Genomic DNA, 72,089 nt, shown 5'->3' on the forward strand with positions numbered 1-72,089 from the left:
AATATTACATATAGCACAGATTTGGTTGGATCCTAGCGGGAAAGGCATTAAAAAACTACTTTGGAAAGGTCGTGCTAAATCAAAGTGTTTGATGTTGGCAGTAAATGTACATCGAAATTTCTGGGTTGTTCAGTATGCTTTCCCAGAAATTATTCTAGTTAGTTATTTGATGAGATTACCGTTGATGTTTGTTATAGTTTTTAGAATCGTAATCGTAATGTGTTAATGACGACGATAAATACCGGGTTCAAATGAAACCTCCAAAATTAATTAATAAGTGCCCATCAGTGTTGTTAGGTTTCGTTAAAGTGAATAATTAATTGCCTAATTCATATCAAACAATCGATAACTGTCAATTTGTAAAATGAGACTACAGGTTTCAGTTTTTGTTTGTTTAGGATGTCAGATCAAAGAATATTTTAAAGCGCAAGGGTTGGGTTCGAGTAGAAATTTGATCTCGAGAAAAAGTTGCCCTTTTGCTACAAACTATTCTTACCCTCCCTCCAGAAACTTTCCCAATAAGCAGCCTAGTGTGAATAGTCAAACACGAGCCTACAAATACGCACCGGATGCGAAACAGCTCAGCCATTGTTCGGAGGATATCAACCGTTGGTTTGAGAAATCCCATTCGCTTCTTTTGATGCGAAGGGCGCATTGTTGGGAGACTTCTTCCGGAAGGTAACCCACAGCTGAATTTTCTGCTGTCTCTCACTCATCGAAGAAGAAACCATACTGCTTCCACTCGTGTGCTTTAATTCCAATCATCGTTCGGCCCATGCCAAGCAAACCTCACCCAAGTTGCTGCAGCCAAGCGAACCGCCGGAAATGAAATTCCGAAAAACGGGAAATTAAGAACGCCCTTCATCAAATCAGGGTGTTTTCGTGTTATGGGGGGGGATTGGTGATAAAAAAAAAACAAATTTGGGAATGCGTCCGATCGAAAACCTAATCAAACGATAACCCCTTTCTGGTGAGGGATATAGTGTGAATTGGGATACCAAGATGCTGAGATGCAGCTTCGAGTAATTTATTATTCTTAAAGTAGTTTTGATTTGCGTTAACTTTGTGTGTTGATATTTATGATTGAATTCTAAAATAATCCTTACAAATGTCAAAAACCATCCTCAAGTTACAAGCTGCTTTCATTTTACGGAATATTGAACCAATTTTCTGAACTATATGAACGATTTATTAAATTTAGCTAGAGGGGCTGTTAATGTGTACAGCATAGACGATAAAGCTTGCAAGAAACTCAATTACTCGTCGGCAAATTGATGTAAACTAGAGAAGAAAACAGAATTGGATAATTGCCTCCCATGTTCTGGATAAGTTTTTTTGTTAAACAATTAACAGCAAACTTTTGCTCGGATAGTACACAGCGCTGGTGGGGTGTATCTGGCGACAGGGAGTAGTTAATTACAGTTTAGCCTTCTTTCTCACTTTGATCACGTCTTCAAGAACACGTTCCAGGCCCGATATGGGTGAAGATAAAAAAAAAACATCGTTGGATTCTTGGATAAGGCAAGTGTTGCATGATGTTCCAACAAACACTCCATTAGGCACGGAGGCTAGCAGTCGTTTCAAACCGTAAACTTTTCACGTATCTAGTAGAAACTATTACGCAGGAGCTGCTGCCGAATGCGGCCTGGAAGTAAAGCACCCTGGGGTGGCATATTGTGAATGTTTCATTTGAGCGCACGTCTTTGGTTTGTGAATGCCAGTTTAGTTTCCATGTACCGTGCCAGAAAAATATACTGCAAGGTGTGGTACAGACTTTCTACTTACTTGGAGCAAAATGTTTGGTGCTTCAATGTTGTCATTAATGTGTTGTTTGTAAAATACTTCTGCGTCGCTAAATACTGGCACATATTTCAAGAACAAAATAGAAGTGAATGAAACAAGCAAGAAGACTCAATGTGACTAGAAGATTGTATAGCATTCCTGTACAACATTTATTGTAGTGTTTATATACTATGAAAGGTTTAGTAATTATTCAAAGTAATTTCAGCATACGCTACGCCACATTAACTACTCTTCTCGGTACTATGTACAGCCGTTTGCCTGTTTTTCCTGGTACAGAGAATATTAATCATTTTATCGTGCCATTTTATTAACTGATATGAACATTGAACCGTAATTGGACGTAATATGAAGTTATAGCCAATAAATTAACGCTTTTTAGAGCGAGCAAATTATTTTTCATTAAAAACAACCAAGTCTTATCCAAGAGTTCGTTTTTTTCGAATGGCACGTCTTGCTGAGCCTTCAGTGATGGTTGCTTTCTTCAAATTTAACCTTATCCTGAATAAATTTTCCTTCACATGGGATAAATTCCTGCGCCCCAACACATATGGTGAATACTAAGAAACCGACGAGGAAACAACAAATGCTCCAGTTTTATGTAAAATATGCGACTCCCTTGGCTGAAGAATAGGGGTAATTTGTTTTTCCATTTTGCCAGTTTGACCTATGTTTTATGTTGTGCTCTATCTGGGAATGGAATCACTATGAATTATTCAGCAGTGGAGGCTCCTCTGTAGGCAGTGTTTTTAGCTACTTTCTATTTATTATTTCGCCACCCCCGCAGGTTCGGTTGCCTGCGAGCGAAATGATGCGTTGGGATTGGTGTCGAAGGTTTGAAATAATCTTAAAAAGTAACTTTCGAAGAGTGTTGAAAAGGGTTGGATTGTTTTTTTTAGTTCTAAGCTTATGGATCAAAACAAACGAAACAAGGGTCCATATACTTAAGTTTAGGTATGCCTTTTCCTGCTATAAAATAGCAAAAGTTTATGATGCTTTAAAAAGTGAAATATAAATTGCTAGTGTTTGGTTTTAAATAACGGATTTTTTTTTAATTCGTGGAAATATAAACAGTACCTTGTTTCTCCCTTCCGGACGAAAGGTTAGCAATGCATCCATAATAAATAAATTGTGTTTTAGAATTAATCCAATCCCCACACTTCTTCCCCTTTTTAACACCTCGATAATGCCCCCGAATGGTGGCATAAGTGATCCTGCTTTTCTCTGATTTAATTAGCTAATTCACCTCCAAGCTGTGGCGGGGCTCCGAAAACACAAAAACAATATCGTTTGCAAATAATTCCTTCTTATCGTTCGCGCGCACAAAAAGCAAATCTAGAGCAGGGCATTTTGTTCGAAGACAGTGGAGATGGGAAGCAAGAAACTCTGCGGAAAGTAAAATAAACAGAAACAGGTGGCAACGGATATCAATACCACAAAGTGCGGGGTGCGTACAAGAGCCGGAGGAAAATGTAAATGAGGGCTACAGTCTGCTGCTTTTCGTTCGCCCGCTCGGCTGGATAGGTAAACATTCATCCATTTCCAGTTCCGCCCACTGACAGACGGCTATGTTTTTTTTTCGTTCGTGGGTAAAAAAACATGAATAATTTCGATCAAAACAGATCGGATTGATGGTGGGGAATAGTCGGCAAGGTGCGTTAATGTCCGCGGAGGTGGAGCGGTGTGCGAACTGGTGTGCCTTTTTTCAGTTAAAGTTGGCACCGAAAGGGGACAGAAGGCGTGCGTGTGTTCACCGGAAACCGGGGCTATTATCTACCGCCGTGGCAGCTCTTTTCTTCACACCATTTTCATGTTTCATTTTCTTTCCGAAGGAAAAACATCGACTTGCCACGTCGTCGATGAGGTGTGCTGTCGCTGCGTCCTGTGGGAATGTACGCGGCAAAACTCAGTCCTCGTGCAAATGATGGTTTTCTTCGGCTTCTTGGATCGGTTTGGTCTTCCAGGGTCGAAAAGTTTGGCTTCTTTGGCAAAACAACCACCCTCCGATTCGGCTTCGGTGGTGGTTTTGCGGTTGCATTAGTTATCAAAGAAAAGGGGGCCCTCCGTGAGGGTGTGCAGGGCTTTGTGGGGAAGTTGTCATAAGGCACAAACAAACGCCCGGTGCAGTTCCCGTCCGCGGGCTTCCACCCTGGCCAGTAATCCCTTTTTCACCCCATCGCTGGCTGGAGATTACCTTACGGTGTTGACGTCGGGAATGGAACGTGAGTGTGCTCGTTTATATGCGTTATACTTTCACTCCGACGTTCGTAATGGACGGTGAGAGTGAACCACTTGGTGGCTGGGTGGGAGGGAGCTTGTTAGGCACCCGCACACGGGGCACGTCTAAGTGCTGAAAACCATTAATGGAGCAACGGGGCCACGGGTTTGAAAAATGGTTTCAGATTTACGTGAAGCCGCTCCAGGACGATTTTTCCCGTGCCCCGTTCGAGAACACGAAGGGGGAACAGTTTTCCTTTGCCTTTGGTTTTTTTTTGGTTGCTTTTTATACGTGGTCCAACCTGCTGGAGTTGGAGCGGGAATGGGGAGCGAAAGGATTTCTATTTGCGGTATTATACCGACTGTTTTCGGTAAGTTTCACCATTGCCTTCTTTTTTTCTCACTCCACCCCCTTCCATATCCTTTGGGTCGCTTTCCGCGCGCAGGGTGCTTAACCTTCCATTTATTACAGCAGCTCGGTTTTGTTTTCCCTCCAAACGGCGATGCCCATTTTCATTTTCCAGAGTCACCTCCTTTCCCCCACCTGTATGCCCCCCCCCACGGTTTCCCCTCGGTCCCGGAGGGAGGTTTCCACCCCGTCGATTCCACGCCTCGTGATTTAGCTCTGGTCCGGCCGAAGACCGCAGAGCCGTAGGATCGGTTACAGTAAGAAGGAATTATTTTTCGTATCGTCTCTGTTGTTTCACCTTTTTTTTTGCTTGCTGTTGTTTCGTTGGAGGGGGGGTGCCTCGAGGATGAATGTCAGGGCAGTGTCCTCCGGGCTGTCATAAATTACGCTTAACGAAACAAACGAACGCCAACGATAGGGGGTTTCAGGGGAAAAAGGGAGAATAGCAAAGGAAACAAAATAAAAATAATACGTTGCGTTTAAAGCATTCAGTTTAAGCGGATTGCCCATTTTGGGCGTCTCATTTGGGGCACACACAAACACACACCCCTCAGAGAACACGACAAAACGCATCCGTGTCCGGGGTGGAGGATGGAGGTTGGGGTCAGGTATGGGCAGCTGGTGTTGGTTTTCCATTTTGCCTCGGCTAAAATCTCTCGGTTCGGGCTTCGGGAGAATTGCAAAATTTTCGGACCGTGTCCCCAAGGGAGGGAGTCGTTTCTTTTCTCGTTATCGGGCCCGGTGCAGGTACGAGCCGGGGAACAATATTTTGCCAGATTTGCATCCCTGGGACTTGGGCGAAAACTTTGTCTAGACTGCTAGAGAACCAGCTAAATAAGCTGTTTCGCGGAACCGTACTGCGAAAGCAGGCAGAAGGTGTGATTTTTGTTTTCAAAACTGCCTGTCGCTAGAGCACGAACCGTTATGAACTGTGTAAAGCACGTAGCAACTTTTCCCGAACAACCCAGAGAATTTTATTTTACTTCTTTTCGGACTATTTATGTTGCGTTTTATTTTCAGTGTTTGCCTCGCCGATGCTGCCCGGTTTCGTTGGGAACGTTCTTCAATTAGTTGTGTTTATAATTCGTCGAAACGGTTTATTAAAATACCTTCCGAATTGGTTTCTGTGTTCGAACCTTGCTGAAACAAACAGCACCCTTGCACGCTCGGGGAAAAAATAGAAACCGTTTGCTTTTAGCAAATGTCGAGAGCTAGAAAATTCCTCCAAACAAAACACCGCCCGAGAACGGGGAACAAACACAAAAAAGGAACAGCGGAAAAGCTCCAAATTGAAAACGAAAACACTTTGCTTATCGCTAAGCCATCGCGGCGCAGGAATGTTTGAAGGAGTATTTTATGTTGTTTTTCCTTCCTCGGCGCAAGACGCACGACGGCCCGGGTGCACCGGCCGGGTTGCAGCGGGCGGATCCGGGGCGTCCGATGGTCGAAAGATTAATTGTAATGGCTGTCGGAATGCGACACAACAATCGCCCCGTGGCGGTGAAGAGATGCCTTTGTGGACTGTGCTGGTGTGTTTGGAGCCGAAGCGAAGGCTGTTAAAGCCAGACGGTCAAGAATGTGGAGTACTTTTCTTCCACGAAAAAAAAAACAAACCCTGTCCAGGGAGTAAGGCATTTCAGCGTGATGTGACGTTGGCAGTGGGAGTGGGCTTTGGCTTACTTATCGGGGTTTATTTTCGGGGATGATTTGCTGGACGGTATTATCCGGAATGACGCTTCGGTAATGATGAGCGATGGGTTGGTACAGGCGTGGTTAGGATAATGGCGTTGAACATTTATGTTCGACGGAAAAACAAACCCCCATTTCGAGCGAAGTTCGAGTTTGAAGCTGCGGATGCGAGTCGTAGAAGTTATTTGCAATGAATTGTGGTTTCTACGGAATCTTAGCACTATTAGGAATAACAAAAAAGGTCATGTTTGAACCGACACATTCCGGCTGATTCTTTCTAAACCTCGGATTTCTTTCCATCAAGTCCCTTCTCCGGGTGCCAAAGTTCGATATGAAAGTTAATTAAATTTTTGCTTCGAAACATATTGAAAACTTTTCTGCCTTCCGTTCAACGCAACGAGGAATTCACGCTCTGCCCTAGATTCATTCCCAGTTCGTGTGTGTTCCTTAGTTTGAAATTAGTTTCCCTTTTTTTAAGAACGTTTGCATTCCAACACTCACAGGCGTGGGATATCCACTGCCTTCACCCGAAAACCACCCCCCCTCTCCCTTGGGAGGAGTACAATGTATTTTGCTTTTATCGGCAAAACTAGAGCCCGACTGAACATGGGTTTGATGGTTGCGGGAGACGTACCGACGTACAACCAACTGCCCCGAGTAGATGCGCTCTCGTCGAGATGGAGATAATCTTTCGGTTATTACTCCCTAAACGGGGCGTAATTAGAGTTCCGAGGATTATGGACTAGAAACCGGCAGATAAGACGAGACTTGAGTTCACATTTTCGGATTCTAATACGCTTCGAGTGCTGGATACCGGCAGGGACGCGCTCGGTGGAAAGACCGAAGGGAAAACAAATTTGAGCTGGGAGCATCATTGAGTCGTATTGCAGTCGAATTTTGAGGCATCCTTTCCATATGGAAAGAATTGAGTTTTGGCATTGATAAAGCGGAAGAAACAACTGACATGCTCTAGGCTGACGATGGTTTCATTAGGGTCGCTTCATTATGCAACATATTTCTTTCTTTTAGATAGATTTTAAGATGGCGTAGAAGAAGCAGTTATTTTGACATTCTAAAAACAATTTTATGCAGAACTAATCGAAGTAAAAATGTCTACGTGAGTTAAAAATTTTAAATCTATATCTTATGTTAAATACCAAAAACAAAACACCATAAATTGAGCATTATTTAGCAATTTACTACATGCAATTTAATGGCTGATTGACTAACGATTCGTCGAAAATGAAGTAAAACGAAACACAAATCCACTTGAAATTACTTCCATTTGTTTTTTTAAGCTGCCTGCATTTAATTGCTCTCGCACAACAATCCCACGCGGACAGCCGAAAATCAATTTGAATATTGTGAACTCACTCACCGAATCTGATTGAGTTGCGAGCGTATGTAGCGTGAATCTTCACACACGTATGTCGGGGAAGCATTGTCAAATAATTCTCATTAAAATCTCAATCAATCAAACGCTCAATTATCCCACACGATTGTTAATCGACATTGCAAGCATCCAACGTAAAATGCGTTGCATGCAATGTACAGCAAAACACATACACTTTTTTATGGACCGAAGGTGCTTTACGGTGAGCGTAAACCGCATTAATGTACATTCGATTACGTGGAGTGATGGGTTGTTTTATGGACGGTAATAAAACAAGTTTATTACATAACAGAGAGGAAGGGAAGTATTGTTTGATTTAAGCAAACCAGGAGTGCTCTTGAGTGTGGGGATTTATTTGGACCGGTATAGTTTATAGTTTTTTTGTTATCCCTTTTACTATCATGTGAGAAACACACCAATTTTACTGAGCTGTACATATTTTCATCAGTGTATTTGAGACTCGAAGCGTACTTATTGTTTTATCATTTTTTAACCCCACAGGTTAGTCACTCTCGAAGTTTATCCTTTTCAACTCTCCGGGGAGTTTTTCTACCACTTTCTCTTACCCCAAATATGTCCATAAGAAAACAAAAATATCAATCACAACAATACTCTTCATGTAGGTTGGTTTATCTTTAATTTACTGACTATTACAGTTTGTTGATAAACCTCCGAAATAATGGTATTCCATTTTTTATACTTTCAACTTTTACACTTTCTACTTCTCCTTACTGCACAATTGACTACATTGACGTGAAAAACTAACCTCCGAACCCTCTGCCAGGCTGCAGCTCCGGAGGGTTCAGGTTGATTACTTCGTTAATACCATCACGTACTCGCTTTTCGATCCCGGTTCTAAGGGAGGTCAACAATGGGATGGGCTGTGGAAAAGGTCATTGGTGCACCTTCTCGGTTCACCGGTGGACCTTAGGTGCGAGCAAAGGCGAGAGTATGTAAATGTTCGTTCCATCGCGTGCCGGCGACAATTGGAACCAATCGAACGGAATAGAATAGTTTCGAACGCGCTGGAATTTGGGTCAAAAACGAGAAACGGTGACTGGTGTTTGGAAAATGTTGTACTGATTTATCGCAAGTGTTCGCAGTTCCTCACCGATGGTGATTGAGTCCGCTGTAGGAACTAATCAGGGAAAGCCTGTTTTCCAGCCGATAAAAATGTTTTCCTACACGACTCTGTCATTCCGATGAAGCATGATTAATGCAGGTTGTGCAGAAGCGGTGTCGGATGGATTATCGAGTGTTTACGATTTTAAGTGGATGGTATTGAAGAGCTTGGGTGCTGGATCATCGATGTTTATGCTACTTTTCTTTTCGCAAATCACTCTCCCGAGACTTCGGTGATGTGCAAGGACACATTGTAATCCCCAGTAAAATTATCGTACATGCGCGCTGAATAATTAAAACTTAACTAATGGTTCTTGTCCGCTCGTCTGTCAGCCGGTTGGGTGTTGTTTTCACATCGGGAAAACCCTTCACCACAGGCGTGTGTTCAAGGAAAACCACAAGCCGCACGTAGCCATCCATTGAGGGTTTCACCAAGCGTTCCATCCATGGAGACATTAGCGAGGGAAATTGCTCCGACATAATCGATATCGGTAACTGGAAATGGGTGCTGGATATGAAGATTGCTAGCATGTATGTTCACTTTGTCACTTTCTTCATGATCGTGCGGGTTTTACTTCGCTTCTGGGACGTACTCGGGGTGGGCGGGCGTGGGGGGGGGGGGGACGAACATCTCCCACACTTGAATGTGACCGAGTGTCAAGCGCCGGGGGGTGTCTGCAGCAGCACAATCCGTCCTAGCTTATGTAAATTGAACTGTTTCACGGAAAAACCACTCGGAGGCTGTGCCACGCTCCATTTGTGCGACACTGTCGCAGGCAAAATAAAACGGATGAATTTGTGTGTGTGTCGTTTTTTCCATTGAAGCCGTTCTTCCCATCCACATGTTAAACAAGCTCGGTGGCAGATGGCATGGTTCGAGGAAAACGGAAGGGTACCGTTTTCGTGTCTTTTTTTCCTTTCCTTTAATTCGACGCAATTTGTAGACAAATCAGCATAACGCCGGCAATGATAGAAATTGTTCGTTGTTTTGCGACATTTGGCGGCCGCTTTTCTTTCTCTCTCTCTGTTACACACTCTCTTTCTCTTTTTGATCTTTTTGTATGCCCACGAATCGACACATTTGAATTTGGATGTTATGATTATTGAATTCCTGGAATCCAACCGAGCCCGGCTGCGTTTCTCACGTGAATCCTTGGAATCGATACAAGTGTTTACGGTTCAATTATGGTGGGTTTTGTGGGGCTGCGTTGGGTCTATCATAATTTTTACTACCGTCACACGGTCCCCGAGTGTTTGGCCCCGCGGACAACGTGCGAAGATTGCGGTTGCCATCGGGAAATCTTCCAAAATTGGGCCCGAAAATTGGTGTGCGAAAGTGCGAAATTTATTAAACACACCAACCGCTCACGTAACCGAAGCGTGCTGTCTTAATAAACATTTACGATATTGTGCAGAATTTTTCCGTTACGAGTATGTTTTTCACACCCGAGCCTGTGCGACGGGACAAGCGGGTCAGAGAATAAAACCAACCATTATTCGACGCAGTTCACGAAAGCATTTCCTCCCCGTTTCTTCTGCCTGGTTTGTTGTTTGACATTTCGTACGCCTTTAAGTGTCTTGTTTTTGTGTCGCTCGGTCGATGTTTCGCTTGCCAGTTGTCGTTTTCCGGGTTCCGGGCTCGTTGGACGGTTCCGCATCCTTGGAGAGCCAATTTAAACGCCCTTAATGCGGCATGGCAATAGGGTGACGTTTTCACAGCTCTTAGTAACGGTTCAATGCCTGCGCTGCGTCGTTTCCGGTAGTTGGGACAGCGAGAGAGATAGAGAGAAACCGACAAATAAGCGTTTAAGTTTTGATAATTCCCTTGTCACGTTTAAGAGTCCTCCTGGAAGCGGATGTACTTATAGTTCTAGCTTCAGATGGAAGTAAGGGTTCTTTTACTTATTTCTATTGTTTCGCATAATATTTTTAAGAAATAATACGGTAACTTTTTTAAACGAATGTACCAGCTGTTGGTGCTTACATTTTGTTAAATAGTTTAACACTCGTGAACGGACAGAAACCATGTAAAAAACTATTTTATATTCTCATGAAAAAAAAAACGAAAATCCTTGCAATAACTGTTTCGTTCCCAAAAAGATTTTAAACAATCATACTAAACTGTCAAATAAGCAATACTTTGCCCAACTGTAGCTCGAAGTTCAATCAAAACTATCTCGAACGAAGCCCGTCCGGAATCGACAATCTACTATTGGAAAGTAATATTTTAAACAAGTCCGATGCAAAGTGTCGTTATGAAATTTACAACTTTGCCCTTGCTGGGAAATCGGTGCTGGACAAAGTTTTCTGCTCGTGCAGTGGTTTGTGTTTGATTTTCACACTGTTTTTGCTCTCGAACAACTACTGCCGCTGTCTTGCACCAGCAGAAATGCGAAACACATCCTTTTGCTGCGAATTGAGAGTTTTTTTGAGGCCAAATCGGGGAACGGAATACAAGTATTTTGCACATGGGCTCGCAAGTTTTCGCGATCGTCTTTTATCGTCGCGGGCTTCCGCTCATCCAATCACGGTTGGGGAAAACTTTTCCCAAAGCAACGCTTTTCCAACGGGAATGGATGGGGTTGTTTTTTTTTTTTGTCGTCCCCGAGCTGCGAAGTGAAGAGGACGGATTTTGCTGCCACTTTCATTTGAACGAAAATTTTCAATTATTCCCATCACACAGCGCGCGGTGTTCGAGCAGCAGTTTTGATTCCATTTCTGTCATTCCCGGTCGAAGCGTTCGGGATGGCAGACGGGGGAAAAAAAAACTTCACCCGAAGCAACACAAACAATCGTCCTCGTTGATCCTTGCCATTCTTTTTCGAGTGATCCTTCCGACGCGGCGTCGGTTGCGTGACGGTTGCGACGCATTACTCGTTATCCTTGATAACTGCCGGCGGGCTCTGGACTTTGGTCGGCTGAGGGCCATCGTTTGAAGGCCTCGAGGGCGTCAAGAAAGCTGTGACTGCTTTCCTGAAACCGCCCACGACTCCATCTAAGGCTCGCAGCTCGTTAAGCGAATGATCCAATGCATAGACGTCGTTGGGGGATTTTCTGCGTTCTGTTCATAAACGATAGATTCTAATGTCATCATCATCATCATCATCATCATCCTAGCGATGACGTTGACGCTTCGCCATCATCAACGCCAACGCATCACCGGAGGCGGCTTTCGCGCGCAAAGTGGCCTTCTTCTTATCGTGCGGGTCTCAAAAAGGGACCGGTTTTAAATTGGAAATGGACCGACTCGGGCAATGGCCCTGGCTTATGCTAACAAACGGCCAACGGGGATACGCGCATAGCAACAAATCGGGCAGGAAAATGCGGGCCTTGATTAGGTTCGGGTGTGCGACCATCCTTTGGCACTTCAGTTCCGCAGTTGATCTTTAGTTGCGAGTTTTACTGGTTTGGCCCAGTTAAGCTGCCGCCACTGGGCTCCGGTGGAAAGAATAAATAAGCAGGAAGAAAACAAAATGAACGACAAAAATGCATAACACAATAAAAAAGTGGGCTATGAAGAAATAAAGTGTCAACTTACAAAGTGCGACATTAAAGTTCGGAAGATAGCAAAGAGATATTATTTGGTGAAAGCAATAAGAATGCCTAGACCGTAGTTGTACTGAAACATTCTTCTTATAATATCTCAATTCTATAAAAATGTAGCATTAATTGCTGAGATGTTCTTGTAGGTTTTTGATTCATCTATAAAACAGCAAAAAGAAATGCTCAACAAACCAAGCGACGTAAATATAGCCATAGCACAGTATCATGTAACGTTGACACATAACAAGTGTCATAAAAGTTTATTTCCTTCCAGTTCGGTTTGTTTGTTCCGAGTTCGTTGTTCCGTAATTGACCGTCGTCGGGAGGTTAGAGAGCATACATCGCTTTTCCGAGAAGCCGATTGACTTTCGCCTCGGTGTATCCAGATTTTCCAGTCGATAGCGTTAGGCAGACAGGTTCTGCAGACAAACGTAGTCGGTGGTAACCAAGAGCTTGGAAAGAAGAAGTCTCTATCGATCGAGGGATTGGAAGAGAGTTTTCCAGTCAATATTGCTCAATCTCGCTTCGTTTCTTTTTCACAAAAAATATGTGTCTGCCGTTAGTCCGTTGTGCAGTTAACTATGTTTATGTTTGTGGGCTATATTTGGAACTCTTGTTAACAGTAATTTTTAATGGCCAATATACCATTTTTAATGGCCAATTTAATATTTACTAAATATATTCTCGGTAAAAATATTCGTAGCAGCTTCTGAGTTTCCCCTGTCAATTTACCTTACAATTATGAATGGACCTTTTCCAGTTTTAAAGGTGACACGTGAATTAAGGATATATTGCGTAAATCTTTACAACGTTGTTCTTTTTAACGGTTGTGGTGTGGTAACATTATGCGTTTTTTTCAATAATGAAAGGAGTTGATGTGCTCTCTCTTAAAGTACATTTCGGAATCCTTTCTAGTACTATTTATCAATAGAGACAATTTAATTTAGTCCAGATGTAAAGCTCCAGAACACTATGGCTTTAGTTTATAACATGGGCTGAGTGAAGTGGTTGTGAACAAGTCATGGAAGACACTAATAGTTTAATGAACTTTTTTAACCGCTTGCCGTCTGAACTTGGCTTGCCTGCACCCCGGAAGGAAAATGGTGCAGAGTTGTAATGAAACTTTAGTCCTTACGTTCTTTGGGTGAGAAATAAAAGTTCCTACCAACTTGTCACTTGGATAACCTAGAATGCGAGCTAACTTGGAAGTGCTTGCTATTAAATTCTTTTGTTTATTGTTTCACTTTACCTGTTTCGTGTTCTGCTCTAATGTTGGTCAAGAATTTACCGGAGTACTTCAAGTTAGAAGATTCGAAATTAAAACTAGTCCATAAAAACCCAATAAGAAATAAATTAAATACCTCGTCAAGAATATGTTTTACTATGACATCTTTGTAGCATAAGCTAGCCTGATTATGTTTGAGCAGAAAATAAAAGTGTTATGAACAATCATCAACTGTTTCAACAGGATATTTGAAAAGGGTTGTGTTGACAAAAAGATGTAACAATGTCGATAAATTTGTCTATTTAAGTGCAGATATAGCCGTTTTCCTTCGTATTAAGAAATTGTTCGCTGCACTGAACCTGAATAAAAACACGCATAACCTTGACCTAGGAAAATGTTTTCGTACGAAATTCGACTTCAGCAAACATAATAAAGATGCCTTATGTCATACACGCTCTCGAGCTTCCGTTTTTATGGTCTCTTGCTAGTTGTTTCCTGCGGCAAGATGCGGTGCAGTGAATACGGAAACTTTACTACCGAAATACCTTCACTTCCAGCAAGTGTTACGAACTATTCGATGGTGATGTTTATGGGTAGCCGGAGCCAAAGAGGTCGAGCGGTCAGATCTTTCGTCTATCGCCACTGGCTAGAGGCCGTAAGCTGGACAGCGCGACCCTTGATTGGGGGCACTCCGAATCTGGTCCCATTTCCTGCGGGATTTCGCGCATAAAAAAGTAAGAGAGTTTCGGAGTCAAAAGGGTAGCACACAAGGTGCAAGAAATCGGTGTACGTTCAGGGTTTTCACACGGATGTGACAGAAAGAAAAGGATGGGCTCATGTTTACGACCACCGCCGGCCGGAACTGTTATCCTCCGCAGTAACGGGTAAAGAAAGTAACCAAAAGAGGATCCTGGAAAATGCCATTTTACTGACAAATAAAAATATGGCTCTACCAGACTGTTGGCCGTCCTGATTCAGGGATAACCTGCCAACGTGCGTTCTACAGCGGCCTGTGTGGAATAAAGCGTAGCAAACCGTGAGCAGCCGCTATATAAAAGGGTAAAAATGTGCAGCTAGCTCTATTCAGTGTATGGTTTCACTCCGATGACAGCTTCCCATTTTTAGACATCCGATAAGAATCGCTTGAAAGGTGGCCAATATATAGCCCTGCTATGCTAAACTTTGTTGGCATGCGAATGTCTTTAGAGCGGCAGAGACGGCTATCGCGGCAGTCCTCCACCGGGTGACAATGGGTGACACCATACGATCTATTTATGCTTCTGAAAGCCCCCATTGAAATGCTTGAACACCGGATCATAATGGTTTATGAAGTGCGTCCTCCTGCCTCATTGTTATTCTTTTATTTTTTGCTTTCGTTCGAAACGATTCTATGCTAGGCTTTAAGTCACCGTCTCAAAATGGCTCATCATATCGCTCTCAGTGTGAGACCCATAAAATGATGAAATTTCCGTTGCTTCGTTTGGTCGGATACATTTTGGCGAGATGTGTTTTTCACCCGGGATTTTCCACGAAAAAGATTCTTACAAATGGAGCCATGGGAGAAAAACTTTGGTTATTTTTAACTTCTTTAGTTGACCCGAGACAGTGTGTTATTTTACAGCCATTTTGAGAAGACAATTTTGCTCTACTTTTTTATTCGTTGTAAACAGACAGTTATTTTAAAAAGTCACATTTGCTCTATATTTCTATTCACTTTAAATTGGAACGTAATGTAGCTTCATGAGAAAAACAAATTACATCTGCCTGACTGATCAAACATGTTCACTGTGCATTCCGTGTAGTGTGTGAACATGAAATTGTGAGTGTGAAGGTCCGCCTCCCAGCGAGGACATCAAAAATTCCATTACCGACTCTCCGATGCTTTACTGCTTGTTGGCCGGAGCTGGGAATGTAGGAACACGGTGACGGTGCAATGTTTTCGATTTTTTCGTTTAATATACATAACCTAACTAAAGTAAATAATTAAAAATCATTCTAGTGTATACAACCTCTTTTTTTTATCAAACAATCCGCGGTTGTGTTAAGTCTTTTTCTCCCTTTATTTAAATTGATGTAAGCATTTGATCTTCCGGATTTCATATGATTTATCAGATATCTACTGTGACCTTTCAAATGATTTTTGGTTTATGATTTTTGTCGTTTCCTAAGCAGCTTAGCGTTTCAATACTTCTACTGGCCCTCCATGGTGATGTTTTGTAGCAAAGTTTCCGGACTTCATTACGGAGAAACGATAGTTGGGTGAAAGTTTATAGCAGAAATCGCTTGAAATAGCTTTGGTGTTGATGGTCCGACAAGGAAAGGAAATTTTAAAGAAATTGTATCGATCGGGTTTAAGCCTTCAGGTGTGCGCAGCAGCTGAATACATCTACTGAATGTCCGACTCGCGTATCGACTGACATGTTTCTCATGGTATCAGCAAAATTGTAGTTCTGCTAAAGATTATTGGATGAATCGCTCATGTTTAACGCACAGAATGTAGAATATTGAACATATGGTAACGTTTTTACAAATAAATATCGTACGTTTAGCATGATACCCATTCAATAATAATAATATAAGATAATTTATTGTTTGTTTTGCGTAAAGTACCTTCGCTCAACCAGAAAGCAAAACTATTCTTTCGAATATCGCACTTGTAATTATAAGTAATAGTGAAATTCAATTGTTCAATTATTTATGTTTAGGTCCATTGATGGAAGAAATCAATTGATGGAATCTCCGAGCAAATAGGAGTATCATTGATTGAATCTGGTAAAACTATTGTTAGAATGAAAGAATGTGAATTTTGCTCAAATTTTGAATACTTTGCTTAAAAGGAAATAAGCTGTCATTCCACATGATTCTCTGTCGCAATTAAAATAGGTTAGTTTGATGCTTATCTCACCATATTGTATAAACCACCTTTGAGAAAGCCTTAAGAAACAAGACTTTATAACTTTATATATGAAAATAATCTATGTGCTCTCAGAAACGGCTGCGATTTGAATCCACACTCTAGTGTATTGTGCAATCTTCCTTCTGGGTCGAGTTGGAAGAACGCACAGCACAGACTTGGTGGTGTAGCAGTAGACAAATATTTGGCAACAAAGAATGATAAGAATAGAATTGGAACTCGTAGCCAAGACTAACTAATGATGCGCTCGGGATTTGTTTTCCTTTTATATGTATCCTACGCCCTACGTTACTTTATCTTCATTTACTTGGTCCGGCGTGTGACGTGCAGTTGCTAGCTTTGGTTTCCCTGGTGCGTTCTTTGCGTGTGTGCATTCCTTTTAAAACTTCTGCCTTGGAACGATAATTGGAGGCAAGCAGTCCTAGAGTGAAGTGGCAGGGGCGCGGCGGGTTTCCGAAAATTGGCGCTCGGTGAAGCGACAGGAACCCGGGAAGATGAATGCTCATTTTTGACGCTCGACGCCAAGATTGGAGCAAGTATGCGTACGAAGCCGGATCAGACAAGTGAAGATGAACACGATCTTACATTGACCATCGAGGGCCGGAGAAAGACAAACCTGCGTCTTACGGCCTGATGTATGTGCAGCCACGGATGGGCGATTTGCGGATATGGGCGAGCGGGTGATCCCGAACTATGCGCCATTAACATAAATAAGACTCATTCATTTTCGTTCTCCACTTCCGAGCGGCGACCGTGCTCGGGAAACGATCGCACCCGGCTGAGGTTTTTGTTTGCGCAGTAAATCTGGCACGCGGTGTTGTGCCATTTTTCACGAACCGGTATTTATGGTCGGTTCTTCTGGCAGGAATTTATGCCACGTTTGTACGAAACCTTGGCAGCCGAACCTAAGGCAGTGTGAAATTTACCTCATTACGTGCGCTTTGAAATGACAACCTGTTTGAAATTGCCGACATTGTTCACCGATTTTTTTGCCACACTGAGCGGAATGTGAGCGGAAGAAACGTTCCTGTTCAATTTTGTGAGATAAAAAGTCGTTTACATAATATATTCTACAAATGTTCACTTAACCAGACTGTATGAAACCCCTAGCAAGTAATTGCTACTTGGATCGACTTCTAAGACTGTATGACAAATAGGAAAATTCCGTTGTTCACAGGTTTTATGATTCCGAAACCAAAAGTTTTCTGATTAAAAACTTAGTCTTGTCTTCAGGCGGTTTTCTTACGTCATAACAATTAAAATTGAATCCTGCTTGACAATCGTAAGTGTAGCAGAAATCGTATGGAAATAAGTTTACGTAATCCATGGAATCTTTGCAACATCTTACTAGGAATGTGTGAACATTCTTAAAAGCATTGCAGTTGTTTTGTCGTGCAGGTGGTGTTTAGGTCATAATTTTATTTCGGTGAGAGTGAAGTTTTTAAGCAGCAAATAAACGGTTATGATACCTGAAATAACTTTCTGACATCTGAATGTGAAAGTTGCGTTCAAATGCGCTTCCATTAATTCATTGAACTTTTGCTAATTAAAATACATTATTTATTCTGCATGGAATCTATTACCGAGAAACAAAGGGTGAGAACGCATGTGAAAACTTATTCTAAAGGTTTTTATTTGATTTGCGACGTGCGTGTAGGCAATATGCTAATTATTCTATCTGAATAAGTATTCGCTTGGAATAGCTTTGGTGTTGATGGTCCAACAATAGGAAATTTTAAAGAAATTGTATCGATTTAGTTAGTTAAGAAATAACTTCATTCAACCCCGTCTTACATTTTTAAGTTCTTGGAAACATTTTGATTTCACGTGGTGCAAAACGTGACTCTGAGTATTAAAATAAGATTTCTTTTCTACTCGACTTTCGACTAACAATGACGCATTGAATTTCTTCCCAGGCTCCAAAAAATCAAAGTTTGTTCAAATGATGTTCCCGTTGAATGATGAATTTGGAAAGTTTTCTTTTCTTTGCCAGCCGTGAGAATGAGCGGTATGCTCAAAGTTAGGTGAGCCAAACACAAAACTCTTCAACAATTCATTTAGCGAAAGAATCGATACGAGAAAATCTCAAACGTGGTTTTATTCGGACGGGAATCAGAAACCCGCTATAGTATTGAAACATTTGAAAAAAAAACTTTGCGCTCAAATGCGGTTTCTTTCTAAAAGTTAAAGTTGAAATTGGTTCGTATGATTCTGGCTTTTTTAAATTTAGCAATATTGCTAGCAACAAACCCGTCGGAGATTTGTTACACGGAAAAATCGAGAGAAGGCTACCAGAAAGTATTCAGTTGTGTAACATATTTAGTTTGGGAGTTGTTTCAATATCATTTGATTTGACACGGTGACCAATTTTGTTCCAAGATTTCTAACTATATTTATCAATATTAATATGCGTCAACTAACAAATAATATATACAATAAACAGATTAAAAAGAAGTCTAAAATAAATGTTTCGAAAAAATGGTTGGCGAGAGTTACTGGAATATGGTTTTTTAATGGAAAAATAACCAAATTTTTACCGAACTTCGTTTGCTTGTGGATGTTATGCGTTGACTGCTCAACACAATAGCACTTTGGTTAAAAAAAATACACACCATTTTCTGTCTGGGAAATTGAGATAACAATGGAATGGGAACTTTATATTCAATGAGCATTGAATATCTGTTTCAATGAGTGAGTTTGAAAAATGTTTTTCCCGTTGAGAAAATTGCAACCGTCGAGCAACAATACGGGTTTTAAGTGAACGAAGGCGCATGGAGGTCCTGAATTGACAATTATTGGTGGAGAATATTTGTAGGGATGCTTTCATTTTCGAACAGTTTAAACACCATTGAGTGCACCAATGTTTGAAAGGAGGAATAAATAATAAATGTATCATGTTTGTTTCCTTTCTTGTTGCACGTATAAGTAGATTTTTACTACTCGTTCATTACTATGTTGCACCATAATTAACTGTCAAAATATGGACGCCATAGGAAATTCAATTAAAATGAATATGTGGTTATTCCGACGGGAAGGAACTCCAACTTTTAAAGCATTTTATGAACATGTCAATGAATTGATGAAAATTTTGCTACAAAAGTTAAATAAATGTGCTCACACAACGTGCAGCATTACGCACTCGATGAGTATCTTGTCCTTTTCTCTTGGCATCTTCGTGTTCTCTTTGTTCTGTGTCATTATTTCGTAACCATGTTTCGTTTGTACCCGGTAACGGTTCCAGTTCGTTGCCCTTGACATCCGAAACCCAGGCCCAGCTGGAAATGGCCTCGCCGGTGTCACTCCCACTGTGATATGGCCATTAAATGTGCAGCTTTCTACAAGCACAATCTCCTTAAAGCAAGCCGGCTGCCGGAGGTTGGATCCTTTCAATCCCTTCTTCTCGTATTGTCGATTTCCCTGTGTTTGTCTTGCTGTTTCGCCTGCTGCTCATTGGGCTGCCACTCTCGACGCAACCAACGACCGACTATATAAAAGCTTTCATTCGGCCAGAGATACTTACCCCGAAGCAGGCAGCCGGGTGGGGGATTAAGCCCCCAGACAAAGCAGGAGTATCCGCACGGAGCACATTATCCGGTGACTCTTAGGGAGCAACCCTTTAATGCGTGCCATTCGCAGGGGTGTTTTATGATTCGGGGTTTTATTATCCAACCGGTATTTTTGCCCTTGGTTTATGCCTTTTCTTCGGGGACTTTCCTTCTGCTTTCCTCAGCGCGATACCGGCGCCGAAAAAGTGCCGCTACGTTACGATGGAGATGCGTTTTTAACAGAACCCTGCAGCTTCGAACCGACCTCTTTAAGTCCCAGAGGAGGGGTTGAAAGTAACCGGATGGTCGCTATCGTTCGCCCCAGAGACCGACGAGTCATCGAGTTATGACGGATCGGAGAATGGCACGGACTTTCCTATTGCAAACATTATTGCCATTGTGTTTCGAGTTTGTGTGTCTCGGCGGAGAATGTTTCCTTTTATTATTTACTTTTTCTATCTAGAATCCTTTTTTTATTCTCCCTCACAAGTACTACTTAGTGCTTGTCTACAATGCGAGTAGGAAGGGAATTGAAGTTTCTCTTGATTTCAAGTTAATTTGAACACTTTCGCATATTGGCATGTTTGTGTTGACACTCCACCCGCTTTGGATATCCCCATGTGTCTCTTGCAAGTCTCTGAACAGCACCTGTGCATTGCAACATGATCCTAATGGAAACCTGACAGACTAAGGTCGTGTTGACAAAACGTGACCGTGAAATTTTCCATTGTATGATGGGCTTGTGGCTGAATCGCGGAAGCAAAAGAGACTAAAGCCATTCGTCCGGGAAGTAGGATATTAAGTATCGAGTGAGTATCTCACTCGGTTCCGTACTTGTGCCGACATTTTGAGGGCGTTGTGTACAACGATCGTAATGCACATTTTGCGTTGTACGTGCGACAGTTACGTCAGCTAAGTTGAGGCTTATTGAGTCATAAAAATGTGAAAGAGACACCGTGTAATGGGTTGAGTCAGCAATTTGATGGAAGATTGTCGGTGTCATCGTTTAATGGTCGATTTTATAGACTAATAGGTCATAGGGGAAAGAAAGCTATCGTCACAACTTGTTTACATTTTCCAGTTCCATAATCAAGCGTGCAACATATCCGTAAAGTTATAAGAATGTTGCATGTTGTAGTGAATCGAGAGAAATCAGTAATAAACATATACGATAAGCAAATGGATACACCATATTTAAAGAGGGAAGTGCCTCATGATGATCAAATTTAATAAATCTTCTACCATTTCAACATCATTCTTTTAACGTGATTTGGTTTCTAAACACCATTCCACCATTATGAATCGCAACGTCAACGGAGCAAAACTCCCGTCGGTTAAATTATGTGCTAAATTAAAAGCTTTTGATTAATGCCCTTTCTCCGGGAGTGGTGGAAACACGTGGAACACGTTGCTTGGTGCGTGCACGTGAGCAATTTGTCAGCAAATTATAGATGTTAATATGTTACGGAACGAGCCAGACGTGTACTCCGGGTCGACGCGCTAACGAATATGATTAATGTACGCGATGAGTGTATACAGAGTCTGTTTAATTACGTACGACACGTTCGTGGTTTGCTTGCAGCCGAAATGAAAGCAGATCAATTGGGCTCGCTTACGTCGATAGATATCATTAAATAATACTGATTGGGGCCAAAAAGTTGTTTTGTCATTAGTTCAAACAAGTTGATTTGTTTAGTAGAGTTGAATTGGTTAAGTAACTGAGTTCTCTGAAATCATGCAAAGGTTACTCACACTGTGCAATCAGCCGATATGATTTGCAAGGGCCTGCTGGAGTGAAAGGTAAAAACCTTTATGTCACACAGAAACAAACACACCGCTACTTTCTTTCCTACCTGGAATGGACTGGCCGCACGGAGCGTGCCTTTGGGTACTTAAGCCGTAGTGTTTATGAGGCAAAAAGAATATCACGAAAACAACATGGTGTCAGCCTAAATGAAAAGGATTTAAAGTGGGCCATTTTATGTCCCCTCTCAGCAATACTAGCCACGGGGTACAGGGCGACATTGCAATGCCCTTTAGCCGCACATGAATGTTCAAGGTGTTCCTTGGAAGAAGTAGAATGCTGTAAAGGTTGGAGAAGATATAAATTAATTTGATACACTATGATTTAGCAGACTTTTGGACGCTGTACTTTTTTACTTTGTTCGTGTTTTACTTCTGATGAGCTTTTTTTGAAAAAAGGATAAGTTTTTTTTACTGTTACACGAAGTTGAATATATCACTTTTGACATCATATTTTATTTTAATTTAAGGCTCCCTTTCGTAAATGTTTGATACTTTTCACCTTACCTTTGTTATTGAAGTTTTCACTCCCTCTGTTGCGATTGCCAAGAGGTGTTCAACCGCTTTTGGCATGATTTGATCTTATGCCATGATTTGAAGAAAAGAAACTAAAAACCGGCCTTCCAATCAGGCGGAATCCCGGTTGATAGCCGTCTGGCCGGGTCGGTTCACCGAAATCACCAGCAAAAATCAAGAAGATTAAATCCTTTAGCTTAATATAATCTCATTAAATTTCACAAAACGAGCATCCAACCATAATCAACTTTGGGATCGCTTTTTCCTCCTCCCGGGAACTCTCGGCCGGCTTTTAGCGCAATTTTGTGAGGCTGTCTGAAAAGTCTGTTTGTACTTTTTTTTTTTTTGTTCGTTTCGACACCGTTCGTTTTTTAGGCCAACGTGTTGGTGTTTTCGTAGTTTTGAAGGTTGAAACGGAACAGGCCGGTATGTCTTGCCCGGTTGACATTGATGAGGGCTTACAAGTTGCTGCTGGGATGCTGAGAAATAATTTGCTACAGTATTGCAGCAGGGCAGTGATTTTCAGTTCTACTTCTTGAATAATGGAAAAGCAGCACGTCTGTTATATAATGGATCTATTTGCAACACAATGGGTAGTTATTTTTCAACGAATTCATTGTTGTCGTAATAATATAATTTGATTGACAACATGAATAAAATTGATTTTTTCAATAGTACAGCGTTTTTATCATACTTTCCATTTGTTAGGTCAATTAATTTTTTCTAAGAATTTAACAAAAGCCCTATCAATATTTATGTAGACACTCTTAATTTTGACAGATTCTAATTCCTTCCTTTCAAAACTATTAATTTTAAAATTGTCTGAGGTTGAAAGGTAGTGTTAGTGTTAGATACTGTTAGTGAACTAACAAGTTTTATAAAAACTTCCCACGAGCAAGTCATGTTTACTCCGTTCACATAAGGAAAAGCCATAATAAGTACAGGTCCTACCAAAGGAACACAAGGTTCCGGGTGCCATCAAATCCAAAATTAATTTATAAGTTTTGTTTGACTTTAACAAACACAAACAATATCATGGTAAGAAACTTTGTTCAGGGTAAAGTTTATGATTATGTTCCTCTACACCACTGTCGAAACATAAGCTTTGAGTGGGAAGATGCTTGATCGATGAACTAACCGTGAGGGCAACAAGTGTACGCAAAGAAGTGCAGGCTGCATCGTGCCTGAAGCAAGAATGTTTTTAAAGCATGTAAACGGGTCTATTCAGAAAGATGAAACTTTGTCATTTTATGTCAAATTACTGTCTTTTTGACATTTTTTCGTGGGGGGTAAAATGTAAAACTTTAAAAGAGAAAGTTATTGGAGTTAAGAAGCATAAAAGCAAACGAATCAAACATAATCGAACGGTTCCTTCGTACTTTATGCAATTACTGCAGAGATGCATCGGTGCAAGCATGATTCACACCTGTGCCTGATTTTAACTTTACCTTTTACCTCCAGAGAATTTGCTCAAACGGTGGGTTCTTGTGAAGATCTTCTAGTAGACAAATGGGAGTAAAAAATACCGATGTCGGTAATGAAACAGATGCATTTGATTGCTTCTCTTTTCAAACAAAAATTTTCAATTCTCGGTAAGGGAAAGGTGTTGAAAGACATTAAGATATAGATTGATTTAAAATAGAAAAGGAAAGTCAAACAACGGAAAGAAAAAAATAATCAAACTACCGAATGTCAAATTACGGAAATTAAAAAGTCTTTTCTCTTTGGGAGTTTCACGACTGGTATTACAAAAGTTTTGTATTCCAGAAGTGCATACGCTTCTTCAATTGAAAGTAAGAAAAAATATTCATCTTTTTAAAGAACGTTTAGCGCACTCCATCGTAGTGTAGTTAGTAGTGAAGTAATAAAAGATTCTTGACATAAACTTAAGCTTTTGTATTGAAAAGTATCTTTGATTGGCCCACCCAAGCGTGTCTTTCAATGCAGAGAGAAATTGTCGAAATCGATATGAGTACATTTTATTCAAATCACTCCTCCCAAGAACACCACGTTCAATGTCGTTTGTGTGCACCTATGTGTAAAGAATTGAGTTTTCTGATACCGGACGATGTAAGCAATTCCACCGGGTGAAAATAAAAAAAAACATCGCATCCATGATGAGGTCAGAGGACATGGTTCACATAAGTAACTGCAGAACGATGCAAACATCTTGGGTGGTGTTCTTGCTTGCTACGGCCACATAGACAATCTTTATCTGGTCGACGAACCTGTCAGAACTGAAGAAACTTCGCACGAGAAATCTATCGTGCTCTCTTTGGGGATTCCAGCAGAGAACAATGGAAATGTTCACAAAAGCAGTGCTCGTTGATCGTAATGGGAAGATTGGGAGAACGTTCCATATTGTATGTGTGCTCTATGATCGAGACAGCATCTTTTTGCATTTTTCCACTGAAGCCACTCTGGTGACGTATCAATTGAATAGATCTTCCTCGGGAGAAGAAACTTTCAAGCAATCCAGATCAAATGACCATAGATGACAATAGATACGTTACGAAGCAATGATATCCAATGCAACCGGGGTACGTTTACTTGGTGCGACACACGCATTATTCGATAGTCGAGTCTTTGCTTATTGACATCATTTAACTCGATCTCATCGCTCAATTAAGTTTCCTGCATAAATAAAAATCAAGACAAATATTCTTGACTTTACCCAGCTGATAAATCTTCCATCATGGGACCGTAGGACGCAATGACGTGAAAATTTCCCAAAAATAGATATTTAATCTTTCTTTCATCAAGTGGGATTTTCCGCCATTCGGAGCATTTTCGCTAGCCATTCTTATTGCTACAATCGCCTGAAATTATCGTACAAACAACCCACAATTCATCACACTAACGAGGGCAGTTTCAAAACATTGCCTACGAAGGCAGTGCACGTTTAAACGGCGAACGTGAACGGACGCCTTTTTTAAGTGTCGTGCAATCCGAAAACGATCCCTTTAAACCCGGTGATTTATCGTTTCTCAACGGGACATGGTAGAAGCCGTTGGAGAGTAAATTAAAATTAAATGTGTTGTACGTGGTTCTAGGGAGACTTTTTATTTCGTGAGAGCGTTTTTGTTTAATTAGAGATTCGTGATGGGTGGTATTAAAAACGGTTTTTTTTATCGGCAACCGAAAGCCTTCGATTAAAGATAGAACAATGGAGGGACAGTGCAAGATCGATCTTGTGATAAATTAGTTAAGGATCTATTTCATTCAGAAGTCTTTGTAGTGCAGTTAGACATATTTTTGTTTACATTTCATTTATGATATTTATTTTATGAGAGGATCCAGGCACGGAATTCGGAGATGGAAACGTAATAATAAAACTCATGTGTGTTTACAATACAAGATTTGTATCGAAAATCAAAATTTATAAGCAATATGCACTTCTATTTGATTGTAAAAAGATTTAAAAAAATAACATAAAATTACACCCTCGTCGCTTGCCGTCAAACTTCCATAATCTGCTATTTGTTTCGCCATGTTTTCGTTTTCCATTGTCATAGGTGTTGAAACATCCCGTCATTCCCCTTTTTTGTTGCGAACCAACCCAAGTTCTGTGAAAAGTGTGATTGAAACCGTATTGTTTTCAGGCATATGCAAATCCCACTGCTTTGCATTCAGCTTCCCTCCGGGTGGCTCCAAATGAAACGATCGAAAAGTTTGTCTGTGGATGGGTGGAAAAGTTCATCCAGACAGGCAGTAAGCTCACGGATCGATCGGGTTTAATCTACATCTTGGGAAATTCGCTTGCGAACGCTATCGTTGAGGAGCTCTTTCGAAGGGATTGTTCGATCCGTCCCACGATTGATTGTCTATTGTTTTTCTTCATTTTGTTCGGTGTCATGCCTCATGCTTTCCCAGACTCTGGCATGTTTGACACGCATCGCTCTTCAAAAGAACCTTATTCAATCGGGTAAGGTAAGACTTTCATTCCCGGCGGGGCTAACAATCGATTGAAAAAAGGGTTTCCCCTGGCGAAAAGGGTGCGAATGGTATGACGAAATCCTGACAAGCATGAAAATCAATATTTTGCGTCAAACAGTTGCAGGCAAAGCGGTCGTCAGCAGGGCTGGGGTCTGTTTGCAAGAGCACGTCGTCGAACAAATCGTCACATCACTTGGGCTCGCTCCGTAAACAGTTTGTGGACGTACATGTTCGATGTCCAGTTTTGAAGTCTAGCAAGATGTCGAACGGTACGAACACGAATATAGTTAAGGTAGCAGAGTGAAACAGAAGGAAAAAAGTTTCTGAAGAAAATTGAGTCTGCTGCAGCGAAGAAATCCATATTCATTTAGAGTCATTCGAATACGAATCACAATCACGTACCGTGAAAACAATGGGTATGGCAGGGGCTAAATGCAACACGCTTCAAAACTGCCAACGACACGTTACCAATCTGTTTTGTCAATCGGTTTGTCGCCGGAGACATCTTTTCTGACACGAAAATTGGACACGTGTTTCGTACACTGTTAGTTCGGACAGTGAATTTGGTTATGCAGCTCGATTAGATCCTTACCTCCATTAATTTTAAACGAGTAATTGTTATTTTCTGATCCTTCAGTTTTGGATTGTATTTGTTTAATGTTACCCGATTTGAATGTTGTAAATTGCATATGTTCATTGGCAAAACGAAAGTAACAGCAAATTCGTGGGTTACGCACATTCGCTTGATAAGAAATAGCAACCAAATAGAAAAAAGAAGAGAGAAAGAACACACTGTTAGGTCGGACTTGTTTGGTTATGCAGCTCGATAAGATCTTTACCTCCATTCGCAATTGTGTCTCACATCTAGATATATTTTGAATACATGAAAGCTATGGTTTCTTATTACTCTTTTTATGAAGTCTATTTCCCTTATATGATTTTTTAAAGTTCATATCATGGGTAATTTTCCAATTGAAAAATATTTGTGTTATCTAACATTGAAATTGAACATTTTCAATCTTCATTTTTACTCAGAAGCGAGGGTATGTAGTAAATATAATTCCATAGTTTTTGAACCAATCATCGTTCTGTTGAACTTTTCCTTCATGAAAATGTTAAATTTTGAAATGAAATAAATCCCTCAAAATCTGCCCTCAATTGAAATTTCATCTAACTGGAACAATTTCAAAAGTTAAATCTTTTAAAATGTTTATTAAATCAATAAAACCCGGTCTCTAATTGACGATAGGTGCGAACACCGAGATAAACATCCCCCGAAAAAAAGTTACCCTTCATTATCTTCGTTTGAGGTAATGCGGCGATAGACCAACTCCTCGCATCGAGATAATCATGCTCATTAAACTTAACTCCAATCAACAGGCACTTTTCAGTTCCTTCTTATCCCATGCCAATCAGCTATGTTTGAAAGTGCCTCCTTATCCTATGCCAATCAGCATGTCTGAGGAAGAAAAGTTGGTAGGTACTAAACGGTACTAACCAACCAGTTGATATAGCTATCAGGCTAACGATCAAGTACAGTAAAGAAAGTTACAAGAAGGAGATATTTGTCATTTTTATTCGTCAGAAAATTTCAGAGGTAGTTAACGATGTTCAAATACAAAAGAGAGGATAAAATACCATTAGTGGAGTTAAAATAGAGTTTAACCAAATGTTTTCGCCATTTTTGGATCCAGCTAGTACTTACCAACTGCATTATTTCACCAACCGTCATCGTACATCATCGAAGAAATACTTCGGCCATTTTCCTCCAAATGAACTCGTTTACGATCGAATGGTTGTTTCTTTTGGTTGCAGTATTTTACGCCCGAAATTCACAAACGACCGTAAAACTGTCTTCAACACACGTGTTCGTTACCGAAAAGCGCTCGTTGAAATTCGTGGAAGGGGTGCGTCAATTCGTTGAGCGTGTGCAAAGGAATAGTGGAGTGAAATATGGAGCGCGGAAAACTTCATTTAAAAAACTTATTCGAAGCGCTTCTGAGAACTTTTGACTGTTGAAAGTTTTTCTTTGTCATTTTTCTAGATTTTTTTTTTTTTACAATGGAAAAGATAGAAAACCAAGTCAAAGATTGCTGCCTTCAACTTCAAAACTAAAATGCTTTGGCTTCTTAGAAATTTCTTTAGTGAATGTTCTCCAAAGAAGGGAATGATTATTACATAACAATCGATGTGAAAACGAAATAAAAACTCTGTACCTCAATCTTCATCCTTTTCAGTGGTTGTTCTATGCTTTGAATTTATTTTCTCATTCGATTTCCAAACCTTTCGTAACCTCAAAACCTCTCAGCGTAATACATCGAGCGAACCCCACCGGGCATGAGAATCAATATTTTTCATTCTCAGGCGCCCCCATTCCTCATACGACGGACACCGTGAGCAAAATATCGATTTAACCCCTTTTTGGAAATGATTTATGACCTTTCATTACGAGCCAAGAGGGAGAGAGAGATTGCTGCCGAATACCGAAACGTATATTATTCCGCCATGATCAAAGCTTATGCCCTCACGTTGGCAACTCTCTGCGGTGGATGCTGTTGGAAGCCGCTTTGCGGTGTTCAGCACTGGAGGCGCTCGCTGTTACGCTCCTGCTCGGTTTTATACCCGGTGAGGATTAAGGACCCACCGGTGCGGTCGGTTTCCGTTTTTCGATCCTGTTCTCGGTCCTCCGGAGGCCTCGCACCTCTCACGTAACCATGTCCAATCAATCTCGACACCGATACGGATCGGAATGTCTTGGCAATCGCATCGATCGACCCGATACGGTATAAAATATGCAAAGCCTTCGGCGTTCCTACAACCCGGACCCGGGTTGGCATGTTTGTCATCTTGTGTTTGAAGGAGTGATAAGCTTTTTCGTCCACACCCACACCCCATGCTGTTCCCCCCCGGGGAACTGTGTTCTGGTTTGGGGACGAATTTTAAATAGCCTCGGCATGTGCAGGCATTGAGCCTGTGATTAACAACAAAGCTTCTTTCGTTTGCTTCCGGTTCGTAGGCAAGGCGACAGCTCGGTCTCCTTCATTCCAATCAATTCTCGGCGTACATGGCTTTGTGGATTCCTGAGTTCCAGTAATCCAGAATGTTGGCCGAAGCTTAAAACAAAACAAAACAAATTTTAGGTTTGAAAACGGCACCATCGTTCTGAGACGCTTTTTGTTTGTAGATTGTGTAATCATCGTCACCGCATACATTTGATTGGTTTGAAAAGCAGCAGAACGATCTCATTGCTTATTGACTGATACATATAACAGCTCCACCGAACCTCCGGTTGTTTTATTAAGTACTTGAAAAGCGCTGTAAAACGTGGTCCTATGGGTAAAGCGAATTCTATGAGAATGCTGGCCTCAGTAGAAAGATCTTATTTGCAATAATGGACATTTTTTCATTAATGTCAGAAACGAACTCTATGCAAAATTCCTGGCAAGAGATTTGTGTGATTCTGAAAAGTACCAATAGATCACAGAAAGGTCGGTTTACTTGTTAGGAAAATAGATACGATGAATTGAATCTTTCATCGTCGTTTTTCTTATGAAATATACATTTCTTAAAGCATTAGAGCCAATTTGAAAGAATCTTATTGTTAGAGACAGAACAAACTGTTATAGAGGGGAAATGTTTATATAAGCCCGGAAAAAGGACAACCGTCTTTTTCAGTTTCAGTAAAAAATTGCAATAAAAGACTAAAATTTTGGTTACTTCTCAACCACTGTTGAGACTTCTTAAAATTGGTTAATTTACATAACACAGTTTGCAACAGTTGTTTATAACGAATTTTAACAATTAGGTCCCAGGGTGTTGAACAACATACTTCATTTAATTGCTTACCACGTCTGATTTATATTTTAACTCTACAACATATTCTGACATAAGAAAGGAATGGTGTGTGCCGTCTTAAAAGTGTATCCCATTGCTTTTCTTTTCCATATTCCTGTGTTTCTTTCCTTTCTCCTTATTTCACGATGGTTAAATTAGCGAATGAACAAAAAATGAGCCGCACAACACTGGCTTCAGCCGAACCGTGTTCGCCGCATTCCATTAGGCGCTTTGCCAACCTTTACGAGCGAGTTCAAAGCCTGTCATAATTCATACACCCAGACGACGCCCCGCAATGAGGTGCATTTATGGACGTGCGACCTGAAATTTAAATTCAACCCATAGGTTTTACCCGTTGTGTGCACGAAGGGCGAGTGAAATGGGTTTTGAACCGCAGGCAGTCTAGAGTGGAAGGATATTTTTGGAAAACTAAAACGGGCCAAGCTGGAGCAGACAAAGAGGTGTTGATTAAGCACGGGAGCATGTTTCCATTTGGGCTAATAACAGTATGGTTCACTCGAATGCAGCGCAACCAATTAATGATGAATGTACCTCATCCAGCAAGGCAATTATTCTGATTGAAAAATAATGCAAATGGTGCTAAATATTCAATGCGCAAAAAAAGTGTATCGAAAAGGGCAGAGCATAGTTTTGCTTAGTCAGCTTGTTTGAGGTAAGTTTTGATTGTTTTGGATTATCAATGAAAATAATTTACTCTTCCCACTAAAATTACAAACCGCAAGAAACATTTGTGCAGACGGTAATTGCTCTGGAAATATGCTTCAACATGTTTTAACAGCTCATTCGTATTAAAAAATAGTTGAACAGAGTTGAACCCAATCAATATGTCTTTATGGACGATTTGAAGAAAACATTTGAATATAATGCATTTTATTTTTTTTAAGTTCATGTTCAAGTTCATTTTATTCCAACGTTTATTTGTTTTTGTAACTTTTTGTATTTTTAGCTTGTCAAATATACGAAAATTAAATATAAAATTTCAAAAATAAAAACCGAACAACTTTCAAGCACCTTCACTGGTACAAAGGTTGCTGTAGTGGAGAAAACTACTTTATTTAAAAGAAAATGCCTTTGGATAGCTTTACGTATCTTTTCATCATTCATATGATGGAGGCGCCTGGTGCTTCATCCATTTCTTCTACGAAGAGTAGTTGGACTCAGTACAAAAGGTAGTTGCAATCAAGAACAGCATTGCATTTGTATTCTTTTGGTCACGTTTTAACCTCCTTGACAAGTCATCTACGTTCAGCCAGCTTCGTCCTTGACAATTTATTTGTTTCGCCTTCCTGGAGACCAACCGTTGGATAAGAATCCGGTCGTTAAGTCATCCGTCATACGATTGTCCCATAACAATGGAATAATTTCTCCCGTCCGAAAGGCAGTAGGTCAACCGGGGTTCGCGGGAAAAACTCGGCCTAGGGCAATTAAGAAGAACGAAGGATATTTTTATAGCTTTGGCCACTTTCCGGAAAAGTTTTTTTCTGTTCACTCTTGCTTCGCTTTTGCATGTGTTCTTTCCTTCCATCAACAGCACGGAACAATATATGGAACAAAAAAGTGCATTGGGGTATGTGGTACTTAGTACCGTTTGATTGTCAACGAAAACAAAGCATATTGTTGTGCCCCCTGCTTTCAACGATGAAAATTTATCATCCGGACCGATCTGGGCCTTGAACTGGTTTTGGTCCAGCGCACGCCAAAGACAGAAGAAGCGATTTGCTTCAAAAATACGACACAAGACGAGGAAAAGCATATTCAAGAGAAGTACTCTCAAGTAGATGAAAAGAAACGAATTATTCATAGTTATCAAATACGAAACCCAAGTCGGCATGCTTGAGAGAACAGTGCCTATTGACCTTGCTGCTTTAAATTTAGTATCTTCATTAACATGTTACTGAAGCATACGTATTTTTGGGCTGAATGAAATTATGATCAATTTTCAATGAAAAGGTTTAAAAAACCATTCAAAATGTAAAACTCATTTTATTGAAGTTGGTGGGGTCATCAGGGTTGTCGATGCGATGAACAAGAACTTGAAATATTTCTTTCTTTGCGTGAAACTCTGTGGATATTCGTAGGCAGATCTCTTTTTGAAACCATCTAGCTTACCGTCGCAAACATTATCTGATGATCTCACCGGGTTGTGCTTTATTTCGGATTATGTAAAAGTTGTTTTACCGTTGAAATCATGAAAAAGTAATCATGCCACCGCAACAACTGGACACTTTCAGCGAAAATCAGATAATCAAAACACCCAACTTCCACGCAAAAGCGACCCCCGGGCCATGTGGAAAAGTGGAAAAATTGAAATAAATAAATGTAAAGCTGTAACGGAAAAAAGTGACATCACCATAGCTTTCTTTTATGTAAAAGATTTTTTTTTACTTTTCAACTTGGTTCCAGATTTTTCGTTCCTCTCCAACTGTGTTTTTTTTGTTTTCGCCTCAAGGTGCTTCGGCTTGATTGCACGACCGTCGCAAATAACGTTCTCTTGTTTGAATTGTGATGATTTATGTGTGTGTCTGTGTGTCTGAAGGATTCCTTTTTTTTTGCTGCAGTTAAAGGGAGACGGCCTTTGCGCCTGCAGCGACGGATACGGATTCGAAGTAATCTCAAGTTTATTCCTCAAAATAAATAGGTTTAAAGTCCTATCCTTCTCAGAACCGAGCTTCCAGACCACGCCAACCGGGGGTTAGGATTCCCTGGGTGAAGTGAAATTAGGGACGAATAACTACTTTTCTTTAGCTATTTGATTTTTTGTTTTCCTCTTCACCAGCCATCTTATTCTTCTTGCATTTATACATTTTAAATCACGTCCTATACCACGTGGATCCTTGTTGTCCTCGTTTTTGGAAATATGGAAATTAACTAATTTCACTCGGTAAGATGGATGTTTAATTACTTAATCTTTGTCATGGCTGTCTTCAGTATGTTTTTTGTTTGTTTTTTACCTTTAATTTTTGCTTAAAATGATGACGGATTGGTTCTATGCAGGTGAGAATGTAAATCGAAACGAGTGAATCGATCCTAAGGTGAGAAACTATCGGTTGTCTAACTCCTTTACGGTACTCCTAAATAATGGATCTGGTGCGGAGTTCACGATCTCTTTCACTCCCAACAAAGGATATATTTTGTTGACTACATATTTATTATTGAAGATGAATTACAAGCACCCTCGCTTACCACGTTGAACAATTAAACTCGTTCGTCTTAACACTTGCCCTAACAATTTAAACTAATTTCTCTCTCTCTCTTCAACAACCGGTGCAATCGAAAATTGCTCTTAATTTCACAACGCTTTTCCCGCTATTCAAAGCCATCCAGTTTCAAACGATCAAACGGATTCGATGAGCAGCTTTCCACTTTGAATGGATGTATGAGGATGACCTTATCGGAATGTATGTGTCTGTTCGTGTTTTATTTATTCTGGTCTTTACTAACTCTTAAACTTAGGGAAGTTTTCGAACGAGTGGAATTACTTTATCGCTGGATGGTGCAGGTTCTAAACTGTTCTTTATTCTAAGCTTTCTGATAATAATTCACAAACGTTGCGCATACCTTCCGCCAATTGTAGTATGTGTGGTTTTTTCGTGTGCATATTTCATACGGTTCACTACTAGCATCCGGTGTGTGCCAGAACTCGTTGCAGCAAAAGTAGTTCCGCTTCCGATGGTGAACGAGTGCGTTCGGGTTGCATCCTGTTTTAGCTTTCTTCACTCTTCGTTTTCTCTTTACATACGTACAAATGCTTGTATACTGTGTTCGGTGTGTGTCGTGTCGGTCTTTTCCTGCACTGCCGGTTAAGCCTACACAAAGTTTTGGCGCACTTTAAATTTTCCATTTTCCCCCCCTTTTTTTATGCAGAAGCATCACCATTCGTCGCTGCGTTCGCTCGTAGCCGGAAAAGCCGATCTCAAACGTGTTCAACTGTTCACCTACAGACTCCTGCGGGCGAACATTACGCGTACGTGGCCAAAGATGTTGACGGTGATGCCGAGGATGACGATGATGATAGAGTGCCGGCGGGACGAAACGTTATCACTTTGGTGTCGGGCGGTGGGCGCGCATTGCCTTGCCATGACCTTCGCTGGGTTTCGAGCGTGGAGATGTTTTGTGATGCCGCCCGAACGGTGACACCGTGCCAGAGGACGAGCAGGAGCAGCATGGCCGCTAGCAGGCGTATCCGCGACTGACGTTCGTCCTTGCTAGCGGTCGTGGCGCAACCACGCTGCATTGCCGCCGGATGCTCGCCTGGTGGGCGGCAGAAGGAAAGAAGGAAAGAAAAAACACAACCCATCGACAAATAAGATAAATTATTATACCCAGGGGGGAGTCCGAATGTCGGAGGACCAACAAGGGGGAAAATCACGGAATACAAATTTGTTTCTTCTGCGCTGAAGTAGAAAGACCGATGGTGTACTCAGCAGCAACAGGAGAGCAAGGAAAACCACTTTCGTTCACCATCGAAACAATGCTTATTTGCTCGTTTCTTTTCCCAACGTTGGCTGGTGCGATAACCTTTGCCATCGGTTGTTGGATTGAATGTAGATCAACCTTTGTTTTGTTGATGCTTTTCTTTTCGTGATGGCTGCGGTGATGAACATCATAATAGATTCCATCACTCGAAAAGCAATCAACGATTGATGTATTAAATTGCTGAACCAGTGGGACGCTCACTCCAACTAGTGAACTTTCTGTGTTAGATTTAACTTGTACATTTAGTTTTTAAAGTTATTCGACTGATTAGAATATGATAATTATGATGAAAAATTGAACAAATTTTTTTAAACAATTTATTTAAAAGCAGAACTGCTATATTTAAGCCGTTTTAAAATAAATAACTATTCAAAATTATTTCACCTTCAAGCGTCGGTGAATAAAAGCACAACCCTGGTAATTTACTAAGTTAATATATCCGACTCACAACAGATCTAAAGGATTACCATTGGCCAGTTGTATCAACACCATTGACTTCAAGTACAAAATATAACGAGCGAGTCGAAGCTGCAAAGCTTAAAAATATGAAAAGAGCAAGTCCTGATATTTTTTCTCTAAAATTAAATATTCCATTAATTAACACAAAACGAACAACATTTACGCACGTGCCAACCACACATAAGACATCATTAAAAACTTTGCACGCAATGTGCATGAAATAAAATCACAAAACGAGGATCCGTTGCTAAGTGAATCGATAATGAAATTTACTGCGGAAAAGTACGCTAATTGTAACATCGTCCGACCAGCGGGAGTAACATATCGGTGAAAGGAGAAATCGGGAAAAGATGATTCAATTTCGTGTGCGGGTGCACTTGCACTCCGGTGTAATTCAATTTCAAGTGGCTCAGCGGACTCGATTATCGGCCAGGCCTGAGCCGGGTACGGCGTAGAGTGAGAGGGCAATTTTGGCTCGGGTGGTTTTGTTTGGGCTGCGGAAATTGGCTTACCATTTATCACATGCACCATTACACTGCTACCCTCGGCCGAGGTCGGCAGACACGTGTAGTTGCCCGAGTCGGACAGCTTGGCGTCGAGGATTTTGAGGCTGAAAAGAAGCGTAATTAAAATTGCGTCAGAAGCCAAGCGCTGGATCAGGGGTTGCATGTTTGGGGCTGCTGGTTTGAGAGTGTGAGTAGTGTGTTTAAATAAGGTAACGGGCCGTAAACACAGAGTTACATGCATCTAGCGGACGCGTATGTAAACGGGTAACCATCAACACACACACTGGCAAGTGCTTTCCCTGCTGGCGTATTAATTATGCAAAATTCGTGGGTAGATGTGCAATGTGGTGTGCACCACGGAAGGCATAACATCGAGCCCGGGAATCTCGTGATTGATCGCGGGAAAGTAATTATGGATCAAATTGAACCGTCGGCCAGGGTAAAGAATGGTTAATGGAAAACGGAAGTTATCGAGATGCTGGTACTAGAGCAACATGAGCTTACCGTGATGTGAGTGCCTCGGTCCACTTCAGCTCGACCGATATTCGATGTGGATATGCAATTGATGGATCGCTGGGATGCAACTCGATGGGCTGCACGAGACTTGACCCTGCGCGAATGGAAAAATACTTATTTTGATTCGACATTGGTGATGAAAACACATTGAATTATCTTTTCAGATCTCTCGATATGTGAATAAATTTATAACCTTTTTTATAATTTCCATATGTATTCCCGTATTCAAATGAAAGTCCAATATGGACGGCTGAAGTGCTCACCTCTATACCAATATATTGTCCCTAGATCGTGTGGTCCCTGGCTGATGATGCACGTTAACGTCACGATGCTGCCCATTTTTACGTATAAGTCCGTTGGTCCGAGGATTACCGCTTTTGCCTCTAGAAAGTGCAAACGACCGTAAGTAAGAAGGGTTGAAAATAGCTTCGAAAATGTTGATCAACACAATGAGCAAACAAACCCTTCTCAATCCTTACCTACAACGTTCAGTCGAAATGCCATTGACATCTTTGGTTCCGTGTTGACCTGACACTCGTAAATGCCGGAGTCTCGCTGTTGAGCAAACTTGATCTGCAGCGTCCAGTTTTCGGCCTTTTCCGACCTTATCACCTGTGATCGAAATGTCGAAAGAAAGGCAACCTTTCAGTTATAGCAAATCGCTATGCTTACAATACGTAAATAGACAGCATTTCCAACGTCTGGCGTTTGTTCGAATGATGATACGCAGCTGCTTTTCAACCTTAAATACAAAGTTATTTATACTTTCCTTCAGAAACACACCATTTTCGCGCCCCATTAGAAGCTCATTTCTTTCTAAATTTGGTGCCATGTTTTTCCCCCCTCTTTTCCTTCTTGACTATAAAGCTTTTCTGGAAAAGTCCCTTTTTGAACAGTTGCCTGGTAGGCGAGGAAAATAGCAATTACGATCCTTCGATTATTTACAAATTAACTTCCTTTTTACAGAGGCTGCAATTTTCTCAAGAAAAGTTCCTATAAAATGCTTCGACAAAATTAGTTTAATTTCCATTTTCGCAAGAATTTTAATTACGAGTTTTATTTACATTGAAATTCTTAGATTTTCAATAATATTTCGGAATAAAAAATAAGGTAGAAGAAAAAACATTCGCTACGAAACATCAACCAAGCAAAACGCAAAACCAAACCATAACGACATGATTACCTGAAATCGTTCATCCGACGTATAGACGGCGGTTCCCGCTGACAGGATGTGTAGATCTCGCTTCCGAATCCAGGAGACCTGTTGACATGGACACATTGAAACGATAAAAAACGTATTTTCATTCAACCGACTGTTGACGGTTTAACGGTGATTTAATGTGGTTCCGGGATGGGGGGCAAAAGTGTAGGAAAATTAATTTGAAAAAAAAGGACCGACAACCTGCCGCAAGGTGGGAAAAACCTCCACCGGTGACAAAGTTAGGTGAGCGCGACGAGAGTTGCGGTGTACTTGGAGACCGTTTATTGAATTTTATTTACGCAGTCACGCGTGAATAATAGGCAGCACAAAAAATGCAAATCACCACTCGAGGTTGCACGAGGCTTTTGCCGGTTCGCTTTGATCATGCTCAAGATGTTGGCCTAAAAAAAGGAAACAAACGCAAAGACACACACACCCACACGTAGGGAAAACGGTGCCAGAAATGGTAACATATTTTACAGCGTGTGCTCGTGGTGTTGGCGCACAGGAACACGTCGCATGATTGATGAGTTTCTAAGAGTTGATAAATGTTATGGAAGCACCCCACGTGTGTGTGTGTCGCTCGAAGTCTGTTAGCAACAGATCGGGCCATGTGACCGCACGTTGAAAGTGTTTGTTTTTTTGTGCCGGTTCGTCTTCTGCTTTTTATGTAAACCTCTGCATCACACCGTATGACCTTGTGGGTGATTAATGGTGTCTAGTGGGACAGGAGATGTAGGAGTGACGGAAGCAAGGTAGAAAGATGATCAGATCCGCCGGTAATCCGTGGGGTTTCGAGCTTATCTGTTAATATTTTAAGGTAGACAACTATCATCTGTGTACGTAAATAGCAAGACCTTCAGAAGCGCTTTTCCAACACAATTCCTCTCCAAACAGATTTTTCTTTTATAAATAGACTCGAAAGCAAATGTAATTATATTTTCGGAGCGCATGGTTAGATTATATATTCTTAGTAACCAATTAAAGCAACATATTGACGCAATAACAAGCCCTTCGCAACCGTCGTCGCCAACACACAAAAACTACTCACCGATTTGTCTCCCATCTGCTCGACCCGACAGTTGATGAAAGCTGTCTGGCCCACGCGGGTGGTAACGTTTCGTGGCACGTCGAAGTCGAAGTACGGATGGGGGGAAAATTTCTTGATGATCCTGTTTTCCTGTGGCGCCGCCAGATGATTAGCTACACCTGAAAAGATGCCAAGGCAACACGTTGAGGGTAAGGACTGCTAGATTGCTAGAACTAGTTAAAAAGTTATTGGATAAAGAAGTTGTATTTCGAATTGAAAAAGTAACTGATAAATATGCAAGGATGAAACGAAGACTTCTACACTTCTTTGACGTATCCTCCATCTACGTTAAATACACAAGGTTTTTTTCCTTAATAAATAAACTTCCCAGCCTATGAATGGCGATGCTTTGGCCAGTATTTCCCTCTTCCAGTAGCATCCAATCAACTTCAAACTAAGAGGTAGTAAATTGAAATTGACAAAGTGTAAGCACGATGATCGAGAAAACTAATGGTAAGAAATTATTCTTTTTGAAGATTGGAAAGCTTTGGAAGTATAGCATATTTCAGATCAATAAAACCAACATCAATAAACCACATGGATCAATAAACCACATGTTGTGAACTGCGAAAATTAGTTTGCAGATTGATTTCAGATCCAGATTAGTTGCAATGGAGTAAGAGATATTAAATTGGGAACAAAAAATACCCAATATAAAATGCGCAGCGATAAGAGCTTTAATCAATTAGATACATTAGGCAACACTCCTGTTAACAGCTACTCTGGATGATGTGGCGTGCTTCCGTTCGACAAGCGCTTAAGGCATTCGATGAAAGAAAAATGTACTGGCATAACTTTGGTCAACAGGAACGTCCCAGCAATATACTCTCCTCAAACATCCATACGAAGGCGAGCTTCGTGCTGCTGCAGTTCATGTAAACATTGCTCCAAATTTAATTATCCAACTTTCATCCGGCACCGTGAAACACTGCTTGGTTCAAGTGCTGCCGGATAAAGTGTTTTCAACATTCTAAACATTTGCCCGTTGGACGCAGGGGGGGCCCCGAATTTATGCTTCTGCTCCATCGTTTGCATTGACTTTCCCGAACGTACACTCACACACACACACACACCGAAATACAAATGAAGCTCCCGATCTTGTCGGCGAAAAGTTTATTAGTCTCCATTCTACCTTCTCCTGCTTCCGCTCCAGTGTTAGCGTTTTTCCTCCCGGTGGGTGTGTTTTAATCAATTCCGAGCTTCATATCCGACTCAATTTGCTTCCGGCAAGACGGTGAGTGTGTTTTGTCGCAACACCCGGGAAAGTTTGGTAAGGAAATCATTTTTCTTTTTTTTTATCTAGTTGAGCTGCGAAGCTTAACCTCATGAAAAGTCGCAGGAAGGCATTTAACAAGAGAAGACTTTTTGCTGAATGTCTCTGGTTTTATGTTGATCATCATACAATGCAGAAACGGTGATGGAGTAAGTCCTGCATTATATAATAATGACATAGTATTGAGCTAAGTCTTGTGATAACTTCTAATTTTTGAAAGAACTACTTTTAAAGTTAACAAACAGGTCAACAATCATTACAAATTCGATCCTATTTAATGGTTCAACGAAATAAAATGATTATAAAGTGAGAAACATATCAATGGATGCTTTCAAATACATTACAACTTCTCCTGAAACACTTGCAAATTTCCATGAGAAACGACGGAAAAACCCGGTTTCTGTGAGTTTGATAAACAAAACGCAGCGTTACGAACGAACGAGCGTGAAAGTTGCGCAGTTTTCGCGTTTTAAATTATGCTCGAAAATAAATATTCGTTATGAAGTTCAGCACGTCGTCGGAGCTTCCGGGCGGCAGAAGCAAATAAAACGCAGATACCGTAAAAAACAGCAGCACTCTCTTCAGGCGAATAGAAAACAAAAATATTAATAAAAAAAGATGCTTCCCGACAACTTCGACACACAGTTGCAGAGGGTCGTCGTAAATAAACCTCAGCCATGAAACGAACCGCGTCGCGAGCGTTCGAAAAATGTTTCATAGCAAAAAGAAATGAAAATGTTTGAGTTCTTTCCCTTTTTCCAGCTGCCTGAATCCTAAATGAAACGAATCGTTTTTTGTTTGTTTCGGCCCTCGTTGGCTTTTGATTGCTCTCCGGCAGCAGACATTTGATGCAGGCTGACTGTGCCGTGCCGAATGGCGTGTGCGTCCGCGCATGAACGGCACATTTTTACATGTCAGCCCGCTGTCCAACGTTTGCAATGGCAAATCACTTTGGCCGTACATGGTCGATTTGCAGCCGAAATGATTTGACACAGCGGTAGATCGTTTCCCTGGAACTGCGGTGGACCCTTTTCGGGCAGAATACAACTTTATGCTCGCCATAAATAAAGGCAGCACGGACGATCTAGGCAGAGCTGCAACATTTTAGCAACGCCTCCTTCGTTAGCGGGCCACGAGCATAGTTTGTGTCGAACATTTGAGGTTAATAAATCATCAGCCGCCTGAATTGGGTGCTGCGTACCGGTTTTATGCTGCATTTGGTCGGTGATTCGCTACTTTGTACGGTGCTGTGAAATAGTGTGCTAAATTGTACGGTGGTCAATTGCAAGCATTAAACAATGTTTTACTTCTATTTGAGTTTACTTTTACTGCTCGTTGAGAGCAGTGTGCACTTCTGTCCCTGTAGAGAATGTTAACTTCTACCCTTATTTTTCCCTATTCATAGAATCCATTTCACATGGGACATGATTTTCAGTTTTTCCGTTCTCCAAAACGTTCGTCAACTTACAACTCTTTTCTTCGTAAAACTTTTGTTCGTAAAACTTTTCTTCTAAAATAATATTTCTAGCAAAGTGAGATCATTCATTAACTTCCATATAAACACTTAGTTCATTTTCGCAACTTGTTTACTACTCTACATTTTTCTATCGTTGATCATCATTTAATTATTACTTTATCATTACTTACAGCTTTGCTTTGCTTTAACTGTTTTTAAAAGTTTGTCTAGATCTCATTCAAGTGAGGCCATTGTACGTACACAAAAATAGCTCCCATGAACTTTTATACCAGAAAAGATTACCCAAAAGTGGATGAATCCACTTTTCTGAGTGGGGAAAGTAATCTGCCAAAGCAAACTGTTACGGAGAAAATGTGGTAGCGGGCCGTAATGAAGATTGAGACCAGGCTTGTGCAAATAACTTGAGGCCATTGGATTTACCCGGACCAATTTTCCAAACAATTGACCAACGTCATGGATCACGCGCGTTTTCGGGGAGGACGTGAACATGGTTAAAGTAAGCATTCTGCCCTGAAAGACGACATCGTGTTATTTCCTGTCCCGGAAGACTTGGTAGTTTGTTCAAGAGATATGTCCGACTAGGATGAAGATTGATGAGCATTGTGTCGTCTTCATTTTTCATTGAAGATAAACTTTTGCCCTCAATGTTGCCTATTTGACAAGACTAAACTCAAGAGTGGTGTTTGAAAGCGCCGAAATCTACCGGATGGAACTAAATAAAAATATAACTGATAACCAATTGCCCCAATTTTGTTAGTTTAAAAGAAACATGTTGACAGTAAAAGTTGTACTAAGTTTTTGCACTTGCTGATTAAGCCGTTATACCAGGTTACACCATTCACCAGTTGAAATACTTTTTCGACTTTTTCAAGATCAATCGTCCTTTCCCTTTTCTGAACAAAACACAAAAAGAGGCCGAAATTCCAATAGGACGAAGGATTATCCAGTGGAGTTAACGAGAACATAAAAAACCCGGGATCAAATGGATTTGAGCGTCAAAAAATGATCTCGTGTAAAAGATATATTTTTAATAGAAAACCTTGACACGTAATTTAGCAATCAATGGCAATGCAATGGTGTTTAATAATTAATTGTTTTATTCGTTAACGCTTTTAGATTAAAATTTAGATTAACTTGAACACAAGTAAAAACAATACAAAACAATAAAAGAGGATACATTTTTGAAGAAAAGAAAAGCACCTTGTTAAAATATATAAATATTTCAAAATTTGAAATTTCCTTTATATTGTTTTCATTCGTATGAAAGTGGCATTCTTCAAGCATATTGTCATCGTTTTAATTGCTATTTTTAATACCCTGTCATAGCATATCATACTTGAGTTCATTTGCTCGGGACGTTTCGCTTTGATTCCCAGCCGGTACATGCATCGTTCTAGCTCTTTACCAGCCATGCCGCCCTGCCGCCCTGCCGCTTTTCCTTTAGACGCCACCGGCAGGCTCATCAAATATGCAAAATCCTCGTGAGACGGTGCTTGAGACGGAGTCATGATAATGTCCCGTGACGGATGGCACTCGTACTTCCAGGGCGGGCTATAAACGCAACAGCATCCCCGCTGCGAGGGAGTCTTCAAAGCCGTTTACCCGTACTGAACACTCGGTGCTTCGGTGGGCCTTTCCCAAGAGAGTGAGAGAATGATGAAGCCAAGGGTGCGACCAAGGCCCAGATGCTGCAAGCAAAAGGACCGTTTTTCACGGAACAACATCACCCCGAACGGTACCAGGGAGACCGAGAGGCGCGTGGCGATCCCATTGCTTGCTCAATACGGAATGGAATGCACTCCTCGTGACGTGAAGGATGTACTTTTGAGCTTTAGCACTTGCACCAGCGAGCGCCGGGAGAGTCCTTGCATTCTTAAGCGTCGTAGTAAAATAACACTCCACTCGAGAGCGTTTGCAAAGAAAGCGGCTAAGGCAAAGCAAGCACGACCGTAGCTTCCTTCATTTTTATGCTTCGCAAAGTAAACGGCCAAATGACTGTTTTGTTTAATTTCGTTCATTGCCGTTTTCGTGAGCCACCAAAGAAAATAGTCTTTAGAAAATGACAAGAAGATAAACTAACCATGTTTCATGTTGATGTTTTTGAGAGCAGTTCTATTAAACGAAGATTTTGAAACTCCATTTTTGACTTTCTTTCGATTTGTTTCGCCAAATACCCTAATGATAAACTTTTTCAGTCAAATTACTCGAATTGAAGTCAAATCCAAAGAATCTACGCAGATACATGTATTGTCAACTTTCTTCAAACAAAGAAGCGAAAGAAGCTTCAGGATGTAGTACAAATGCGTTTAGGGCAAATGTGTAAAAAGCAAAAAGAAAAACATGAAAAAGCTTCCGAGTAAACTTCCGAAACAAACTTTGGCTGTTTAGGTTTTTTGTTTCGCCTCCAAGATTCTTTGGTGAATGAACGATATTTGATTGCTGGCCAATTTATTTCATTCTCGTCTGAGTGAACCCAAAACCGACGATACTTGGTGTATCATTCCTTTCAAAATGGTGATGGAGTAATTTGAGCAGGTTGTTTAACTTTATGGTCTTTCAATAATGTCCAATTGGTCTCTAAAAACAAGAAAACACTGAGTAGCAGCAATAATTTAACTCAGCGGACTATGATTACAATCGATTTATTTTAATAGTGCTAATCAGCCTTGAAGTAATCCATAAAAGTATCCCAAAGAGGCGATTTGTGGATGGCAGCCATTGAAATGTCTTGATTTGAATGAACCAATGTAATTTACTACTGAATAGAGTCTCTTAAACACTTACCCATTGCGTTGTGATGGTTGAAGTGTAAATTTGCCAATAGAATTAATCCACCAATGATGATATACTGCATTTTCATCTTCGATTGGACACTGTGCGAGCATTCATTTTTCAATCTACACACCAGAGCGCACACTTGAGTGAAACTCTCGAGCCGTTCGGTGGCGTTCCGAGCCACTTTATCTGATTTGTAACTAATGCTTCACTCCACCGCGGCGGGTTTGCCTGCCGGTGCCGGAATTCACACGAAGTTTGCTTTTTATTCACTGGACAAAGTTTCACCATAACGGCCGCGGAACGCTTCGGTTGCAGTCGGCTTCCGTCGACCTCCTCCCGTCCCGCTTACGGTCAATAAAATCGATTCCATGCTCCAGAGACCGGTGGGGAAAGCGTTGCATCCATGCTGGGGGAAGAAATAAAAAGAAACGACAGATCGAACGAGAATATTAAATAAGGTTTAACCGTGCGAACCATGAGCCGGTTCGAAACTTGGGCTCAGAGTTAAAGTGGAAAGGGTCTTAAAGAGGACCCGGATCCTCCATTTTCATGCTCGGAGACGATTGTAAACAAGTTGTTTGCATGAGATGGGGTACCGGGTTTGAAAATATCGCCTGGTGGGTGGGATTGGCATGGGGCAAAAGCGTTGAATTAATAAATTACGGCTAACGAACTGGTGAATAAATTATGAAATGATTGGTAGAGTGACGGGTGGATGAGATTTCAAAATAAACATTCCTCGGGTAAGTTTTAATGGGGAAAGCAAATTTATCTGCTCCGTCACAACGGACAAGCAATGAGAAAAATGGAGAATGGCTCTAGGGTTTGTTTGATGAGCTAGGTATCATTAGGTTGTTTCGTAGAAATATGTTTACCTATGACGAGAAGTTTGTGGAAATGCCATGGTTGATTTGTGGGACAGCCAGTATTTACTTAATTGAAATTTCTCTACCATCACTATTAAAGCATACGAATAACAGGAGTTCATTGTAAACAAACCAATGACCATAAATTCAACCCACTGCAGCTTCAAATGATAAATCATTACACTGTTCCCTTTTAAGGATCGTTTCAACTTAACAAACGTGTTGAACATACCGAAAATGATCGCAGACATTCCATTGCAGATTGTGTTGTCTTTTTGTAAAGAATGGAAGGAATCTTTTCGGCAACCCAAACAAATACCTAATGCGAAAACGGGGCAAAAATCACATTGAAAAATATGCAAATAAACAGTGCCACAAATGTTTTGTGCCGTGAACTGGATGGCTGGAGGCTAGACTGTTGTTTATTTCGACAGTGGATTCCCGGATTTTTCCCCTCCCACCTCTACCCGGTGGGAGTGCTGACCGGTTGCCGAGTTTTCCATTCCTCGACTTATCCACCTGGCTCGATGGCAGTCGCGATAAGCACGTTCCTAAATTAGTACTTTTCGGAGGCAACTTTTGCCATCAGCCAAAACCGGCACTGGTCTGCCGGTTCTCCTGTTTCGGATCCTGTTCTTTCCAGAGCCGCGGGCAACCGAGACGACGGTGTCTGTCTCTTCGGGAATTGTTTTCCCAACAAAACTTTCCGTATTACGCATTCCGCTACCGGCGGCCGAGAGCCGTTCACGACAAGCAGGCGCACTGCTGCCGGATAGAGTTGTTGATTTTATCGGTCGAGTAAAAGATTCCCTTTCCCGTGTGAGCAGCATGTTTATTTGTTTGCCAATCTCCTTAGATAAGGAATATACATTTTGCCCGATAGCAAAACTGTTTCATAATCGCTGGGTTGAAATGTGTGACAAATAAAATATAGGTACGCTGAACCTTTCGATGATTGTTGGAAAACTTTTATCTTGCGTCGAAATTCAATATTCATTTTCCAACTTGTTTATTTCAGATTATTTCAAATTTACTATTTCCAGTTATGTATGTTTAATATTTAATTGGTGAATGTTTTCTTTATTCAATAATCAAACGTTTCCTTTGCAAATATATTTCGTGCAAAACTGTCCAAGTCAAATGATAGCAGAAAACTATTTGAAGCGACGAAGCAATTATTTTACAAAAAGGCGATATATCAAACTTGTGGCCGTACAAGTCATTTTAATCGTTTGCCAATAATTCGTCATTTAGTAGTTTATTTATGTTAATCGTTTTCGTAATTTTAATCGTTTGCCAATAATTCGTCATTTAGTAGTTTATTGGAACGCCTTCCAATTGCCAATCAGTACAGCAATAAATTTATTATTCATATTTATGGTTCGGCATACATTTTTTGTGTGTTTTAAATCACAAAAGCGAACGTACAACGCAAAGGGTTGTAGCAATCCATAAATCAGCAGCTCATTATACATCTCGCCCTGCGACAAGAATGGTAATTTTATTTCGCTCCATTTCCATCCTCGTAACCCGTTCGGCCGCCGGTCGAAGATCACACGGTGGGACGTTTGGAGGGCAGAAACCACCTCACGAGAAGATTAAACAACGCTCCTGCGTGCGGGCGACAGCTGGCAACAACTGTCATACACCTGCAGTGGGACTTCCGAAAGCCCGAAGATACAAGGTCGCGAAGCGTGGCGCAGCTTCCGATCGCGAGCCACGAACCTGCTGTTGTGTCCCATTTGCATATGACCGCAGCATGGCCAGAGGGGACCGTTTTTCTGCTGTACGCTCTTTTTCTTCATCAGTGCGCACACCGCATCACCGTCGTCCGCCGTTGAGTCTCCAAAAACACATGTGAGTGATGCATGGATTTGCTTGCGTTGATTGCTGCACACAACACGGGCGAGATGTGTTGTTCGGAACAGCCAAAGTAACAAACAAAACATGGGCATCAGATGTGTTATAGCACAGCAACATTACAAATAGTTGGCTGAAAGAGCAACCAAGTTTACTTTTTTACAGATTCACAATGCATACATTTATTTTAGTCTTTTTAGTTCTCTTTTGATGATTGACCATTTCATTGTTTGTGTAGAAAAGAAGCTCAATCGTGAATTTAATTCTGAGATGCTATCGATTTTATAGAAGATTGCTGGTGGACGATAAGGAAATTACTTTGAACAATGTAGGCAAACCCAAAAAGGTATTTTTATTCTAAATTAACCTGTTCGTACAATTTGTGGAAGTAATATGTTATTTCAGACTTTCCAAAGTAGTTGTGTCATTCGAATATCCTCCCTATTTCAGAATTAATGTATTTAATATATCATATATTATGGTTCATATTCAACCAGTTTTTCTCGACTGGTTGCCTGTTCCAAGTAGTGAGAACGAATTGAACAAATATGTCTCGTAATCAAATTTTTTCTTCTTCCTACGTTGAATTTGAAAAGGCTACACAATTTTCGTAGAAGCTACGTGACAAAATTAACATAATAATCAGTTCTGTTTCTTTGTGCCCCAAACCGGATGTTTTTGAGGAATTGTGATCCTAAGAAATACAGCTGCCTGCGTGACAGTTTTATTTCGGGTAAAGGATAAATAAGGGCGATGAAAAGAAACGTAGAAAATGCTGGAGTTTTCACAGAGATCAAAACAGAAACATCAGAAAAGGAAGCTAGTATTGTATGCAGCAGACCGTTTTGTAATTTTTCGTTTTTGTGCTTACCTTGTGTAACTTATTCAGTGACGGAAAAACGAAGTTCTTACTTTCAATGTGTTTTGCAACTAATTTGATGTTTGTTGATGTTTTATATTTCACAATTTTACACAGCTTCAAACTCATTCACTTTTCGTTAAATAATTTTTCAAACCATTTTATTATTGAATTGACTGCCAAATTAAGTTGACTCTCTTACCACACTCACTAAAGCAAGCATTCAACGTGTTACCAAAGTGTTGGGTATTTACTGGTGATATCCCTTCATGGTATGCTTAATTCACACTTAGCTTCTGAAGAACAACCATGCTCCATGTGGCTTGTTGACATTACCGCACTGTTTCCTCTTCACTAAAATGCGTAATTAATATCGTTTAAGCACTTCCTTTGAACCAGCGGTAGACTGTTTGCTGATGGCGCTTCAAAATTTTCACTCACACGTTACGTTCACCGATGCGCTAACCACAACCACACATTCACGGCTGACACGTTCGCCGACCGCTGGAGGGAAGGTTTAATGTATCCTATCCTTCCGTTGCGAGTGCTAACCCCTGACCGTGTCGAGCCCGGCCGCAAGTCGCGAACAGTGAGTAATCCGACATCAATCAAAGCATTCGCTTTATCACTTCGTGGCCACGTTGACTCGCACAACACAAAACACGGAGAGCCCAGCGCACGGCGCACCAGGCGTCTCCATCACACACAGCCGATGGCTCCGATTGCGAAAACCATGAAAACACCGCGTGTCCGTTTACCGCCAATACGATCCCAGCGAGACGCGCTTTTCCAATGTGAAGTCCGCAAACATCGACAGGGGCCGCTCGAGTCACACTGACGGTGACTGCTGTGCCGAACCGCTGACGCACCCGTCCGGTGTCCTGTGAGTGGCGGCACTCAATGCAGCGGTTCCGCGCATTATATTTCCCACACTTCAGCAAATGACACGCTCTTCATTTTCCCCTAACGGGAGAATTCATCTGGCTGAAAAGAAAACGCTCTGTTTTTCTCTTCTCTGGTTCAAAGTGACAAAAGAGATTGTACTAAATGAGATGAGTGAGTGGCTTGTACTAAAATGAGTGTACCGGAGAACGAGGACATTGAACGTTTCACATAAACACGTGTTCAGTGTTGAAATATATTGGTTTTGTTTTTGTACAAAAGTTACCCGCAAACAGACACATTGAACATTACTTTCATAAAGTATATAAATAACGAGAAAAAACGGTTGAACGCCCCTTGAAATTAAAATATATAAGTGAAAGAAATGTAGAAAACAAATGTGATTAAAACGTAAAATAATCAATTAAAAATAAAATAAAAACTCAGCAATGGGGTTGAACAAATAAAGTATTAGAGCAATAAATAAATCAATAAAAATAAAAGCAGTAAAGTTATAAAGACTTATTCTACGAACCCGCATATTCCTCAAATGCATTTTCCATAGCATTCATTACGCATTTTTCTGGTAAAACCATTCTCGTGTAGTTTGTGGCTGAACAATTTAGAAAGCATTTTTGAAACGCTTGTGAATGTTATTGAACCGGTAAATTTTCTTCCCGGGATAGTGTTTTCCACCTGAACATCCTTTCCCCTTTATCGTTTTATTGTTTCTAGGTAAACCGTTTTCTCTTCGGTGCATTCCTGTTCCAAATTTTGTCCCCACTCGTGCTACTAATAATTTTACGAAACTGCGCTCTAAACGCACTCCGTCGAACGCTCGGCAAGGCTGTTTCTCGGAATGCGTATACAACATCGTGCACGGTGTGTTTAGAAAAAGGGTAATTTGTGCACCCAGCTTTGAAGCGAATGTGTTATGAATTATGCAGTGCGCCGCAGTTACAGTTTTCCGGTGACTCGATTCAACGACCACCAGAAGGCGTTGGACGAAATATTTCCATGCACGTTAAACCTTCGGTGCGTTGTAGGGCGCGATGTTCCCTGGGTTCGTGTTAGGTTGGTTCTATAGATTTTCGTTGGCAACTGGTAACGCTGTACTCACTGAAAACGCGCTCGGTTAGGGTGGCGAATTGTTTCGCACGACACGCGACGATGATTTGTGGTCAATCTAGGAGCGAACTAACGGCCATTCAACCATAAGGTACGGGATCTGCCACCCAACCGGTTAATGAATGGCGTTGAACGTCCCCGTTACACAAATGCTCATAAATTGGGAATTTATAGTTTCCAACGGACGCTTAAGGAGTGATTAGCTCCTTAATGGTGCTGTGAGACAAACTACTACAAAGGTTTTGAAGAATAAAATACTGTTAAACATAGCTCTTGGTCTACGTTATTAGAGTTGAATGCTTTCTGTGGATTTATTTTGGTTGTATTCATATGACTAAACAAAATCATTTTGAAAAATGTGTTTGCATACATAATCAAGGAGCATATGCTCCTTAAATTTGAGGGTTCGAAGCAGAATTAACATACTTTGCGACGGCATGTTACTATTTTACCTTAAAAAAATCAATAACTACATGCTACATTTGCTAATTCAAAACAAGAACAAGCTTGCCAATGCGAACAAATATGTTTGAAACATTCTGGTTGTTTGAATAAATACTGTTTACTGTAATTTAAGAAGACTTCATAAATGTACGATCTTTCTCGAGTCTAGGTAAGACAGCGGCTGCATTAAAAAAAACCAGAATTATGGGCAAATAGAATCTTGTAGCAACGCACACAATCAAAGAAAAAAAAATCAGTTGATGTATTCGCGTTTTACATGAAAACTTTCGGGGAAAGGGAATAAGACAACTTACACCGCTGAGAGACACAGAAAAGTTCATTAATGCTGAGTAATGTCGCTTTCGGAAGCGGTTTTACGTCCTGTGATGCACCGAAATATGAAATAAATAAATCACAAATTGGTTTTGTCAAATATGCTAAGCGGATTTGCGCTGGAAGAAGCTTTGGAGGACAATTGCATCAAATTGGAAATGGGTTTTCTGACATTGTCCTTTGATAATAGCGCTACCCAAAGCCAACCATCATCCGGACGCAGAGGAAGATGATTGACTTTCCGGTCACTGGAGGTATGTAGTGATTTGTGAGCAGAGCTTTTTTTTGTATTAGTGGATGATGTAAAAATCAGTTGTTTTACGAGCATTTTTTCGTGCAGTGCGACGATTCTGAACACATACTACAATTGTAACTTCACTTTAGCCAAAGAAATATTTAATAAATATTAGTTTGTTTCATTTCCATGTTACTCGGCTCGAATTGTAAGTTGCGTTTAATTTTTCACCTCAATAATATTATTTTCTGAACCGTGCTCTCGTTACTTAAGTGGCACTGGAAAATATTATAATTAGTCGTTCACTTGCTGTTTTCGTTCTGCTAAAAGCAAATTTGAGCGATGGTAAATAAGTTTCCAAAATTGAATCCATTATTTTCGCGGAACTGCGAGAATGATACCTATGCCGTGTTATGTACATCTGCTTTTCCAGCGACTGATGCACAGACCACCATTTTCCCAACCAAGACTGGCACCGTTAGCTTGGCAGGAAGGTAGGTCGCACCGTGTGAGCATCGGGCTGATGGTGTTTTGAAAGCATCATAATTCAAATTACTTTCAGTACCTTTGCCTGCAGCTGCACTGAGACTCGCTACACTATGACCAATTTTAATCGTATGACCTTGTGACGCTCAGTTCTGTACTAAGCAACCCGTGTAATGTAGTATCTCATCACTGTTTGTTTTTAAAATACACTCTTCGTGGAAAAACGTAGTATATTTAGGTAGGTAGGCAGGTTCATAGATTCGGTGGTAACGCTGAGTGCAATATTAAATTATGCTTTGAAATGAGTGGTGAACATTGCCCATTTGTGATCCATTTGGGGACTCAAGATATGACAACACTAGTATTTCGATAATGATCACAATAAGTTCAATTTCATAAACTGCTATTGAACTACCCATTCGGAACAGAACAACACCTCCCCTGGGGTAGGACCATCGAACATGTTGTGGTCAACATTCATAACTAACCAGTTGCGAAATGGTGCGAACGAAAACCAGAAACATCCGAAACACACTAGCAAACGACCAACGTTTGGCAATTCATAACGATGGACAACACTTCCTTGTAAGTATGAAAATATGGCCCAAACAAACCCATCGAGGCCGGCCGGCATATAAATCACAGTTTGACGGGTATCGGCTCGCTGCACAATATTTCGCAATATCGCCTCGAACAAAAAAAAAAAAAAAACAGGGAGACACCCGATTGGGCCCCTTCATCCCAACCCACCGCCCATTGGGAAGTGTTGGATGAAAAAAGTATAATCCCTTCAGCCCTCCTTCCTTCACCGAAGGCTACGCCGTCTCATTCGTAATGTGCCGCTGACGGTGTTGGTGTTGACGGACGCCGGCAGGCCTTTGCTTGCGAATCATCAAACACATTCGGCTACCGTTGGAGGGGGAAACGAGGAAACACAAAAAAAATCACACAAACCAAACCTAGAGGGTTCCGGCCCGAGCCTGGTTCTGCTCACCCAACGCGACAGATGGACAGCCGCATCCGTATCGAGAGCGTCGATGTCATGTTACAAGTCACGGTGGCCTAGTTTTCCTCGGCCGCGCTGGCAGAGCGGACCCAAGCTTCACCGTCGAAGGCAGAAAATTCTGCTGATGGTTCTGAAATCCGGCAATGCCCGGTGCGGCGTTGCCAATTTTCGCACAGCGTTCCCGCGAGGCTCACCCTCCGGATTGGATTAGCCGCAGATTTTGGCCGTTGCTGAGGCTTCGATTAGCGAATGGGAAGGAGAGCGGATGGGGGGAAAAGAAAGAAAAAAAACCGCTGACTTGCGACAGGAGCCGGAAAACTTCAACGGCATCGGGCGGCTTCAACAAGTTCGGCGTCACATTCTTGCCCGTATCCGCACGACTTTCCACTTCCGGTTCGGTTCACTTTCAATCAACTTCGATTGCATGCGGTGTGGCTAGGGGAGGGACAGGATGGGTGGGATGGGTTTGGAAGGTTAATTCCGGTAAGCCACCAGTTAAGTTTCGGTCTCGTTAGTCGCGACTTGCTTTGGTTTTCAAGCTTTGTCAGAGGTAGTTTTGCAATGGAGAATTTGGGTTTATTTTCAAGGAATACTTTTTCTCAAACGAACCATGCAAAACTAATTTAAAATGGTCGTAACATTTTTCACACCATTTCCGGTACATAATTTGTTCGAGCAGTGCAACGATCTAGAATCTTTTCTATTCTTGTAACTTCAGTTTAGTTAATGAAATATAGTCATCAACTCAAAGCAACAACTCGTCCCGTTTAACGGGCGTAGAAGTCGCACTTAAAGAGGAATAAAACACTTATGTTGTACATTGTGTTTAAAAATATACCATCGTCATGGAAATCAATGCAAAGACCGAGTTTCAAAAATCAAAGAGTTTGATTCATTACCATGTTACTCGTCTGATTGTAAGCAGCATTGAATTTGTCTCTCTAATGATATTATTTTCTGAGCCATGCTCCCTTAGTTGCACCGAAAAACATAATCAGCCGTTCACTTGCTGTTTTCGTTCTGCCAAAAGCAACTGTGGCCTGCGTAGAAAATTATCCAATTACAATTTGAGAAACTGTTTATGCAAATTATCTCGCTTGTTTAGTCAATCAAGAGTTGCGTTGTGTTTGGGAAACCATTTAAATCAATTTGCTAAACAAACAACATATCACTAAAAGATGAAAGATGTTATAATTTAATTTTTGATAAAATGTACCACTTCGAAGCCCAAGGGAACCTGGTTCAGAAGCGGAAAGTGAACTAAACAATAAATATTCATCGCAAAGTTAGAAAGAGTTGTTCCGGGAGGCAAGCACAAAAAACTCAACACAAGCAAACCAGATCGCCAAGAGAAAAACCATCCAAGGTAAAACAAATCGAAAACCGCAGCCAGAAAACCGCACTGCAAAAGCAGCTGAGAAAACATTGGAACCAAAAAACTTAGCACATTTGCACCGTTAATAAATCCCAGCGCCGAGCGTGGAAAGCGCCGGAAAATGTGTCACCAAAAGCCGACGGCGATGAAGGAATACGGTACCGATTTTTTTCTCCTCGCTGCTCGCGAATGCAAATAACTTTGCTACCTGCGCCGGAGAGAGCTTTTTTCTCTAAACAGCTTTGAAAATGGTGTGTTTCTATGCAAACGGTGAACGGCGTTTCGGGCATGGAAAATTCACCTCACCTTCCCTGCCAGGTGTCTCGCTGTGGCGCTGTGCGATCGAGGTGTTCCGCCATGTTTACGACCAGTTCCCCTACGAATGCCCCTTTCTAAGAGATCATTAATAATAAATAGAGAAAAAAAGCAGCAGCAAAGACCGTCGAACATCAAACCGTGGTACATTTCACCCACATCCAACGCACCAGACATACCATTTCCATAAACCAACTGAGGCAAAACGTTCGTTTATGTTGCCCTTTTGGTCGTCTTGTTTGGTTTCGTCGACCGGCGGTACGATTTCTTCAGTCAAATCTCTAACCCTCGACCCATCACGTTTGATTGCGTCACCACTGAACATGACAGCTGGTCCCAGTAGGCGTTTTGCCCTTGGCACACCACCATGCAGCCACCGGAAAGCAGGGAACAAACGGTCGGAGGAGCAGATCGAACATAAATGGAACTTTTATACCACCGGAGCCGGCATTTTCGCGCGCTTAATTAAATGTGTTAGGAATGCTTCCAACATACATGTTTGTCTGGTGGAGTGCACATTTTTCGCGACAAATTTTATTTGGCACGGGTTGGTGAACATTTAAAAAAATAAGAAAAACTCAGCAGACGTGATCACTACTGAAGAAAATTTCATTATTCTCTTTGTGTCGCAAACTCGTTTTTCCCAAAATCAACACAAAATAAACCACAAAGACAGTGAGGTTGGTTGAAAAGCTAAGTGTAGAAAAATATGGATATAAAATTACCCCAACCGGCGGGCACAATTCCCCTGCCACGCTCCTTCTCCCGCACCGGAGGTAAGTGCAATTGCGACACGAAAAGTGCGAGCTTTTGTCGAAATTAATTTGATGAAGGGGCAACTTTACGACAATGGTATCCTTTTTCCAGGGCCTTAGTGGCCTTGCCCTTCAACACCCGAGACGCCATCGTAAACGTGTGCTGTACGCAGGTGTCGTGTTTTATTTTTATTGCGCATTCTATTTTTGACACGTTTATGACGGAACGGTGATGCTAATTTAAGCCCGACAGCAGAATAAAAGGACGATTGAAGTGAAGTGGTGTCGATGTTAAGCAAATCATGCATGTCACTGGTGGTATTTACAACTGTGGCCAGCCACTGTAATATAATTTGTTTACGTGTAAATGATAATGATTCAGAAAGCTATTAAATAAGCCAATTGTGCTTGAAGGATTTTGTAGAACTAGAGTATAAAATAAATATTGTTCATGTTGTGAGCTTCAGAATTGTAGCAGCAATTAATTGTGATAGGACACAAATTTCCATTTATATTCCATTAACAATTGATAAATTGATTTATTGAGCCTATGATTGATAAGCTATGAGGTGGGACTTGTCATTAATGAATCGTGCAACATAAATAATATGGATTTATGAAACGGTGATTGGGATTCGAGATATGTGGGATTCTCTTCGTAAAAATGCCAAAAGGATGCAAATAATCGAATGAAAGACTTAATTTTTATTTTGATAAATGATTTATAATTAAATGCTCAGATATGCATACATGTATTGACACTGTTTTATATCACCTCCTTTCGTTGTTTCAACTATATAATATGAAACAAGGGTGAATTTATCTTGTTCAACATCCTGTGGTACATGTAAATAAAGGTTAATCTGTGAATAAAAATCGAATCGAAAAAGACACTCCATACGAGATAGGAATCTAAAACTACCAGGAATCGAGCATAAACTTTTTCTACGTGCCGGATTGGTTAAATAACGATCGAATAAACTAATTGCGAATGTCGGACAAACAAACATGATTTATAAACGGCCTCCGCCCAGCCTTTGCTCCACCAGCATGTTGAAAACAGTTAATTACCATCGTCGGCCAACCAACTTGCGAAACTCACATTCATTATCGTTGCATAAATCGTCTTAATGGCGGATATTAGCTTCTGCACGACATGCTCAGTCAACATGATCGCAAATTGTTCCCCTAATTGGCTAGCGAGACTCGTTTATGTTAAGTAGCATCCTTCTCGGCAAAACCATGTGTGGCACGGCCGAACGCATGATTGCCACTTTGTTTTCGGCCTTTACTCTATCTCTGTTTCTTCGAAACCGGCCGCCGGAGAAGGAGAAGGCCGTGCGATCCTTTTAGATTGGACTTTCACGCCGTCTCAACGTCGACGGACGCTTTTCCCGGCACGGCGCTAATCCAAAAACACTTGTCGTGCGGCGTCATCTCATGTGGTGTCTTGTAAGATGTGCCTCACTTTACATATTTAATACATTTTTCGATCGATTCCGAGACGTCGTCCCCAGCATCCTACTCGTCGCGCTGGGAATGGGAAATTGCCCGCTACCAACGTACGAGATTCGTGGAAGGAACTAAACGGAAGACCAAGAAACTCGTCGATCATGAATGAAACGGAAAAAAGAAGCTGTCCAACGTCGGCCGATTCTTCATAGCTTCGCCCGAACTGTGGAGCGTCTCCTGTTTTCAGAAAGGAAGCTGTCCATTGTCGGATGAGAATGACTGTCAATTCTGGGTAAACTCTCAGCGCACGGTTGCTATACGGTTGCCAGGATCGTGGTCGAAGCTTTTACTCTTGTGAAAAATGCCACCACGATGCAGCAGAGCACAGGAGCAAGGGGTCTTTTGACACGTTCGACGCCTTTTAGATGGCTTCCGTCATGCATTGGTTAAGAAAAGGGGTGAAATGGACGCCATAGTTTCCCAGAAACCATCACTTTTGATTGAAAGCAAAAACCAACGGATGAAAAAGTCCTTGTACCGACTTCGGGAAATTACTTTTCATTCTCATTCTAGTCACGCTTACAACATAGTTGGCTTACTTTTTTTTAAATAGTGTTTCCGTTAAGAATATTGATCCCTTTTCATCGCTACATTGAAAATTACAAACTTAAATCTGTTTCTTAACAGGAAAGGATAAAATTAAATTATCGTCAACCGTACTACTCTTTCTTTGTCTTGATGATAATAACAAACTTTTTTAAAAGGTTTTAACTGTACGTTCACAATGCATTTATGATGGTTTAACGTTTACGTTTTTTGATAGCAAGTTTAATACAAGAGAAACTAGCCGGATCTGAATAATATTCATGTATCGGATGACAACAATTCAAAAGATAACCATTGATGGGTGAAAATCCTGAGCGAAAAGCACAATCTTTGTGACCGAACGGTAGGTCTACTCTTTGAAATATTCAAAAAGATCACTAGACCTGAAACGCAGTAAAGGATTCCGTTACAATACGCGCACGTGGGTATGCGGAAGACGATTTCCTCCATTCCGTGGTAAAGGGATGATTTGGCTGATTGGAAATAGGAAATGGGTTGCCAAAAGTCCTGCACCTTGCTGACGCATGTGAACCCGAATTTCGGTCCCATGGTCCGTTAAGCATCGCAGCTTTCACGGTCCGAAGATTAACAGGAAAATTAAATATCAGAGGTTCGTTACATCAAATAAAGCATGAAACCAACAATGAGACCATTGTGTTACCTCAGCCGCTAGAGATAGGATAAAGAGATTAAGGGCAAAATAAAACATATACAAAATCGACCCAACATGGTTCACCAATGATACCGGGAAAAATGGAGAGCATGCTGTAAGGGCTTAGAGCTTTTAATACAAAATAAAGCAGTGTTTGGTTTGACTCGGTTTTAAATCTTTGAACAGTTAAACTTCTTAGTTTATCAATATCAACATGCAGTTTACTTCAATAGTTTTTAGTCGAACATAGAATTTTTAAATGTAATTCAATTTTTTTTCCTTTTTATACCGCAAGAGTTGGTGTTAAAATTACTTTTATCATGTGGTATTCTTCTAGTTATACCTTCCTTCATTTCCATTTATCAAGATTTTTCTTTACATTATGACGCTTCTTGAATCGTGATTAGTAACCTTATTCATTTGCACACTGAAGCAATTTACAGTTAGTTTAAATTTTATGCTTGATGTTTACCGTTAATGAACTCATTCACAGAAATAACTGTAGACCGCTCGCTGTCTTCTCTCACTGTAAAGATTCAATCGCAAAGCCCATCCATCACTTTTGACCCTCACCTCTGCTGTTCGTTATACAGGCATCGCAGAAGAGAGCTTTTAGGCTGAATAATTTAACGAGAACAAAATGTGTACACGAATGCCCTCGACGGAACAGGCTCATTTCACTCGCTGATGGACAGCGTTTAGTGTACTAAACGATACCAACCGTCGCTCTAGTTGCACGCGGAGCTGCCGTAATACCATTCGCCAACCGAATCGACTGGTACGGTTGCTACGCGTCAAGAGCAAGCTTGAAACGGCAATGGAAATACTCACCACTTCAGGGGCCACTAAGCCAGAAATGCCGAGAAGGGCTTTCCATTTTAATAAACCCGAAGCGACACGGCTTCTTTATTAAATCATTAGCTTCAGCGAAACGGTCCTAGGGAGGGCCTTTCCATCAAACGGTTTTTCCGGTAGGAAGAATATGGTGCTAGAGAAAAAGAGAGTTAAGGGTTGTTTTGAACGTTCAATTTCTTCCGTTTGCGCTGATGGCGGTCCGGGTTGTGGAGTGGTGGGCAAACATTTGTTCCAATATTTCCAAGCGAATGAAGGTGTAGAAATCTTGTCCGCTGGTGAAAAAGAAGGAAAAATATGTTAGTAATTTTTGGATATCAATTTTGCAATAGGAAACACTCTCGCTCTTCGGGGGTGATAGTAGAATAGACCACCTTTTCCTTCTAGGAAAACTGTGCAAGCAGTGAACGGACGGCCCCCTGGAAACGTTGCTTACGGTATCATATTTCCCGCGCCTGCTCTTCCGCAGGACTCTTTAGCACTGAGCACCTGGTGGTACACCTTCTCAGATGGGACGATTTGAACTCGATTGAGTTACCTCTCGGCTGGGAGGAGTACCGTACCGGCGTTCGAGCTGTCCCAAAGCAGGCCGAAGAATACTTATTGTTCGGAATTTCCCGGCGCCGGTGCCACGTGCCCACTGCCTACATCAAACGCTCCAGCTTTACATCTTTGGTGTAAAATAGCACACGAAGTGCGCTGAAGGGTCTATTTGGTCTTACGGGCCAATCGAGGATCCTACTTCCCTCCGAGATCCCTCCGAGAAGGTATCAACACTTGTATCTGAATGCTTCTTCGACGGTCCCGGTTTATCAGCCGCTTCCTGAAGGGTTTTGGTGGCCGACGCTAGGCGTTCCGGAATGGTGGATCGACTTCGGCGCAGATACAAACAAACAAACCCCGGGTACCCGTAACTCGTGCGTGCGTGACCGTAACCGATAGCTGCAGATATCGTGGTGTGGTTACTTTTCGGGCGCGGAATCCTTCCGCAAGCAAGAGTTTCCTGGTTCCTGGCCTTCCGTTCTCCCGACTCGGTTACACAACCCGTGGCGGTCGTAAAGTTGAAAAGTTAATATTTTAACAATTGAAAACACGAGCCCCCGACCAGGGCCGTTGGTTGGCCGGAAATGGCCCGGCACCGGGGCGGCAAATAAACATGTTCCTGGGGGTTTGCTCCCTGGCTACCTGCCTGCGGCAAAGCTTCCGGGCCTCCGTTTCGGGTGTGTGTGTATCGGTAAGAACAGAGGGTTTTGCTGAAGAGTGCTCGAGAGAGAAAAGGCGATAGCTACCGTGGCCAGCCTGTATCGTGGTGACGCACCGGAAGCAATGCTGTTATTGAAATAAATTGTCTCTCGTCCTCTGGTCCAGACCTACATGGCCTACCGTGTCCACTTTCGTGCTCTTTGTTTGGCCCACTTGTGGGAAACACACACGGCACACCGATTCCAGCCCTCACGAGTGGCTGTTTACTGGCCGCCTTTAACAGTGGATAGCTCACTTTTCGGATCACATCTTCTTGAACAGCCTCAGGTGTTTGTAGGACACTTTCCAGGATGTGCCTCTACGGTGATGCCGTAGACGGTTGCGCTTTTCTGTCAATAGAATCCGAGTGAAAGCCGGTCGGTACACACAGTGTGGATGCGTTATTTTGGGATCGTAAACACCGTGGAATTACTACAGTCGACGGGAAGCAGGATTTGTTTGTTCTCAGAAATCACTGTCAACTTATCCCACGAGTGGTTTTATTTGTAGCACATCCGTTTGGAGAAAACCCACGTAGTCCGAATGCCATAAATGTGACACAAATTCTTGAAAAACAAAACACAACCAACGAAGCTGAAAACCTCCATAGAAATAATTTACTTCATCCTAAATAAGTTAAAGTTAGGTTTATTTCAACAAAACAACATGAGCCGAGTCAAACGTAAAGGAAGACCAAATTACAAAATTCAGCGAATGCAAACTGGTTTTTGCTATTTTGCTAGCACATTGCATTTATTCCTAAAAGTAACTTGTATTTCCAATATTTGCATTTTTTCCGGTATTGTGTATCTAATTTTCACTAAAAGTTCGATGAGAAATTTTCTGTCGGTGCAACATTTTACTCTTGCTTTAATTTCATTTGAAACTCAACTTTACATAACTTAAAGAAAAACACATCTATTCTGCAACTTTGTAACCATTCCGGCTTAAGGATTGCATTTTGTTGAATTTATTGAATTAATTGTATTTATTGCAAATAAAAGTAGTCATCTCAAAACTTATACGTTTGCGAGTTTTAGATTAACAATTACATGATCAAAGATTATTTTATCAAGTAGCCCAACAAAGTGGAGGTAACTATATTTGTAAGAAGTTGGTTCGGGGTACGGTAAAATTCCGTTCCAATAATGATGACTCCTATAACGAGTCATTATGATACGGGCAGCATCGGCGATGGCTGACGTTAACGATGCTGAGACAAAACTATCCAACTACGTTTATTGATCTTGGCTGACTCGTTGCGCGGGGGCGACCTGAACAAGCCAATAAAAAGCAATTCAACATGTTATCCTTCGCCGCCACTCGTCACCGACCAGGACCGGGTTGCGAAAGGGAGGAGGGGTGCAACTTTGGCTGAATTTATCAGCAGATGTCATCGACACAAAGTGACCTAAAGGGAAGGGGGGAAAAATCCTTGACACAAACCAGTCGAAATCGATTGCAAAAGCTGTGTCGGACAGGAGAACGTAAAATGCAGCACCGCTCTTACCGATCCGAAAGATCGATTTCCACAAGATACGAGCTGGAAAAAAACACATCCCTCCTAGAAAGGGGCAACGAAAGACAAGACATAAGCCAGAATCGAGAGCAATTTGTAGCGTGCAGTCGAAGGTGGCCATGAAAACCAATCAAAGAAATATTGAATGTCTCGCAGTGTTGGAAGTCTCGGTGGCGATCTTCGGGCAATCGTGTCAAGCGATTCGATCTGGAAAGGGCAGGGAAGTGTTGTTTTTTTTTGCGTTTCGCCAACGAAAGCTTCTACAAAATGGAGGACATTAATATATTTCATTAGGGCTGAGTGAACAATCTTCCTTCATTTTTCCTCGCTCTTTCTTGCCGCATGCCCCGAGGCACTAAAAGACGGTTCCTTGACAGTGCTTTAGCTTATTTTCCCACACGAAAGTGGGGAAAAAAATCCAATTTAATGTACGCTCTGTCCGATTCGAGGAAATCAAAGCCGCTCACGAAAACCCTCGAGTTCAAGCGCCGAGTTTGATTAATGAACTTCCACCTTATCTGTGAGGATAAATAAATCACATAAATGAATTACAAACAGATACATCTTTTAAAGCACCGCACGCAGGCAAGCTACCATCAATCAAGAGAACAAGCTTGTGATTATATCAAACAAAATGGACTCTCTTGTCTGTCTGGTTTGTGGGTTTAAAATGTTCATTTGTGTAAATCAGGAACGTTATTACCGATTACGTCGTTTTCGACACTTTCCTCTCGTTCGATTGAGTTGAAAAATGTATGTACTTGCTGTTTTGTGAAGCATTACACATTTATGTCGCCATAGAAGACGTAACTTTCAACGATTTTGTTGACTTCGTTTTGTTTCGTGTCGGTCTTTTCGGTTAGAGGTTAGTTTATCGTCGATGGCAATCGGTCGCATAAAACTGTGTTGGCTGTCCCTTAACGATGAGAACAGCCGGTGTGGTGGTATGGTCGTGCGAAACATACATCTGTAGCTCCTCTCAATGTACCACACCATCCCCCTTTTCCTGCTGTTGTTCCTTGTGGTGACAGCAATCAACGGAGCATAAACTATTTATCGAAAGACGATCCGATCCATCATCGCCAGCGACGCTTGCTTAGGGCATACGAGAGGCCCTCCTTGGGGCAAGCGATCCATGTTTAGGCCGTGACACTTGACGGCTAGCAGCAGCAGCTATCAGTGCGCAGTGCCGTGACCGGCAGCCGATGTTTTCGGGGCTCAAATCACTCGATCAAGCCCGTCCTACTTGGAACGGGTCGACATATGTTTGATTGATTTTCGATGGCCGACCCCAAACCGGTGGCTCGTTGACCCGGATGGTTGGAATAAAATTTCCCAAATGAACACATTCACTTTGGTGGAAACAAGCAGAAATCGTGAGGCAAGAGTGTCGCTGTCGGTGACCTGACCGTTTGGCACCTGGATCGCACGCAACATCGCTACCTTCGTCAAATGCCTTGCTCAGGGGTTTCTCGATAAGTCAAGGCGTCGGCTGTTCGCACCTAGAGGAACCGTTTAGCAGGGGTGGATTTAAAAATATACACTCTCTAACCCACGTCAACTACGTGGGGGGACGTAAGCTCAGGATCAGGATCAGGTGCAAATTGATGTTTTCATTTGCATGGTCATTTTGATTTTTCCATGCTGTTTTCCATAAAAAAATTCTGTTTTCCATGACGTAAGTCACACAGTGTTGGAGAGGCTGTCGTTTCGAAAATTTACAAAATGTACACTATAAATAAAGAATAAAATTAATTTTTACAACAAATGTTATCTAGTACGATTTCTGATTCATTTATTTTTCTGCTGTCCCTTTAAAATGAACTAACGATTATAGAAGACCTATATTTTTATGATCCCTTGGTTGGAGCATCTAGTAAAAAATCACATTCGCATGGAAAATGGACGACAAATGGTCACAAACAACACTCGTTGGTGAAACTCGCTATTCATAAGTTTTTATTTTTACTTTTACCGACTAATAAAACATGACATGGTTCGTGAAATGCTTATTAATTATCCCATGAATTGAAAATGTAATTTGCTGGTTTCTGGACTTTAATCTGGCTTCGAAAGATTTAATGCTGAGTTCAAACGATTTAAAAAATTGCTTTTCCAATTGAATTGCTGCTGCTTCTGCAGAAGCTTTGCAACGAGGAAAAACCATCGTCATTGAAACGATAGCAAGAATGTAAGTCTACAGAAATAATGCTTGGAATTTTAGATTTATGAACAATATGTTTAATACTCAAATATCTCGAACAAACATCTACTCCAATGGGCAGGTAGTAGAATACATAGGCTTAACAAATACATGTTTGAATACCAATCGACAATTAAGGATAGTGCTAGAACTTATTAGCCACATACGATTGGTGTAGTGATTAGTAAGGTACGTGGTTGATGATACCAACATGATTATGAGTATAGGCTTATCAGTTTCCTCCGTATGTTTATCTCTTTTGTTTGTTTTATTTATTTTTGCCACTCCTCGGTTTAGCCGAGCAATCTTTTCCATACCGTATCATTCCCTGAATACACATTACACGACCTCCCTTTTATAAGAAGCAAGAAATGGAACTCTCCACTGTGCATTGCAGCATTCTCCATCATTCCAGTGCCCCGAGATTACCAACCACTTCTTCAGCGCTAACGAACGTTTGCAGGATATAATTTCATCAGACAACGCCAACAGCAAGTGCAGCCAGCATAAACAGCCGTCACAAATGCGATGATAAAAAGCCAGCATGATGCTCTCGAAGGATTAGGGCAGTCGGATCGGGGCGGATCGAGACCGTCTTACCGGCGTCGTGGTGTACGGTGCAACTACAAACGACGACGAGGGCTATTATTATTTTTGGTTCTGCCACCATTTGCACCCCCCCCCCCCCCCCCCTCATCCATCCCTTCAACTCATGCCCAACGCTAGGGTTAATGTCAGGAAGAGATAGGGCTTTTCGGTTTCGGTCCGGGAACTTCTTCGAGCTCACTTCCAGCAGGACGTTGTCAGACGTGAAATGAGAAAAGTGGATGCATTGTGCGTCCTCACGCGAAGTGCAAAAAGTGGCTCGAAGACGAGGATGAATCTTTGAAAAGGATATCCGGCTGAGGAGCCAGGGATAAGATTCGTGCATAAATGAGACAAGCATCACGGTAGTGTATTTTTGTGAGGACTGTACATTATGACACGCTTCATGGTATTAGAATGCTGTGGAGGGAGTCGGTGAAACAGTAGAGGGAGCATTTCTAAAGAAGAATAACTTATTTCTCAGCCCAACAGGGCACTGAAAGGGTAAAATGCAAGGGAGTTGATGTCCTCAAAACATTTCAAATTTTCGAAATTTAGTTCATACTTTTGGCAGAACGTAAAACGACTGGAAAAATATTAATATGATCATGTGTCACATTGGTATCCATTTATGATGTCACATATACATCACTCCATAGGGATCACTCTATACATGACCAGAAAAAACATGATACAACAAATGAATTGCAATAAAACAATTAATTTAAACACGAAAATTAGTTAGAGTTAAGATATATTTTATTATGCACTGTCATGGAGGCTCTTTTTAGAACGAGTGTTAAATAATGAGCTCAAAATAATCACATGAAACGGTTTAATTTGTATGGCAACATCCTGCTCTAACGATATAGGTTTATCATAAACCATTTAGGGCACACTATGGTGCTTAATAAACTACACAGAAAAGTGCGTAAATATGTTGCCAATTTCATTGGCGTTTGTAAAAGCTAACAACCCCAAACCATCCGGGCGATGCTGGCGCAGGCACGTAAAGTACACACCTGAACTCCGGCAAACAGCCAAGTAAACAGCTATCCCAAAGCTGCACCGGAACCAGGAACCATTTGTCTCCCTTAACCGGAACCGGACGGATTTATCATTAGCAGCAAGAACGCATGACACCCCGGGAGTGGTTGGCTGCTGCCACAGCTTCCGTTCTGCCACCTGCCGGGCGCGAAGGGGGGGGGGGGAAACCGGGAAAACCTGGTGGATCAGCAAACTTGAGCAACAACCCGTGCAGGCGGAACCGCAGGTGGAGAGCGGGACCGCTTTCGTGACGATAAATCTCTCCTGCCGAATGTGTCACGTTTCGGTCCCCAGGCTGGGCGGGAATGCTAGGGCCTAGGATGAAGAAGGTGCCTTTTGGGAACCCGGACGCGTGGAGCGGGTGGAGAAAAAAAGGATTTGCTGCAGGTAACGCGTATGGAACGAGCGCGCCGTAACACAACACGTCATTTTCCGGACCTCGTATCCCTATCCAAAAGATGTTCCATCGATTTCCGGACCCCAAGCACACGCATACAAACACACACGCACACATACACACACGTACAACTCTCGGCTGTGGTTATAAACACGATAGTATCTAACGTTATCTGTCCGTCGGGGCATTTCCGGTAGCACGATCCACGATGGCGCACCGCCCACGAAGAAGGAAGCACTGCCTACTCGTTCTCAGGATACGAAACACATTCTCCACATCGGCTCGCCCGGTGGCGCCGAACGGAAGACAAGGGTTAATTAATACACGTCATGCTAGTTCCCAAGGCATGCGGCATCGGATCCATCATCGCCGGTAAACATCATCATCATAATGCCGCCATGATCGGACGACGACGACGGCGACGAAAGTTTGTAGAGCTCAGTTTGTTTAGGACTTGTAAGCTAATGGCGAAGGATTGTGCTCCGAGGGTCTGGCGACATTTTCGCATGCACTGCCTTCCAGCAAAACGTATACAGTGTAGCGTTGAAGGCTGATTAGTTTTAATCATTTTAGGCTAAATGTTGCCCTGCAACACGTGGCAATGCTAGTTTAAGCCCACCCACAAAGATTAAAATGCCTTATTTAATAGATTTCAAACATGTTTGCTATATAAAATAGAATCTTTATGGTGAATCTGCTTCCTCTAAATATTACAACAGCTACTCTTTTGCATGTTTTGAACAAGTTCTCAAGGTTAATTACATGAAATTATATTTTGTTTAGTCATCTGCATCTTTTCCAGCATATCCATTCCCCATGCGAACCACATCAACAGAATGCTTTGCCTCAGAATAAATCACTTTACACATTTTATGTCCTGCTCATTAGTTGAACACAATGTTCCTATTGTAAACTACGCAGCCCGGTACGAGGCGATGGTAAATGCTACAAATTTTAATTCCCTCTGGATTGCAACCAACTAAATGCAAATATGTGTTAACAATCACATTGCACAGAGCATAGTTTTTCTACTGTAAACCCAACTTGATGTCCGTGTGATTAAATATAATGAGCCAATGTGTATCAAATAAATCAATTTAAAAACGCCATCAAAAGCACAACTGGGAAACACGTGTGCCGACGTTAGGCAATACCGGCTGGGTTGGGACATTTTACTACCAGTGGGATTTTGTTGATATTTTTTCAGAAGATTCCTCTTTGTTCTTTGTTGCTTCAGCAGTATGCTATGATTGACTTTATTCATAACAATATTTAAACAATTTCAATCCTAATTTATTTACCATCACGATAATTATGAGTAATTAAGCAGAGAGAAATAAATCATGTTAAGAATGCAATATCAATCCAATAACTTACGTAGTGTGACGATACGATTATCATGTTTTGAACGAATGAAATGACATCTGGTCCTTCAAAGATTAATTATACTTCGGTTTGGCAATTGGCTTAATTAATATTATTGATTAAATGCTTCGCATGATTAAATGGCAAGTGCGATACATACTTTACACATTCAAAGTACATTTCGATTAATTTGTAGCATCGTATACTGTGATTTTAATGATTATATAGTTTTATGAGGTAACCGATAAGCTTGTATCTGATTTGCATGTATCCTGGATTTTCACACAAATCTTAACATTGTTGCAAATACTTTAAATGAAACGATTATTTATGCTGTTTTTCCAATCAAACAACAGCAGGAATCAACCGACACCTGGAGGTGATTCAGATATTGGAGCATACAACATAAAAACAACATTATACACCTGTAATGTACTTTGATACAAGAACTTCTTTGATTTTTTTTCATTATGTTATGGCTAATAATTGTATGCCTAATAACTGCATATTGTGAAACACCAGGCGCCTCCATTGATTTGAAAGTTCTTTTAAATTTTTTTCTATAGGTACTAGAATGCCTTGTAACGGTTTTGAAGTTATGAATCAAGAAAGAACAAATTTCGAATTAATGCACCACCATAAATAAACAACAATAGATTGTACTGCATGGTAAATTAAAAAAATGTCTCTATACTTACTGACGCTTTATTATCGATAAGTACTTTCAAATAGAAGAGTTAAGCAGTTCTGATGGAAAAAAGTTCATATAGCAAATGATTTCAAGACTTTTCATAAACACATTAATAAATCTTTTTATAGATAATGGAGGCGTCTAGCCATTTATAGAAGTCAACATTAAAAATTGATCTTTTCCAGGGAATTTCCCCTCTTCACAGCTTTTCAGCTACAAGAACTTTGAATCAGGCAGCAAGTCATCGCTGAACAATATTGTTCTCACTATATTACAAAAGGAATGTCGTCAATTAATAACGATTAGCTCCCATGTTTATGTTCACTTTTGGGAGAACTATGGTGCTAAAGGGGATAAGGTGGCAGTGATCTGTCGAAGGCCTAGTAGTTTGCGGGAAGTTATTTTATTATGCATCGTTTCTGTGTTACTTTTATTTTGTTGCTGATTTTATTGTCAAAAAATAGTTGAAAAACTGATACAAATCATAAACATATTGTGAGAGCAGTATCAATTCAGTTGAATACCCTTCAAGATTGGATTACGTCAAATTAATCCGCTGAACAGTTTTGTATCGCAGGCTGCAACTTTAAGAAGAACCAATCATCGAAATTCCTGTGTAAAGCACGCTTCGAAGAACCTTGTACCCAATCGCACTGTTGTGAAATCGAGTGTAGCAGTTGGTAATCGAATTACGATGTTCGGTCAGGGAGTTCGGTATGATTTCGCAGAACGACACGTCATCTTCATCAATCAACTTCGGCGGTTGTTCGATCGATATTTCACTGGTCCTTAAACAAGCTTATCTTGGCTTATGGAATGGGATAACAATTCTGAGCTCGAAATATCGATCCCCACGCGAACCGTTCCACGACCATCCATCTATTTTACATGCTCTGAAAAGGGGTTTTTCTTGAGTATCCGTTCATGGTTTTACACCACTGCCCCTATTCTACGATGCACAACGAATGGAAGTGTCTGTAAGTTATTCCATCAAGCTTATACCACACTTGTAACATGTTTTGAAGATTCATAAGATTATCTAAGATCCCACTTAGAGCTATCACAATATCAGTGGATATAAATCCAGTGTGCTTTAATGCGAGTTTCGATAAATGAATAATCTTGTGGTTCATCGTCATAACATAAAGCTTTTATTTGAGCCGCTAATAAAATAAAAATGAGGACAATCTTCTCTTTGTTTAGAATGATTATCATAGTCTTTGTGGTTACTATTGATTTAAACAAAAGAAGATTTTACGTGTCTCGGACTGTTTGATGCCTTTATGTTCACTGTTTGTATGAAAGACATGTTTGTAATCAGTTATGACGTAATGCTTCACTAACAAAAACAAGCAATATTTAAAGTCCACCACTTGTACAAACAAACCGATGCCTTCCCAGACGGCCTACGAGTGGCTTTCAGATGTTTGATTTATCAAACAAACCGCAACAGTTCAATCAGTGGAAAAATGAGAAATGACCAGCCCGATGGCCAAGTTCTAGCGGTAGTGTGGGAGCCCATCTGCCCAGCTTTTGTGTGCAAACATTTGGAGCGTTAAATAAATATCCTCATTTTGGTGATCTCCGATGATGCACGGACCATTAGTCACTCGAGGACTCAGGACTTGTCGGTTATGATGGTAAATTTCGCTCAAAAAAGAGGACCGTGGGATGAAGTATTCAGGATAGATTCGTTTCCTTATAAATAATCTTCAATAAATAATAAAACATACTTGGTCCCAGCATCTGAAGTGAGTTTGAAAACTTGACTCGTTCTATATTTATTAAATGGCTTCACATTTTAATTACTATCAGTATTTATTTCACACTTCAAAAATAAATAACGATAAAACGTTCAGAAACGTTAGATATTCAAACTGCGCAAAGCTAAACACAAACGGCAAGTAAGGAAAACAAAAGAAAAGTAAAGAGAGAATGTGAAAATTTCATTTACTCCGAACCACAGAAGTTTCTACGAACGCGACCGCGCGCAAAACAGACGCCTCGTGATTTATCATAATGGATGATTTATTAACACGTCCTAAAATAGGACAAATTAGGTAATATTTCACCGGTGGCGATAATGAAATGAGCTGCATCATCAGCCACGCTGCCTCGATAATGGTGCCTAATTTCTTCCCACCACAAACGTCGATTCGTCGATTGTGCTGCGGTGAACGGTGAAACTTGACCCGGGAAGCTTGAGCCGCCGAAGTGGGGAAGACTTCGAGAGCCTTTCTCAGCCGGTTGCATGACGCGACAGCTTTACGCATCACGGGACGACTCCAGACCGGATTCGGTGGCATGTCCGACTCGTCCGACCGTTACTGAAAAGCATCGATACGGCGCAGAGCCGTTGCGAGTGGTCGGCGTCTATGGTGTGTTCATTCCCGGTAGGTTTTGCCTTCCGGATGTAGAATTGGCTCCAATTCCCTCACTAATTGAATTTTCTCCCGAGCGCGCGCGAAGGGAATGGGATGAAAAATTGACTCCTGCAGACGATGATTGATAGTTTAAAGCAATCACCTCGTAAACGGCAGATCCGAATTAGAACATTTACTCCCAAAGCCTCGCCACGGGGTGATGGAAGGCTTTGCACCGAACTATAAATAGCACCAATAACGGGATGGATTTTCCATCCTCTCGTTCTTCCTCGGGTGGCAAGAACAATCCATTCGCTTGCCGCAGGACGATAGTTTCCTCCCGGCCGTTGTTCTGATTATCGTAAACTCTATGAAAACCCTTAATCCCAAATCTCGACGGCAAACGGCATTAATGACTCTGCGACGTATTGTACGCCAAGTGAGTGAGCGTCGTAAAAAGGGGCCATAAAACTGTGTGATTAGACAAAAGCACAGCGCAGATTGATTCCGACCGGGTGCTGGTAAGCTTTCTCATTTTTTTTAATGGCCTCCACATTATAAATTGAAAATTGAGGGTGACGAGAATTCGATGAGGTAAAAAGCCCTCACGTGGTAAGCCGTCGGCTCCATTGCGCCGAGATGGATGAAAGGGCGTAAAAATAAATAGGTTTTCTGCAAGTCAATCAGCAGAATGGAAGGGTGTTCGCAACGGAACCGTACCGCACCGAGAACAAGCGTGTTCTAACCGGGTTAGAAGAGTTTAACGACGTTACAGACGGTTGGCTTTGCGGAACGCGTTTACCTGGATCGTCGAACGCGCCAAAGGATTAACAATCACGGCTAGAAATTGCGCATGTTGTCGATCCATTTACTAGAATTACACTTCGGACGAAAGTGTGTTCCGGGTGATCGGTAATCTTATTGCCCACACCCTATTGGTTGTACGTGTCAAACGTTGATTGAGGAAAGGGAAAATTAGGACGTACAGAGTGCCTACAAGGGTGTACTTGTGCTGTGTTTCCCAAGGGTGGTTTTTTTCCGGAAACATTTTTATCTCAATTTTCATCAATAAATGAGGATCGTTGGGATTGAACCATTAATCGTCTGAAAAAGGTGGATACTCAAACCCATTTAAAGTAGTGTTTGCAACGTAAAGAATGCAGTTTTGGTAATAAGTCAGCTAATGATTGAAAGGATCCTCTATACCTAGAGAAAATATGTAATAAAAATAATTAAAAAATAAAATAAAATCTAGAATATATTTCATGAAATATAAGCATTCAATGTAATACCAAGCATCTTCGAAATTAATTAAACACTCAATGTGTTTTCCAATCAATTACTTTAACAAAAACCTACTTTGTTGTGTTTTCAAGGAATCATCATAAATACTAAAAATAATGATTTAAAAAAATATATTATATTGAACATAATAAATTTACACCAGCACGATGAAAATTTGTTCGTCAATCATATTAATTTGTGGAATGAAATGACTATAAAAATAAATTTGGCATACAAGAGAGCTTTGAAAATGCTTTGAAGCAATCTATGTTTCCTGAAAATTTTACTTTATTTCAGATCATCAAATATTACTAGCAGAGACATTGTATTCTTTGACAAGTTTAAGGCTTTCATTTGAAACAAAACTCCCCTGGAACAATCAACCAAGCGAGACTTTAACAAAAACCTACTTTGTTGTGTTTTCAAGGAATCATCATAAATACTAAAAATAATGATTTAAAAAAATATATTATATTGAACATAATAAATTTACACCAGCACGATGAAAATTTGTTGGTGAATCATAATAATTTGCGGAATGAAATGACTACAAAAATAAATTTAGCATACAAGAGAACTATGAAAATACTTTGAAGCAATGTATGTTTTCTGACGATTTTACTTTATTTCAGATCATCAAATATTAATAACAGAGACATTGTATTCTTTGACAAGTTTAAGGCTTTCATTTGAAACAAAACTCCCCTGGAACAATCAACCAAGCGAGAGCATAATATGTATACAACCATTATGAAAAACGAATTCATTAAAGTTGCTCCTTCGAGTCCAGCGACTCGCAGCGACAACGCCGAATTTGGCATGTGTCGACGAACTACTTGCGTTGCTGCATATTGTTCACAGCGCTGCATAATTTGCTGCAAAGGAACCTTAAGTGTCGAAATGTTCCTCACCTCCAATCGATCCCTTCCCTTTCCCGCAGGTACGCCGAACGGGCGTCAAAGAATTCATCATCCCCAGTTTGGTCCAGTGACCGAAAGATGGACCTGCGTCGGGAGAGAAGAGTGGTAAGGCTAGCACGGGGGGGGGGGGGGGGGAAGGGTTTTGGGGAAAATTTATGGATTCAATTAAAAGTTTCCGCAACTATCGTTACCTTGTAATGAGGTTGCGGAACTTTATGCTGAAGTATCACTCCGGCCACCGGTTAGGCGACGACCAACCGGTTCGTCGGTGCTGATTTGCCATCGATTGTTCGCACGTTGAAGGTTGGGTTTCCTCCCGCTAAACCGCAAGTTGGCTAACCCAACTGGGCCGAGTTGGCGAGTGAGGGAACTTGGTCGAATTAATTTATTTCCCGAAACGCCACTAAACAGTCGCTCAATCATGTACAAAGATAAAGTTTCCGATGCACCTGCTCGCCGGTGCCTTGATGTTTGAGGCGTGTCATCGTAAATAATTTATACGCATACATTTTGCAACAACTTTGAGCTAGTGTTTAAATAATTGGTAGCTAACGAGTGCACTTTTACTAGGATAGAGCAAAAGAAAAATATTCTTTACTCGATGAAAGAATTATATATTTGGAA

The 72,089-nt window shown here is 41.2% G+C and overlaps 1 protein-coding gene across 1 annotated transcript; it reads right to left on the reverse strand.

The window, feature by feature from the left end:
* Positions 1-33,925: 33,925 nt before the first annotated feature.
* Positions 33,926-43,819, reverse strand: LOC131294393 (zwei Ig domain protein zig-8-like). Its single transcript, XM_058322444.1, has 8 exons — positions 43,750-43,819; positions 38,177-38,334; positions 37,108-37,185; positions 36,404-36,536; positions 36,188-36,307; positions 35,913-36,018; positions 35,415-35,512; positions 33,926-34,218 (listed from the first exon to the last, which is right to left on the reverse strand). Exons 1-8 carry the CDS (start codon positions 43,817-43,819, stop codon positions 33,926-33,928), a joined length of 1,056 nt encoding a protein of 351 aa, XP_058178427.1.
* Between the last annotated feature and the right edge of the window lie 28,270 nt (positions 43,820-72,089).

The sequence above is a fragment of the Anopheles ziemanni genome, chromosome 2 (assembly GCF_943734765.1).
Source record: "Anopheles ziemanni chromosome 2, idAnoZiCoDA_A2_x.2, whole genome shotgun sequence".
Lineage (NCBI taxonomy): Eukaryota > Metazoa > Arthropoda > Insecta > Diptera > Culicidae > Anopheles > Anopheles ziemanni.

Bases quoted from the DNA above. Each gene is read 5' to 3' on its own strand.
- LOC131294393 (XM_058322444.1), bottom strand. From the start codon at position 43,819: ATGCAGTATATCATCATTGGTGGATTAATTCTATTGGCAAATTTACAC. The intron at 36,537-37,107 runs GTAATCATGTCG...TTTCGATCACAG, and splicing joins CGTCGGATGAACGATTTCAG to GTGATAAGGTCGGAAAAGGC. The intron at 36,308-36,403 runs GTAAGGATTGAG...TGCACTTTCTAG, and splicing joins ATTTCGACTGAACGTTGTAG to AGGCAAAAGCGGTAATCCTC.